This window comes from Coenobita brevimanus, chromosome 8, assembly GCF_032717465.1.
Source record: "Coenobita brevimanus isolate Jiangsu-jjx chromosome 8, ASM3271746v2, whole genome shotgun sequence".
Taxonomy (NCBI): domain Eukaryota; kingdom Metazoa; phylum Arthropoda; class Malacostraca; order Decapoda; family Coenobitidae; genus Coenobita; species Coenobita brevimanus.
Window position 1 is genome coordinate 43,831,548 of NC_136961.1, and position 70,000 is coordinate 43,901,547.

At 40.8% G+C, this 70,000-nt stretch overlaps 3 protein-coding genes and 1 long non-coding RNA gene across 4 annotated transcripts in view; 1 reads left to right on the forward strand and 3 right to left on the reverse strand.

Annotated features, from left to right (window-relative positions):
- The first annotated feature begins 543 nt into the window (after positions 1-543).
- Positions 544-15,369, forward strand: LOC145408265 (solute carrier family 49 member 4 homolog). The gene is made up of 11 exons (XM_080279037.1): positions 544-600; positions 2,830-3,004; positions 5,888-5,979; positions 6,139-6,392; positions 7,162-7,274; positions 9,491-9,619; positions 10,449-10,578; positions 11,127-11,235; positions 11,831-12,017; positions 13,583-13,765; positions 14,844-15,369. The coding sequence occupies exons 2-11, from the start codon at positions 2,830-2,832 to the stop codon at positions 15,074-15,076; spliced, it is 1,605 nt and encodes a 534-aa protein (XP_080135163.1). The 5' UTR covers positions 544-600; the 3' UTR covers positions 15,077-15,369.
- Positions 15,370-21,314: 5,945 nt separating this feature from the next.
- LOC145407815 (solute carrier family 49 member 4 homolog) lies at positions 21,315-30,140 on the reverse strand. Its single transcript, XM_080278675.1, has 9 exons — positions 29,976-30,140; positions 29,371-29,624; positions 28,717-28,829; positions 27,519-27,647; positions 25,924-26,053; positions 24,848-24,956; positions 23,336-23,522; positions 22,116-22,298; positions 21,315-21,451 (listed from the first exon to the last, which is right to left on the reverse strand). Exons 1-9 carry the CDS (start codon positions 30,138-30,140, stop codon positions 21,315-21,317), a joined length of 1,407 nt encoding a protein of 468 aa, XP_080134801.1.
- Positions 30,141-41,494: 11,354 nt separating this feature from the next.
- On the reverse strand, positions 41,495-54,746 carry LOC145408275 (uncharacterized). The gene is made up of 5 exons (XR_013898889.1): positions 54,633-54,746; positions 54,114-54,295; positions 52,533-52,693; positions 50,076-50,296; positions 41,495-41,572 (listed from the first exon to the last, which is right to left on the reverse strand). It is a non-coding gene; the product is annotated as an uncharacterized LOC145408275 (long non-coding RNA).
- Positions 54,747-58,339: 3,593 nt separating this feature from the next.
- LOC145408279 (solute carrier family 49 member 4 homolog) overlaps positions 58,340-70,000 on the reverse strand; it is a 37,419-nt gene continuing 25,758 nt past the window's right edge. The window contains exons 2-12 of the mRNA XM_080279049.1: positions 69,261-69,329; positions 68,606-68,776; positions 68,285-68,448; positions 67,770-68,023; positions 66,907-67,019; positions 65,263-65,391; positions 64,454-64,583; positions 63,739-63,847; positions 61,007-61,193; positions 58,854-59,036; positions 58,340-58,645 (exon numbers count right to left, since the gene is read on the reverse strand). Of these exons, the coding sequence (XP_080135175.1) occupies positions 58,509-58,645; positions 58,854-59,036; positions 61,007-61,193; positions 63,739-63,847; positions 64,454-64,583; positions 65,263-65,391; positions 66,907-67,019; positions 67,770-68,023; positions 68,285-68,448; positions 68,606-68,776; positions 69,261-69,273 (1,590 nt within the window). The 5' untranslated portion in view covers positions 69,274-69,329 and the 3' untranslated portion in view covers positions 58,340-58,508. The remainder of the gene's footprint in view (positions 58,646-58,853; positions 59,037-61,006; positions 61,194-63,738; positions 63,848-64,453; positions 64,584-65,262; positions 65,392-66,906; positions 67,020-67,769; positions 68,024-68,284; positions 68,449-68,605; positions 68,777-69,260; positions 69,330-70,000) is intronic.

Consider the following 70,000-nt stretch of genomic DNA (forward strand, 5'->3'; position numbering starts at 1 on the left):
CATATGACAAAGTCGTCGTAAAGGCAAGCTGACAGAGGACCACTTGAATGGTGTTTCATTTGAGTTGGGAAGAGCCTTACTTTTGCGTAGGGCAAATTTACTACTAAACCAGATAAAAATGAGCACACAGACATTTTTTATTGTCAGAGTGGATTGAAATCGGGTAGTGTGGAGTCGCACTCAGATATAAAATGAATAATTGAGATGCAGTGATGATAGTGATTATGATTTGTAATAGTGGGATAAGAGTAGTCTGTAAGTATTTCATAATGTGCCTGTTACGTTCAGGCCTGGCATTCGTGTTTAAACTTCGCGCGTTTTACTATTGCTTGACTCGACATCTGTGAACTTTGCGTGTTTCGCGCAGATGTAAGAACTAAAGAAAATTTTATATTATTCTCTGTCCTGAAAATATTTGGAGTAAATAGACATATCAGACACTGGATTTGACTGTTGCTGTATGTTAAGTTTAATCACTACAAATCCGAGACAGTCCTGTGTGTTTACATTCCGTGGACAGACAACAACAACAACAACATGAGAGCGTCGTGCTTGCCTGTAAAAAGCAGAGGAAGAAGTACAGCAGGGAGTTTGACAAGAGTGAGAGCCGTCTTCCCTGGCAACAAGAAATTGCAAACCGTGGAACAAAGAGCGTGATAATTGCTGGTGTTTAGAAGTTCTGGTAAATCAGCAAGGTGTGGCAGTGCTAGTTACAGTAGTGAAAAGATTGATACCGATAGCCTACGCTTTTCCCAAGAGAGTAGGAGTGATAATTTTCCTGTTTTAACAGTAATAAGAAATTGTCCATTTATACTTTCTGCTGCATGTCATGGTAAGCCAGCCTCCGACTCATTTTCAGCTATCGTCAGTGTTAAGTTCATGGTAGCTACCAGACGTTTAGTTATTTAATTCAATGTTTGCATGATTTTGGTGGGTAAATAACAAGAATTTCCCAATTTTGTAGTTATGAGAAGTAATTGTTAATGAGACAAGGAATCACCTTGTTTTGCAGTATTTTCCAGTTATTCGTCACCAAATTTTGGTTCCCTCCCAGCACTTTTTCAAGTTTTGAAACACTTTATTATTACTTTTATAAGAGAATGCATTTAAAAAGCTCTTATTTTATTTTTTTGGTACAGTTGCAATTCCAATGAACTTAGACCAAGAAAGATGGACAGCAACCATTTTGACCCAAATCAAACTTTTTGAACTAATTTATTCCTATCAAATCCAGCCTACCTGATAATATATCTTTACCTGACCTAATGTATGATCACCTAAACTAATTTATTTTAACCCAACCAAACCTTGTGATGGCCATCTTGGAATGCCCCATGATAACCTCATCTTGGCTAATGTCTCCCAACCTAACCTAGCCTAATTTACCCTAACCTAACTGAATTCAATTTATCCTAACCTAATTGGACCTTGTGTGTCTGAAACTAGCCCACCTAAATTTATCCTGTTGCTGAGATACAACTGGTTGCAGAGACAGTTCGATAACTTCACGATCTTTTGAACATCATCCTTCACAGGTGCCATTCTCACCTTTAAAACAACTACCCTGATGCTAGTGTAAAAATAAAATGATGTGCAGATTAAAAAAAAAAAAAAATCGTGTTTTTTCAAATACGTCCAAATACTGTACAATATCAGATCTCTCTAAACTTACGAACTTTGGAATATGTTATTGTGATGTCATCGCAATGAAAACTGTGGGATGCAGCTGTCTTGCCCAGCCTCTTTCCCTTATATTGAATCAGACGTTGATCGTATATAGAGATTGTCCCCATATTCAGAAGTGCACATCTTTATGCATTTATGAAGTGTGAGTTAGCCCAAAGGTATTTGAGATTTTTTTTTTTTTAGATATAAATATTTGAGAGGTGATCTTCTGTATCACTAACATAGTTATTTGATTTTTTTTTTTTTTTTTTTAATATATATTTGAGAGGTGATCTGAATCATTAACATAGTTACCGGTATTTTATTTATTTATTTATTTTGAGAGGTGATCTGTAACATTAACATACAGTATACTGTACCAGATGGTATTTTGTATTATTTTGTATTGTTGATGTTCATTGATCATTTTAAAATACTGTACCGGTAGCTTTATTTTGTGCATAAGTAGGCGGAGGTGTGCACCATCCACTTATTCGTGGTTCGAGCTTACACTGAGTGACAACCCAAATTGTTTCCCATGGCCCATGAAATAATTTACTGCACTGGGAGGTTACCATATAACTCACTGGATGCCTGTGGTTTGTGTGAATGATGAAACACCAACTGGATGGACCCTATAAGGGTTTAGAGCCAAAGGGTGGTTGGGATCTATTGCTCATGCAGTGTCACTTAGGGATGACCAATGCTGGTTACCCCATGCCAAAAAATTCTGGACTAAATAACCTAGCCCTGGGCCTCTGTGCTCCTGACAGGGCAAAGAATGATTGGATAATGATGATGATTCACTTTGTACAGTTACTTTCATAGGAATCATTAATTGTTCTAAAAATATTTCTCATTGAAATATATGTGATCTCATGTGGCAAGTAGAGGTGGCCAAGTGGGAGGATGATGGGATATACATGCAGAGACCTCAGGTACCCTCCAGGGACCTGAAGGAAACCCGCTTAGCTGTACATGTCACGAGTACCAATTGTTTGCCAATCTACTAAAACACCTAAAAAAAATCGTAGGAGCTTCAGAAGTGCAAAGTTAGAGAAAATACAAGAGAATTTGCTTGATATTGGCTATCACTTTAGTATATTTTCCAGATAATATTGTTTAATATAATTTCCAGATAATATTGTTTAATATATTTTCCAGATGACTGTAACAGCTTCCAGATTCAAAAAGAAATGGTGGAGTTGGTTGAGATTTCGTATATGCAGGGGCAGCCCAGTGAGAGTGACCAGGAGGTGGTCACTCTCCAACATAATAGCAAAATGTCTCAACTGTACCATGATCACCAGGTTTACTGAAGTGATCTTTAATGTTATGTGTAAGAAGACTCAGTTATGTCCTCCTTTTTTTTTTTATTTTTTTTATTTTTTTATCTGTGGTAGGTGGGGGCACTCACCATCCACTCACTCAATGTAGTGCTGCTCTCAGGTGTCTGCTCTTTCCTCTCCCCCATCCTTCTTTCCTTGCATCCTCTCCTGTCTTTCTTTTCTTCATTCTTTACTCGTCCTTCTGCCTACGGTTGACTTTACATTCCCTCTTTTGTCTTTCCTTCATTCCTTCTTCTTCCTTGTGCCTGTGGGTGACTCTACACTGAGTGACAAGCCAAATGGTTTCCTGTACACCAGGAAACCATTTACTATGCTGAGTGGTAACTATATAACCAAATTTTGGCACCTGGTGGTTAAGTGGGTAATTACGACACCAGCCAGATTGAGCCGGTGCAGGTTTATATCCAAGGGATGGTTGGGGTTTTGTTGCTCACGTAATGCCCCTCAGGGATGAGTGAAGCTGGTCACTCTCATCTTAAATGTCAGGACCAATTTTCCAGTCCCTGAGCTCCTATGCTATTCATGGGGCAACGTAGGATTGGATGATGATGATGATGATGATGATGATGATGATGATGATGATCTTTTCATGCAGTGATTCAATGCATGCAATAAGTAGTTCAAAACCTAATCCCAAACTGACTTACTGAGCTGAGTGCACTGCGGTAGATATGTTTTAACTGCATTTCTCTCAGTATTAGAGAGATGAAAAACCACATAAATTATTTTGTCAGCATAGTGCCACACAGTCAGCAAAAGCTCTTTATATCTCATTTGTTCCTTTCCCACTCTGTCTCTTTCTTGTACAGTACTTAAGAATGCAGTTATTAGAATTCACCTGCCTAAAGAAGTTTACCAGCCACAAGATAGTGCTAGATAGTAAAATATTTATTTTTATCATGTTATGTTTCTTTCATTCTTTTTTTAACATCGTGTATGCAAAAGGCTGCTGATTTAAATAAGCTAACGCCCATGCAGTTCTTTTCCATAATTACGAGGAAGTGCGTGTAAATTGTCATTTTTACCATAAAGCTACTTATGTGCTTGAATAAAGCCCACAAAGGCATACACAGTTACTGTAACTACGGTATTGATTTTGGTCATTTATGCACTCATAAGGAGAAAAAAAAATAAAACAATGAGGAAAGAAGCTTCTAATTTAGTAATATATACTGTACATGAATATATATCTATAAAATTTCCTTCTTTTTTTTTCCCCCTCTCTCTCTCTCTCTCTCTCTCTCTCTCTCTCTCTCTCTCTCTCTCTCTCTCATAAAATACAGGATCTAATGATTTACTATGTATGGTATATACTGTATACCATGTTTATTTCATCAGATAAATTACTGTACACATATTTGTGAAATATCGTTTAAAAATCTTGAAGATTAGAGTAATGAATGCAGGGGAATGTGAAACAAGCAAATATTGGTAGTTGAGGCCAAGAGGGAACATGAGGTGATGGGAAATAGGGGCCATGTTGATGAGGCTAATGAGACAGTGACAGGGGTTGGGGTGAGGGTATTGAGTTCATTTCATTCATTCATCATCCAGTCCTATGTTGCCCCATGAGAAGCGTAGGAGCCCCGGGGCTAGGCAAGTTGGTCCTGACATTTAAGATGAGAGTGACCAGCCTCACTCATCCCTGAGTGGAATAACGTGAGCAATAAAACCCCAACCACACCTTGGATATAAACCTTCACTGGCTCAGTCCAATTGGAGCACTGTAATTACCCACTAAAATCATGAGAGTTTGCTTGTTATACGAAAAGAAGAGTACATATTTTTGTTGCAATGAAATAAACTGTATAAGATTTCTGTACACTGCATAATATCAGTGCATTAAATAGCTTACCTGTGAAATGCAAATGAATTACAGTAATTGATAATTTGCTTAGCACATAGCCCAGGTGATTGAGACAGATATGGGTGGGGGATGGTTTGCTATTTGCACCTTTGCTTCCTGCACCAGAGGGGTTGAATTGGGCATGACAGTGGTGGTGAGAGTTAGAAGTGGCTGGGTGGGGTGTGAAGAAGAAATTCCTCATATATAAATATATCATTGACTCAGAGCATGGCTTCACTAAAGTCACTTGCACATACAGTATGTCGCTTTTCATCTCATTAAAAAAAAAAAAAAAAAATCATCATCCAGACCTCCTTTTCCACCCTAGGGCAGGGTGGAAAAAAAAAAATCAGAACCCCAAGAATATTCAACCATGTGCATCCCCCTGCTTCCCCTGGCCCCATAGCCACTGCTGGATGCCCCAGTGATTTCATATTTCACTGTTATTTTTATAGGTTGCATCCAAAGCACTGTTTAACAGTTACCCCCATGCCGTCAGCACGACTTCACTGTAGAAACACTGCAAGCAGAGAAAAGAAACATTATGTTATATAGGAAGGATATTGTGAAGTGGGAGGGGGCTGGGAGAGGGATAAGTTTCCCGTGCAAGTGATAAGTAAACTGGGAGGGTAAGGGTTGCTTGATTTTGGTCTGGTGTTTCCCACCTGATAATCCATCCATCATCCAATCCTACATTGCCTCATGAGGAGCGTAGGATACTGTATATAAAAGCAAGTGAATAGAGAGATAGACTCTAGGTTTGTTATGACACAGAAGGGCTTCCTAAAAAATTAAAATACAAAAAATAAGTGCAGATGTACTTGTGAGCTGGAGTCAGAATTTTAAAGTAATGAATATTATGTGAATGATTCTGTGACCAAATTCACAGAGTGTGGTGTGTGACATTTCCCTTGCTTCATGTATTTTCAGTTTATTTCAGGATCATGCCATTCCCCATCTTGTAGGTGGATGTTAGGATTGGGATGTGATGATGATGTTGATAACAGCACATTTTGTTGTTTAACAGATCCCAGCATTACTGCACATACAAAAGATGTGAAGATCTACCCAACTCGATTTTGGATCTTAGGCGTGTTCTCCTTCTTAGGCTGGTTTCAGGTAAGTTTTTACACTGGATGAAAACAGGAATAGATCGCTGTTGGCAGATAATGATGGATATTTTAATACTGTGTTCTGCAAGTATTGTACTTTACATTCACTAAATAGTCTTACTTGTGTGTGTGTGTGTGTGTGTGTTTTTTTTCTCCCACTCACCAGTGTCTGCAGTGGAACCTCTGGGGATCAATGAGTGAGAGTGTGGAGGCAGCATTTCCTGGCTGGGGGTCAGAGACAGTAGCCATGATGGCCAACTGGGGTACTCTTACCTTTTCGGCATTTGTAGTGCCAATGGTGTGGTTTATGAACCACAGGGGACTGCGTCATGGGGTGCTACTTTGTTCTGCTTTGGTTGCCGGAGGGACAGTTGTCAAGATCATTAGCTTTACCTCGGATTCTCAAACTTTCTTCACAGTGTAAGTGTGGGAGGTACTGTACTATTACCATTTTGGTTGTATTTGCAGGGACTTTACTTGTAGACTTCCCCTAAGAATTGAAAGTCCTGGCACGTAGCTAGTTGCTGCAATTGTTTAGCGCTTGGTGGTATAGTGATCTTAGGTACAGTACCAATGTGGGTGGCTTCTGTGCTTTTCACATTCCTTTGATTCTCCAAGAAGTCACTAGTTTTTTTAATGCTGCCTGTGTTGTAGGGTGGTCACCTGCTCTGAATTGTGAAGTGTTCCAGTCTCCAGATGATGGTGGCGTAGCCTTGGGCACCTACATTGTACTGGCTTGAATTCTCTATGTCTGAGAAAGTGAGAAAGAGTGTGTGTGTGTGTGTGTTGTATTTACCTCATTGTACAGTGGTATAAAGAATTTGGTGTGTATGTGTTGGGGGGTGTTTTTTTATTTTTTCCTGTATTAACGTACAGTATTTGTAGTATACAGATTTATATATATATATATATATATATATATATATATATATATATATATATATATATATATATATACCTAGTTATAGTATACATAATTTGGGGTTGGCTCAGGCTCATGTTATCCAATCTTCCTTGCAACATTTATCCAGTCTATTTTTGTATGTGTGTATTTTGAGAGAGAGAGAGAGAGAGAGAGAGCAGTCACCCTGGATTAAATTTTTGGATATAGTGTGAGGCAATAAAGTGGAGCAAGTTTCACTTTACCACAGTAAACCTTATTACAATAGTTGTGCTATTTATCTTTCAGGATGTGCCACATTGGTGCTATTCTGAATGGTATTGCTGGCACACTTATCATGTCAGCCCCACCCATGATTGCTGCTCTGTGGTTTCCACCTCAAGAGAGAACCACAGCCACAGGTAAAGTTCATTATCATTGTCATTGTAATTGTTATCATCGTATTCATCATTGTCAGTGTCATTATTTCTGTTGTTGTTCCAGAATACATTACACGCCAGTACACCCTGACTGTTTCTGTATGAGGACGTGTCTGCAGCATCGGGCACATATGTTGCAGTTTGAGCATAAATGAAAAGATGAAAACTCACTTTAAACTTGGCAGGATGACAACAGAAACACTTGCAGTATTTGCAAGATGTTTTGAAGTGCGTATGTTAAGCACTCAGACAGAAAATTAATGAGAAATGGAATTGGTGGCTCCTCCATGTTCAGCTACATACTGTAGTACTTTCTGTCCATCACCAGTTAGTAGCTGATGAAAAAAAATTCCCTGTGTTACTCATCTGCCTTGTTCACCTAACTTGGAACCTTGTGACATGTGACTGTTCATTCACCTGGAGACTACAGCATACCCTAGTCACAAAATCCCTGCTGGTTCTGTGTTATGGCAGATAGAGTAACCCTTACAAAATGCCTTCAGGTGTATGTCATCACCATGGAAGTGACATGACATGCCTACCCAAGTGGTGGGGAACTGACAGTTTCCTGAGCATGAAGGAATAGTGTCTGAGACCAAGTGAGATGCCATTTTGCCTAATACACTACACCTTAAAATGTGCGTGTGAAGCATTTTCATATACTGTACAGACAGACAGACATATGTATAGTGTACACTGTATATTCCTTTGCTGCAGAGTTAAATCACTGAGCATGCAGTATGTTATGTACAGTATTTGGTGATTTTGTGTTATTTTTTAGTAATATTATTGTGTGACATAAAACAATGCAAAACACACACACTCTGGAATACTGTGACTTGACGAGAATGCAGAATTTATTGATACACTACTGTTATAATATGGTAGTGCATGTCAAGATGTAGCAGGCTATGTGATAGCAGGTTTTGAGGCCTGCTGTAATGAAGTATACCTTGTTACACTTTTCATGTATTTAACAGTTTTTTTTTTATATTTTCTTAATTATACTTCCCTTTTTCATTTATAAGCTGATTAGATAATGATGAAAAGATGCCAACTGCCAACTCACTCCTGTAACAGAGAAATAGGGAAGCAGAACTAGGACTTCCCAGTCTTCTTTATGGGATGTTATGAAAGAGACCTAATAGAAGTGCTGTATATCTCCCTACCCCTTGTGTATACATGTGTGAGACCATGGTTAGGATAATGATGGTGGTGATAGCTTGCATGTATGGCAGACCAAAGCCTCGAGATTTTAGATTTAAATAGATACATTTCTGACCTCCATACAACTTGTCTCATAAGCCTCATCCCCCTCACTCACAACCCAAAGAGTGGAATGCCATGGACTTCAGACTACCTTAAGTGTTGTCCAGCAAACACAGAGTTAATGTTTCTGACATTTATGCAAACCAAAGTACATGTAGCAGGGTTGCGGATGCTGCCATTAATTACCTAACCCTTCAGTGCCACTGCTGCCTTTTCTCTTTTATGCTAGTTGTTGTGCAGTTTCAGTTACCTTGGATATTATTTTTCATTATAAGGATGTTGCAGTGAAATCTAATGTTCGCCAAACCGACATCATTGTACTAAAAGGATTTTTACAGTTTTGATTCTTCCTTATTTGAGAGTAAACTGTTGAATTCCACATTGAACCTGTACATAATGCTTGTTGTTCCTTATTTTTCCTCATAGTGTTAATTGTCATCAGTTTTAAACATTGGTAATATGTATTTTTCTCGTGGCAAATCTCATGAGCTGTTGTAGGACCAGTCAGTTGGATCTTTTCTACAGCAGACTACTGTGATTAAATTTGTACAGATTTAGTGCCCCCCACCCCCCCATTTTTTTTTTTTTTATAATCATTTTACCATGTTGTCAGTGTAATAAGAAATAATAGAGAGATTGTTTTCATTGCACAGATTATTGTTCTGTCAAAGAAAGGAAAAATGATCTCAGCCAATCAGTGACAATTTCAGTAAGGAGGTGGAGCGTAAGAAACTAGTTGCTTGGAGGTAACTTTAGTTGCATGGGAGACCTTAATCCATTTTCTGCTGGGAATAACAAGTATTGTAACAAAGAAGAGAAGGTATCATACAGTATTATAAGAGAAGAGTGTTGTTTGTATAATATGCATGGAGCGCTCTTCACTCTTATAATATTGTATGATTTGTACTGAATTTTGACTTTTTGTTCAGCGGTTTCACAGGTGCTAAATCAGCTTGGGTCAGCTGGGAGCTACCTGCAGCCTCTGGTAGTGCGTGCACCCTCTGAAGGAGTTACTCCAGAGGACATCAGGAAAGACATCAGGAGGTTACTCTACACATGTAAGTCATTTATAGCTTCTCAGGTGAAATTGTATTTGCTCCAGGATACATTAGGATAACTTCAGAAGGTTGCTCTTTATGGGTAAATAATTCATTGCCTTCTTAATGGAACTATATTTACTCTTTGGGTGGGAAAGACTTAATTTTGCTGGAGAGTCTCTTGAATGTGTGGAGGACTTTTGTTATTTAGGAGATGTGATATGTGCTGGAAATGGGGCTGGAGCTAGCTTGGTAACAAGGATAAAAAGTGGTTGGGAGTTGTTGCCTGTCCTAACATTGAAAGGGCTCTCCTGTGCTATGAGGTCCGTGTATGCAGCATTAGTTAGGAGTGAAATGCTGTACGGCTGTGAAACTTGGACAGTAAAGTAGGAGGATATTCATAGGCTTAGATATACAGAGATGAGAATGATTAGATGGATGTGTAGTGCATCATTGATTGACAGACCTGAGGGGAGTTAGGACTGCAATGATGAGTCAGGAGGAAGAATGGGACTTGAATGTGTTTGTAATGTGATGAGAAGTAGATTGAGATGGTTTGGATATGTTGAATGCATAGAGGATGAAAACTGGGTGCAGATGGTGAGAGGTATGAACAGTGGGGTAGAGTTGTGAGAAGCAGACCAAAGAAGGACTTGGGATGAGGTCATACAGTTTGACCTTAGGGTTAAAAGACTGAACAGAAAGGCTGTTAGAGATTGAGCAGCAAGGAGAGTTGCCATTAGATGACCAGGGCCAACACACAGGGTTGGAGCCTGTATAAACAAAATGAATGAAACTTAATGAACAGTGGTTTTCTTTGGCTCACTAACACTATAGGCACTTTTAACAGATGCTGGTATTGGTACAGCAGTGTTTGTGATAGTGGTGGTGTACTTCCCTTCCAAACCTCCAACACCACCATCACTCAGCTCACAGGTTGACAGGCTCAGCTTCAAGACCAGCCTGAAGAAGATCCTCAAGTAAGATATTGTTTGACAGCATGTAGAAGTGTGGTGAAAATTGGTATAGGTAATTACAAATACAGTACAATTAAATCAGTGTTCCAGGTTGTGTCATATAGTTTCGCTTTTAAGTTGTTGATGAACGAGCACCATTTCCTCACTTGTAAGATGCTCCCTGTGCTGTCTTTACTTTGACTAGATGATACTGGTACTTTTTATTTTTCTCATAGTCGGAAATCTAAGAAGTTTTTATACAGCCCTTGCAATGTGTCACTTTTCTGTTGTTAAATCCACAGTAAACTGCAGAAGACTGCTTAATTAAAGTTCCATTGCTACCGTTCAAGCTGATGTGGTGTTTTCCCCCAGTGTACTGTACCAGTTTTAAGCAAAAAGTTTTGATATTATGGACACTTTCCTGTCTTGTAATAAAGACTGCCTGTACTCTATTAATATTCTTGTACTTTCTGTTGCTGACACCTTCCATGTATTCAAACACATATACCTTCTTTAGCTTTATGTGTTTCAATCACATCCTTAACTCTTAGTGTATCTTTCCCTTGTATCAGAAACCGGGACATTTTGCTGATTACTGCAGCCTATAGCATGTGCATCGCTGTTCCTTCAGCTTGGCTTACTGTCCTCAACTACTCATTGTCAGATCTTGGAATGGGTCAGGTAAGGTAAAAGCAATTTTTAGTACATTGCATAGTTTAATTTTTTGATAGATATCCTGACAAAGATCAAAATTCCATGCCCTTGAGTCCAGGCATCCATGCAATTATGCCATCTTTCAGGTTTTACCCCTCTTTCGTTAGGCAGTTATAAAAGCACTTGAGAACTACTGGCAAAGTTGCTTTAAATTACCCTCCATTCATTGTTTATTAAAAAGAGATTGTCACTGCCCCGGGAAACCAGGAAGAGAGGTACTTGCTCTCTTGTGAAATCTTTAGGAGAGACTTCGATGTAGGCTTAGAGATATGTCCTTCATGAACCCATACAGTATGAAAGATCTCTCCTGAACTGAATAAAATCATATGAACATGTATGTAGCAAGAATTAACTGAGAAAACATTGTCGTATTGAAGAAGTTAAGTGTTCCTTTTTTTTTTCCTCCATTGCATAACATCATCTCAGACATGAGACAGTAGAAGTTGTATAGTATAATGCAGCTATTGATGGATCTTATTAGTTTGTAAAATATGTCAGGGTATATAATGTTGTAGTGCAAAGGTCAATGAACTTCAGTAAATTTGCACTATGTGCCTCTCAGACAGAAGCAATGTGGGTAGGACTGAGTGCAGTGCTGATCCAGGGAGCTACAGGTCTGCTTGTGGGACGATTCACTGACTTGGTGTATGGCCATGTGAAGCTCTCCCTGCTGGTCTTTATGGTGACATCACTTGCATCATTCTTTTGGTTCTACATCCTCACCACTGGCACTGTCACCGTCACCACTTGTAAGTTAAAACCCATCTTAGTGAGTTTAAGGGCTTTCCACAGCTGATGTTACCAGGCATAGTTTTAGGTTTTCAGGTTTTCTGCAGTTGTTTATCGTATCTGTCTATCTATATATCTATAGCCAGATGCCATAATCCCATAAGGGGTGGCCATTTGACTTTGAGTTAGTTGTTTTACGTGGAGGGGCACTAACTCTCCGCCAACCCACTTCTTGACACATATGGAACATGTACGCTGCACTCGCCTAACTCACTGTAATTTCCTTCTGAACTCATGCCATGAGTTGGAAAAATGTGAGTTAAAAAAAAACACACCTTATGGAGAAAAATATATATGATTTTGCCACGGTGTCAGGTAGCCTAGTTTAACACTAACGGAACCCTACTGAACACCACTTAACACTAACATCCTGTCCCAGAAGTATGTACAGTACTGCATATATTGTAATGATAATAAACAATATTAAAAGACATTACATATCCTTGTATGGTAATAAAAAATACAGAAAAGCATTTACCTAAATCCTACTGATGACAATGCTTATGTTGATGAGAGACGGGTAGCGGTTTCGGCACACTGGCCTAGTTGCAGTACTGGCCACTTGGTGTAGGTAGCGTGGGTGGAGAAAGCATTGTTCTGATTGGCTTCCAGTCGCAAGTTGCGGCTACAATACCGTAAGTTAAACATCTCCTCAGAAATAAATCATTTTCTAGTGGAAAAACACGAGTTAAAGCATTTTCCGTGAGTTTGGTGATTGTGGTGACTTAGATAAGGACACCGTAAGTTAGATAATTTGTGAGTTAGAAGTCCGTGAGTTATGCGAGTACACTGTATGTGTTGGTTGTATGCTAACCACCAAGCATTGCAAATGGTTTCCTGACTTACGGGAAACCATTTGGCTTGTCACAATATAATGGCACCTGAAAAGGAATGAAGAGGAAGAAAAAGAAACAGGAAAGATGGAAGAAACATGAAGAGTAGAAGGCAGACACAGAAAAAGAGTGATAAAGATGAAGGAAGAAGTAGGCAGCACTTTATCAAATGAGTGGATGATGGTCACCACCACCAACCATGATCCTGAAGCATACTTTTGACTTCACAGGTGTAGGTCATTGTTCTTACTGTTAATGGTACTGTATGGTATTTATTACATGATGTTTTTATAGTTTGTATTATGAGTCTGCTTTCTAAATTATTTTCATTCATTCATTGCCAGACGCCATGTATTCCAAACGGGGTGGCCAACGGCTTAGAGTTAATTGTTTTACAGGGAGGGGTACTAATCCTCCACCAACCCCACTTGACACGTAGGGATGCCAGCAGCATCTGGTGTTCCCAGGTGGTCACCCATCCAAGTACTAACCAGACCCAGCGTTACGATATTTCCATTGGACCCAAGCATTTTGGAGTTTAGAGTTTCTTTTGTATTGCTTAAGTAATTTCATGAGAGGTGTTGTTTGAAAGTAAATTTTGTTATTTGAATAATAAATACTGTATTATGAAAAACATCAGATCAGATTAGCTGCATATTGTTAGTAATAATATTGATGTAATTATATTCCAGGGCAGATCTTCATGTCAGTGTGGGGAGGTCTGGCATTTAACTTTGGCACAGCACCCATGTTCTTTGAGTTGGCTGTGGAGATTGCTTATCCCTGCCCAGAATTGGTGATTGCCGGGCTCCTCACTGGCACCATGAATATTTTGGGGCTTTGCTTCTACTTGCTTTTCTTCATTCCCAATGTTGGTGAGTTAGATAGCACAGTATATCTGCAACCATAGACCTTGAAAACATGCCTTTATATATATTTAATTTTTTTGTAGCTGTCACTTACCTCATCACTTGGTGAGTATTAAGAGTTGTGAATAATTATAATTTCTTATACCCTGGAATCCAGTCACTTTTTTTTTTTTTTTTACCACTATGCAGTTTACGCTCAGCCCAAGAAGGATTATCTTACAGTGAAGGGGTTAATCAAGGCTGTATTAAACCCTTGCAGTTCTGGGCTGAATGTAATCATCTGGGGAAAAAAAAAAAAAAAAACTCATACCAGAGGGTTAATATGTAATTTGCAGCACAGTTAAGTACCTTACTGTATCTGCTTTCCACATGGCAGAAAAGTTGATGAAACTAAGATTTCTAGTCCCTTCAGCTTGAGGGTATCTTTTTTTTCTTTTCCATAAGTGTAATCGGACTAGTTTATTCAAATTAGGAGTTCCCTTTCATAATGAATGTTCTGTCTAATCCCTTCACTTCAGAAAATCTCATCTAAGCTGGAAAAAAGATATCAGGTGATAGCAAGACTATAAAACAGATGTTGTTAGGTTGAAAGAATTAAAGTTTTCAGCAGAATGGTCCACCACTCACAGATTTGTCGCTTCTTGCAAATACTAGTAAGTGAAAGTAAGAATTATACATCCTCTTTTTCTCACCCAAGGATGGGGTGAAGTAGAACCCAGAAAGCAAGAAATTAGAAAAACACAGTCGAGGGAGAATTAATCAATGCAACGAAATGGTTCACACACTCGGTCACTCGCCATTCAAGCTTCCAAAATCCTGACTCCATGCCACAGGCATAACACACACAAATTTTTATCATTTTATCAATCAATAAGAAATAAGTCAGTGACTGTCTATTAAAAAAAAAAAGGGGGGGGGGTTCAGACAAAAGTATTGAGAGTAAGGTTCCATTAAATTTAGTATTTTATTTTTCTCTTCATCAAGTTGAAGAATGTAAAGCAGATACTCTATACTCGCTTATGTCACTCCTTACTATTATTTTATTGAACCTTATTTATTGATTTATTCTTGCTTTATTTTGCAGGTTATCAGTGGGTAATATACGTGTTGTTGGGATCCAGTTCGTGCTCTATGTTTCCACTAATGTTGGTGCGGGAAGACTACTCCAGATCCAGCCTTGATCGTAACCGCACTGACCATAGCAACACCATTGACGGCAACGATAACCATGCCTTTAGTCTCTGCTCTGAACAGGATGTAAAGAGGCCAGATATTGTTTGTTCTAAAGATTCAACAGACATTAAATATGAGGTATAGTATGTAGTTAGTTCAGTATGTCATTTATATATGCTGTAGTTTGTACAGTTGTGCCATTGAGAGATGTCACAGAATCCATTGATTAGACTTGTGACATCACTTCCTAGCATGACTGTACAGTAGCTAGAATGAAATGCCAAGCATCTGCGACAATTATCACAAGTGAAACACTTGTTTAATTCAAAGGTTATATTTTTAAAACCCATAGAAGTTACTGTGCAAGATGACTTCCTGTTCAAGAAAATTCATGCACTGTTGAATTACAAGTTGGTAGTTGTTAAAGAGTACTGCACTTTATCCTATATGTTATTGTGGCTTAGAAATTTGAATGAGCATTGTTTAGACTAGACATGAAATTAAATCTGTCATAGCAGTGTATGTGGATGGTACTGTTCTTCTCATAGTAAACAAGATCTCTGCAGTTTGGCACAGGTATACCATTGATATTTTGCCACCCTTGATTCCATAGCCTTGCTGGACCAACTAGGTCCAGATAATAACAGTAGGACAATGCACATTTGACCTACTAATTATTTTTGTCATTCATTCATCATCCAACCCTACGTTGCCCTATGAAGAGTGTAGGAACCCGGGGTTAGGCAAGGTGGTCCTGACATTTAAGATGAGAGTGACCAACTTCACTCATCCCTGAGTGGCATTACATGAGCAGTAAACCCCAACCACCCCTTGGATATGAACCTTCACTGGCTCAATCCAACTGGAGTGCAATAATTACCCACTAAACCACCAGGTGCCAAAATTTGGTTATATGGTTACCACCCAGCATAGTAAATGGTTTCCTGGTGTACAGGAAACCATTTCGTTTGTCACTCAGTGTAGAGTCACCCACAGGCAGAAGGAACAGGAAAGAAAGACAGGAGGGAGTCTACACTGAGTGACAAGCCAAATGGTTTCCTGTACACCAGGAAATAATTTACTACACTGGGTGGTAACAATATAACCAAACTTTGGCGCCTGGTGGTTTAGTGGGTAATTACGACACCAGTCGGATTGAGTCGGTGCAGGTTTATATCCAAGGGATGGTTGGGGTTTTGTTGCTCACGTAATGCCACTCAGGGATGAGTGAGGCTGGTCACTCTCATCTTAAATGTCAGGACCAACTTGCCTAGCCCCAGGTTCCTATGTTCCTCATGGGGCAACATAGGATTGGATGATGAATGAAAGAATGTAATGTGCTGGTAATAGCAGCAGCATTTGAATTAGTTGAAGATTAATTTTTAGATACTTTGGTGCAGTAACAGAAAAGAAAGTTAAATGAAATTAGATGGTAATATGATGAAAGAAAAAATGTATCTGGTGCTTTAAACACGTTGATATAGAACAGGAAACTGGGTACATGGCCTCAAGAGAATTGCTGTATTTAAGGGTGTAAGACATTGGCAAGAGTATGAAGAGTCAAAAGTGAAAGTAGTGACAGTGTGATGTTGAAGTCTGTCCAGTATGTGAGGTGTGGAAATATGCTATTGTGAGAATGAGGCAGAGTTTCAAGTGAGACAGGATTTTATCATATGATTTCATCCTGTTAGTATAATAACATATATATGTATGTATGTATGTATGTATGGTGTTTTAAGATAATAATTGTGAGAACAGCAGATACAATAGTGAAATGAACTTGGATTTTTGCTGTTGAAGCTGTAGTACTCACAGAGAGTAAGAAGCAGCTTCAGAAGGTTGTGAGTGAATATGTTAATGTATGTAGGAAATGTGAACTGATGGTCAGTGTGGTGAATAGAAGGTTATGGCATTTAGAAAAGAGAGAGATTTCTGAGTGTATATCAGTGCAAGGTGTTGAAAGTGAATGTTTTGAACTAAAGAATAAGAATGAGAATTTATATGTTGGAGGATACAAAGCATAATATGGAGGAATAGTTGGTGAGGTAAGAGAAAAACTACTTCAAAGAAGAAGAGGTCTTGGAAAATTTTGTGTTATATGTATTGATGTATCCCATTTGGTTAAGGACAGTGGTTCTTAACTCCATTTTTCATGGAACTTCATTTGTACAGTAGGCTGTGGGAGTACATTAGCTTTGCAAACCAAGGAATTGCTGTACCAGTAAGTTCAGCCCTCCAGTTTGACATCAGTTGGCCATCAACTGCTGTGAAAGAGGGAGGGATCTTTATCAAGTTAGAACAGATGTACTAGAGGAACTTTTTTTGAAAGAATTATAATTAGCTTACATATAAGTTGTTGCTTTCTGCCTTGTGATTGCATATGTGCATGGATTTTTTGAAAATCTGCAAAAGTCATAGTGCTTTCAGGATTGCAACTCTGAATTTTGCGTTGTTTCAAAAGTTGCAAAGGTGGACATCAAATCATTTTACCTCCGTGGTATAGTTTGTTGTGGAATTTGCATCGATACAGGAATACACAGGATACAACTGGCCTTGACTGAAAGTGTTCATGAAGCATTGCTGTTGCCTAATGGCATTGTGATTTTGAACCTGTGTTAGTGTACTGTATTCCAAGTACTCTATTTATGAAATAAAGTTTGTATATTTTTAAACATGTTTCATGCCGTCATGTTGCATTCAGTATATGACTGTGTATTTACCACACTTTATCTTTATTATACGTTATATGTACGGTCTGTCTATCTATCTGTTGCCAGAACCTTAATCCCATAAGGGGTGGCCACAATTTGTCTTCACGTCGCTCTGTCCTCTGCCATTTGGCTGCCTTCCCACCAGTGCACACCCCTCTTCCTCATATATCCTCATTTCATCCTTCCATCTCATCCTAGTTCTTCTCCTCCACCTCACTCACATACACCCTTCTAGTCAGAGTCATTTTTCATTCTCTCCTTTTGACCAAATCATCTCAAAGTATTTCTCTTAACACAGTCACATCCATATCAACATTGCAGTCCCTTTATTTCCTTGTTTGTGTGTGTCTCTCTCCAAGACTCCCCTTACACTATCTTATACACCATTATAGTACCCTGAGGTCACACAGTAGCACAACCCTACCACCCCATCTATCCCCACACTACTTGTATACACTGTGCCCACATTCAGAACTACCCCACACACACGTACCTAGACCCACACACTTCCACACTACTCTCTCCACCTTCGTCTTACAAGTATGCCTTCATAGTCCTTCATTCCACCTTCCGGTCTCTTGTTCAGTATATCACGTTATTTTATTTTTATTTTATACTGAAATTTGACTAATGCAAGATAATTTTATTGAGCTTAATTAAAATTCCCTGGATCAAAGGAGTTAGAAACTTCACGAACCACTTCGAGTCCGAGGATTATTTTTTTTTCTTTCTTTTTTTTTTTTCTTTTTTTTTTCAGTGTTATGGAAATTTTTTTCTGTGTGAAAGGATCATTGCTAGATGTTTAAGAAGTTTTGAGTACACTACACCTTTTACTAGTTGTATTGTAACCCCTGTAGCCCAGGAACTTCTTACCTAAGCTGAATAAAATTGTCAGGCATTTACCAGAGATATTTAAAAAAAATAAATTAAAAAAAAAAATAAATAAATAAAAAATAAAATCCATAGGCTAAAGGGATTATTCTTACTTGGTACTGTTGCTTTTGACATATTGTACTCTGGCTGATACCGGACAGTTTTACTCAGTTATGGGAAATCCAGTTACAGGAAATCCCAACCATTCAAAATGTTAAAAGTATTCCCTATGGGATCAAGCACCCAGATCTTCCCCTGTAGGAATTTTGTCTGCTCTGCAACCAGACATCTGCATATACTTCACATCTTCTGGAAGGGTGAGTAGGTAACTGCTGATTGGCTGATGCATCACTTTTACTCAGTACCCTTGGACAGGGGTTCAGAGGTACTGTAAGAGTAAGCCAGAGGTATGACATTATAGCAAATTCTTCTCCATATGGGCTGTGATGGACAGAAATCCATTTAAGTTTGGCGACTGAAAACCACTGGGGAGGGAAGTAAAGGTTGGCTTTGCTGTGTATGAACTCTTTGAGTCAGTTTGTCGTAAATGAGGTTAAGTTTTGACTGAAAGTCCCCTTCACATCCCCGATGGTCACACACTAGTATTGAGAGTGATGAGCAAGACGGGAACAGCAGTGAGTTAACCTGGTAACTCAGGTGCTTTAGGGGTAAAGAGGACAGAATTATGTGGAAGGTGGTTCAAAAGTGCCCATGGATGAAGTGTTGCGCCAGAAAAGCCATCAGTGGTACTAAACCCACGAAGAAGCTAAGCCATGTGAGACTGATTCTAAACCACCCCAAGAAGATGTGTGACCTCCAATGGAGCAATGCCCAGAAGCTGTGACTTATAGTAGTGGTTATTACATGACAGAGGCTATGCCTGAATTGTGACAAACAGTGAATCACAAAGAGGGAATGAAACCCAAGATGTGAAGGAAGTGTAGAGAGAACAGAACTATGTGATTTGCATGCAATATGTTACGGTAAGCATAAAAAAGAATGATGATGTAGGAAATTTTTCCCAAGCAGTTGAAGGACATCGCACAGGACAGTAAGATAATGTGAATATAAATGGGAGGTAAATGATGTATCCTAAAGTACAGGAAGAAATAACAGCCCAGTGGATAACTAAATTGCATGATGTTACCCTTCAACATCTGCTGTCAGCTTGAAAGTTGTCAAGGAAGGTAATAACCACTTAAGTTGCTCTAAAAACAATAACAGTGCTGAATGTGATATGGAGAAAACTGAAAGCCTAGGAGAACACAAAGGACTGACAGTGATCAAATGTGTAAGGAGAAGAGGGGTAAAAGTTGGCCAAGAAATGTCAGCAGTCCCACAGTTACTTGGCCATCCTGCACCTGACACCCCACAGAAAACTTAGGTTTTCTGTGGGGTCAGCAACACACCAGTCCATTGCCTTACAAATTATGCCAAAGCATAAGTTCCAATGAACTGTAGGCATAGAACACTACACAGAGGGAATTAATTACATAGTAAAAAAGAGGAGTTTTTTACAGTCCAACTACATCCCCAAAAGCATTGGCAAATTTAAACTCTTCAGGTGCTGGCCTTGTTTCAGACAGGGGTTTTCTTCAGCCAAACAAGACTGTCTGCCTGTAATCAGAACAAAATACCTTAGTGAAATCTTGTCTGTATCAAAATCAGGGTAGTTCTTTTTTTTTACGAAACAGGGTCTTAGCTGAAGAAAATTGCTTGGCTAGAGGCAAAATAAAATATCTAGGAGATATAGTAGCCTGTACAGGTTAAATACAACCATACAATTCAGCATGTGGATGATATCCTGTAACTTCCATCACTGTTCAAAAGGAAGACGAGACCATTGTATGGCTTTGCTAAATGTTAAGGTAAGCAAAGGAACGAAAAATAAAGTTTATTAGAAATGGCCTCATGTTTTTTGGGCATTATTTTTTTTCTACTCCTGTATTACACATGGATAGGCTATATAAGTTATGACATCAGAAATGTAGGACGATGATAAATAAAAAGCAGTGTGCATGACAGCCATGGAATTATATCTATTTATTGTTAACATTAATTTGATCATAATACAATGCAGTATTTGATTATGTGTTTTACCACCTTTTTTTTTTTTTTTTTTTTTTTTTTTTTTTTTTTTAATCATACAATTATAAACTGCTGTATGGATGGATAAACTGCTGTTATTGAAAATTGTGTTGAGCATAATATCACTTAATTTCACCTTCAGTCCAAAAATTCATCACCTTACCTCACAAACCAGTAGTTGTAAAGCTGATGTGGCTGCTGCTGTCTGACCCAGTACAGTATTTTAGGCATGATGGCCTTGACTAAACCTCAAAGCATTTATGTTCCTTTCAGCAGTGACATTCCATAACAGACCACCTTCCCTCAAACTTCACCATGTCTCTCTCCCTCAAGCTTGATTTACCTCTTCCTCAAACAATTTTGAACTCACTCCCTGTATATCATATCACCTGCAAAATATGTGGCTTAGTTTCATATCACATCAGCCTTCTCACCACTTTCCTCATGCAGTCACTTATTCAGACTCAGTACAGTCCTGCGGCCTACCCCTTCCCCTGCCCCTTCCTTTATCTCACTCACATTCTCCTTGTCAGTCTTTCAGTCGCCATTCACTCCAAATGGCCAAGCCATCTCTGGTTCTTCTCAACACTCACCACGGATAATATAGGATCAACCATCAGGGCTGTATCAGTACCATACATACAGTATTTGTACACAGTAAAGTTGTGTGAGGTATGTTAAATTCATACATAGTAAAATAATGTGAGGTATTATATTGGTTGATAGGCTGAATGCTGGAGATTGTTCCTGTCGATGTTGGATCTGGAGTAGTCTTCCTTGACAAACATCAGAGGTATAAGAGCAAGGGCTCCTGCACCCAACAACAGGTACGTAACCCACTGGAAGCCTGATGAGAACATAACACTGTTATATACCTAAGTACTGTATTGTTTACACAATGTTCATCACTATTACTACATGCAAACTGCTTCACATAATTTTCTTTCTGAACAGTGTCATTGAATCAGTCATCTCATATTAGAAAGTAATCCATAGATGCAAGCATTGTATTGTATTTGAATATACAGTAATCTGTCGATTATCCGGACGGCCATTTCCCGGACAGTGTGATCTAGCTGTTTGAAACTATTATTCGTACATTATTTCATAATACCTGGACAAAATGCTTGTGTCCAGGTGGAAATATTGGTCATGCAAACATGTCCTCCCAGCCTGGTGGCTCCATTCTGACTGGGTGATTAGTTTACTCAGTGGTGACTGCTTGTCTGTGGTTGATGGGTCTGCTTGACCATGATAATTGCTTGGCTGTGGTTGATAGGTCTGCTTGACCAGAGAGAGTAGTGTTAAAGAGCAGGAACAAGTGTTGTACAAAGTACTGTGGTGGTGTTTTATGCTGGCTTTCAAAGTTAGTTTATGTACGAAGGGGGGCCAGGGGAGATGTCCATTATCCGGTCAGAGCCATTACCCAGACATGCCTTTGGCTGTGTTACGTTGGATAATCGAGGGATTACAGTAGTTATAACCAGATATAGGTATCACACAAAACTCACCAATGTTGGGGATAAAGAAGATGAAGAGGAATGTTAGGCCAACCAGATTATTTGTTCCAGTGAGGAGTCCTCCCACATTGACCTCAGAACATGGGTAGCAGATTTCCACTGCCACCTCAAAGAAGAGAGGACTACTGGCAAAACTAAACGACAGACCACCTATTACACTGGCATAGATCTGCCCTGAAAGAAGGGAAAATTGATTAACACAAACTCCACAGAAATATTCCAGTACAGTATACACATATAATAACAGCCAATCCCTTATTAACCCTTTTGGGTCTAAGTGGGCCAGAAGTTTGGCTATCATGGCCCAGCTCATTTAAGCTGTGCATAGGAAATCAATGTTCTCCAACCTGAGAAATCTACCACCAGACCAACTACTTGCCATTTTATTTGGATAGAATCCATAACGATCCCCTCCACTACCATGATGTCAATAGCCATATGGTTTTATTAATCTTATGAGACACTTAAAACTGGCAATCATTTCTTCCTTCATTACCAGAGGCCATTCCTGTGTTGAGTGGGATTATCTGGCGGAAACAAGAATTTATTATAATATCTGTCATCACACTGAAGGGGCAACCCTTTCACTGTCCACCTGAGTGGCTTGTTCATGCCACCCAGGTTGCTACTACCTTTAGTAGCAGAACCAAATTTAGTAGCCAGAAGTAACAGATGTAGCCCCACCTTCATTTGAACATGAACCCAGTGGACTGCAGGCTTAAGCTGCCCTTCTTCTGCAGTCCTGCATCCCTGTTTCAAAGAACAGAAAGGGAGTTAAGGGATGTTTGTATAACTTGACAGCTGTCTGATTACTGGGTATATCAGTCCCACTGCATGATAAACACATGTATACTTTTTTTGTACTGTACTTGAACCATGATGGCAGACAGGCTTGGTGTAAAGGAGGAGGGAGGAAAAGGTGTGCAGTGGGCCTATGAGCAGTTATGTGCCGTGTGCTTTGGGACGGAGGGATGCGTTCTATTGCCAGAAATGCCACTTTTGGACATGTCTGGATCCACATCACGTGTTATGCACATTCTACATGCACTTTGAAAAGTTTAGAACCCGAATAACACGTCTGTGCATTATACATGAAGTTTTGTGGGAACATGCATTATGGGTGAGGTGAGTGTCATACCTAAGGGATTAATGACTTATAAAGATCCAAACCAGCTTGAGAATATTGACAGGTTATTCTATAAAGCACTCACATTTAGTGAAGGTGATGGCACCCCAAGAAAGAAGGAAGAACCAGTAGTAGCAGGCAATGTCACAGATGAGGAGGAAGATCAGTGAAGGTTTGATGTGACCATATACATAGTCAGTCAGCCTCCCTGCCACAAGAGTGACCACGCCAGACACTATAACAGAAGACAGCCCCACCCACATTGCCTCTTCCTGGTGAGATTAAAAACATAAGGCCAATAGCTTTAAGTGAAGTAATAGTTCTTGTAATCTTGTTAAATCACCAAATCAGCCTATCTGGTGTCATTCTAGGAAAGGGATACTGCTGGGGTAAAAAGATCCCTGAAATTTTAGATGACTTAAAGACCAAAGAATTGTTTGTATCCATTTCTTTATAACTGGGTTTTATGCCATTTCTAAACATTTACATTTGTTCAAAAATGTGTAGAAAGAACTTGCATACTATACTGTATGCATGTTTTAGAGAAAGCTTGAGTTAGGATGGATGTTTGTAGTCAATGGTGGACATCTTTTGTATGAGGAAGTTTGTTGCATGCAGTTTTGTGTGTGTGTGTGCATTCGTGCATGTGTGTGTGGTAGTGCTTGCTGTTAAAGTCAAGTTGGTATTAAAGTCCATTTGTTATACTCAGACCCGTTTCATATCAAACCCTTCTTAACACCAGCACTTTTCCTTCCCTGTACTACTGTTCTTTCCACTTTCTGTGCACATTTACCTATCTTCTCTGGCCCTGCACCCAAATACTTAAACTCCCACAGCAAATCTTTTTTCTGTCCATTCACCAGCACATCACACTGCAGGTCACCGTCTCTATTAGAAATCATTGCTTTACTTTTATCTGCATTTAACTTTCATATCCTGGTACTTGCAGACATCAGTAGCACTCTGCAAACTCTTATTTACCGGTACTCTTGTCAGATAGTACAACATCATTGCATACATCAGTGTTAACATACTTCACCCTTTTTCACTCATTTCTAACCACATCCCCCTCTCTGTAATTCATGTTTCTGCTTCCTTCATAACCCCATCCACATACACAGTGGGCAGTCACAAGGACATCACACATCTTTGTCTTTCTCCAGCACTGATATTAAACCACTCATACACTCACCCTTACACAGGCTTCACTACCATTAGAAAAACACTTAAAAAACATTCATCTAGATGATGACTTGCTTTTGTACAGTAACATAAAGGTGAAACAGGAATGAAAAGAGAATGATTTTGTTTGGAAGAATGGGTTCCCTGAAAAACAGAAGACCAGATTATTAGTATTATTGCTGTTTTAATATTATTATTATTATTATTATTGTTGTTGTTGTTGTTCTTGTTTATTATTATTATTATTGTTATTATTATTATTATTATTATTATTATTACCTGATCGAGGCCAGATTATTAGTATTATTGCTGTTTTAATATTATTATTATTATTATTATTATTATTATTGTTGTTGTTGTTCTTGTTTATTATTATTATTATTGTTATTATTATTATTATTATTATTATTATTACCTGATCGAGGCCCAGATCTCTTAGTGAATAGTTGAGGACACTGATCCAAGCAGCAGGGAATCCACAGGTGATCCCATAGGATAGTGTCACCAACAGCACATCCTTGTTCCTGATACGGCATATAAATTTATTAAAAATTACTATACCTTGACCTAAAATTTCCTCTGTCCATCTTGAATGCTTAGTGGTAATAGTTGATAAACCTTGGAATATGATGCTAGTCATGAAGAAGTGCTGTGGAAAGGATGTAGTCATAGCATTGTCTTTTTCTTCCCCTGAACTCTGAAATACGCACCAAAGATGAAAATTTGAGCCAAGTTGAAGTGAAAGAACTACAGCTCTGTTCCCCATTTTGTACACCACCTCATTCAGCCCCTCATTAACCCCCTAACCCTAATGACATTAAATTACCTTATTATTCTTATCACTAGAGTATTTTATTGAGTTTTAGGGAGACCTCGTAATGAACCAGGTAATGACAGGTACTGTATATTTAATCTTTGGAGTTAGAAAACCCTTCCTCAGTGCAATTAAAGCCATCTGGGTGAAGCAAGAATAAATAAAAAAATTACAAAATACAATATTGTAGGGTAGGGGATAAAGCAAGGGATATAATATTAAATAGTTGTGTCTTTATAATGCAGTGGTCAAGAGAATTATATAAACTTTCAACAACCTTTGCCTTCACACAGTCTTCCTGCATGAGAAGGTTGTTAGTCCCTTCAGGCCAGTGGTATATTTTTTATGTTAATCGGGCCACTGCCAGATGATTTAATTTTTTTTTTAAGAGGTCTCTTGAAGTGGGAGGGATTAATGAAAGTTTTATCTACCCTTTCAGCTTATAAAAGAAAAGAAAAATCTAAACAGAATATAGATGCCAACCTAGTGATTGTTATTACCACTCCCATAGTCTGGGTAACATAAGTACATGTACAGAATTCTTTCCAGCAAATGTTAAGCTGTTTTATTCAGCTGAGAGTGAGTCATAGGAGCCTGAGTGTTAACTATCTGGAAAATATTTATGTTCTCATAAAGTGATATTATTGGACAATATAAAATCAAGTTAGCAGGGTTACCTGAGCATTCTCTTGACACTATTCAGAAAGTCTAGTCTCTCCACGTGGGAAGTGCGGGAAGGAGGAGTTGGTGGTTTGGGAGGGAAGTATATCAGGATGGCCAGAAATATGGCAGAACCAACACCAGCCCCTGCAGAGACCATAAATACCAATGAGTCATCTGTTTACCGAGAATATGCAGCCTATTCTTGTTCATTAATATCTGACTAATTTGAATTTGAAATTAATGTTGTAATATATGTACAGCAGTGATAAAAAATATTGCTTCATGCTTTACTTGAACAGTCTTCAAACGTCTAACAATTTTCAAAGTAATTGCTCACTGCCCTGCAATCTTTTATCATGAAGTGGATCAGTATTTATGTCTGCAGTGGTATCTCAGTAGGTAAAGTAGGGGAGTTATGCAATACAATACATTTAAAAGTTAATGCAGCCTCCAGAACTTAGCTTAGCACTGTAGAAAAAGATATCACATTTAAGAGAAGGGTAAACTTGTCAATTTGTCCACATTGAAAGTTAAGATTAATTACTTGTGCACACTTCAGCAAGTTCATATAAATGCTTATCCTTTCAGTCTGATGACATAGTTCTGATTTTATTCTTCCCACTTCCAACAGTTTTATTTATTTTGGGAGAACATCCTAGTAATGAAGAGTTTAATGATGGTTGTGTCCAACCCTTCCAGTTCAAAATATCTCTCTTTGGCAGAAAACAAATATCTAGCAATAGCAAGAATAGGACAATAAGTAAAATAAATATCCAGAGCCGATGAGGTTTACTTCTTCACTAAATGAGGTCTTATCTAAGCAGTAAAAATAAGCATTTGGGGGTGGCAAAAATAGTTCAGAAAGCTCATCATATTCAGTGGGTAAATGGAGACTGTTTTTAATCCCTTCACTGTGAGAGATCCTTCCCAAACAGTAAAAGCAGTTAGTGGTAGCAAGAATAGAAGCAGGACTGTTGTTGTAAAGATTATTGGAGAAGGATGCCTTCATGTTGAGGCACGGATACAACTGGGCATTGGAGCTACTTACGGTAGTTATACAGACATCTGTCAACTCCCCATTCTCCAGGAAGAAGATGTGGACTGCAAGAAGACAAATTCAGCCTACAGTCCATTGGTTTTGTGCTCAGACAGGCCTGGGGTTGTGGCTACTGCCACTATTATTTGAGACTTACAGCTTTCAGGTGGTGACAAGAATTAAACTGTACAGTAATGTCATTTTAATGGGTTACAGCATTAGAAGATATTTTTAACCCCTTCACTATGAAAGGTCCCTTCCAAGCTGTAATGAAGAAACTGTGAGGGGGCGGCAAAAATTAATCTGAAATAGCATCAAAGTAGTACCATAGTAGTAGCTGCAGCCCCAAGCTCTTCTGAACATGAACCTGGTGTATTGCAGGATAAAGTTGCCCTCCTCTGCCAGTCCACCATTCTCCTTCTGGTTGCTCGGTAGGGAGCTGAGGGACGTTCATATAACCGGACAGTGGAACCAACTGGCTATATTGTTGCTACTGCAAGAAGGCATTCATCTTCAGCATCTGTCATTAAAACAAAGGAATTAACTTGAATTACAGAAGTGGCGGCTACTAACATGCATAAAGGAGTCGCTGGATGTCACCCCTGATTTCTGCGGGTGTTGCTCCTTGACTGGGGGAACGCACCACCAGAGGCTCCATGTAACTCACTGCTGACCCTAACTGGTTCATCACCTGTGCCACCGCTGCAAAACATATGGTACATAAGGTAAGAGTGCTGTAGATTCACATATTTTTGAGTTGTTTCTGGCAGCATTTTATTAATTTGATAGCTTCTCAGGATTTAGTGCCTATAGAGCTGTTTATTTATTCCATGTTTGGTTTAATTTTATGTTTTCCATCATTAAAGCTGCATATCTACCATAAGGCAGTACTCCAGACTACAGTGGTATTGAAGTTGTTTTAGCAGTGACTTCACTAAATGAAGAAAAGTACTATACTTTTTACCTTACAAATATTTCTCAAAACACTGATTACACAGGATATCTGAAAACGTCACCACCCTTTTTTAAATGTTAAGTATCCCAAACCAATTTCAGCATTTTTTTTTTTTTTTCTGACTGATATTTTGCATATTGATGGAGGGATGGGGTGGAGAGGTATATGAGAGAGGGGCGGGTGTGAGTTGGGAGCAGGGCAATGAAATGGTGGGGGACAGGACGACGTGGAGGCGATTTGTTTGTGGCCACCCCAAATGGGATTGAGGCGTCTGGCAATAGATAGATAGATAGATTTACTTGTAGACTAAAAATTGAATTCGTATTAATAGTTGCTGAAAATTCCATTTTGCTCAAACAGTGTCATACAACAGTGACAGTTTCTTGTCTAGACTATATAATGTTCAAAGTATCAGAATGGCTGTAAATCTTATACTGAAAAGAATTCCTTTCAAATGTGATTTTTTTTTATGATAAGAAAATCATTCATATCTTGTGTAGCAGTCTGTTGTCATTGAAACTGAATACCTGTTTGTTGTACAGTACTATAGATCAAGCAAGTAAACTTAGGTCCATATCCTTTCCCCGTTACGGAGGCTTCCTGGCCCCTCTTCCGTACTAGTTTATTTTTGGATGTGACTGGTTAGCATCCCTTTTTGTATGTTATTTGTGTAGAATATGGCATTATTACACTTATTTAAAAGAAATGGAAGAGGATAGTTGGGTATAGTAAGCAAAACAAGTCACATAATGTCTGGAATATGGGGTAAGCAGAAACCATGGCTCACAAATGAACATAACCCCCCTTGGGACTGACCGGTGGCTGTGGTTCTCTCCTTGGGCGGGAACCACTCAGCAGCAATCAGGGGTGGTGCAGCCATCACCAGGGTGCCGGGGATCCCAACACAGATTGCACACACATGGGCCATCCTGAACAGGTTGCCTTCCTTTACTATCATGATCATCACCATCATTAATCATTATATATTACCATCATCATTGTTATCACCATCATCATCATGATAACACTAATTCCCACTTAAAAATGGACAGTTTAGGGTCTAGATTTTGGAAGAAAAAAAGCACAACCCTGTAGAGTGAATGAATTAAGTGTTAGAGATGTGGCAGGTGAGAATTCTTGTGGCATTTGTATTCTCAAATGACTGCTTTATCCAGTCAGCTGCTGAATTGACAACTGATGTTGATTTCTTTATTGATATGGCTGGTTGGCTTCACTGCTTAGTTGTGCAAACATCCCTCAGCTTCCTCCCTGTCCCCTGAAAGATGGATGGCGGACTGCAGGTGAAGGGCAGCTTTAACCTGCAGTCCTTTGGTTTCACATTCAGATGAGCCTGAAGCCACAAAGCAGAACAAGCAAACATAATGTACTATTGTATGCAGTAAATTATAAGACAAGAGCTGACACAGCACTAACCTGAATGCCGTATTTGTTATGTGCAACAAAACTTACACAGTAAAGAATGTGTCTGATGTGGTAAGGAAAGGGATGATCCTGACGATTGTGCCAATGGCAACGAGCGCCGCACATGTCAGCACTCCCACACGCAGACCTTTGGCAGTCATGAGCCAGCACATGGGTGTGATAAAGGTGACAAAAGTAATGGTACCCCAGTTGGCCATCATTGCCACTGTGGATGACCCCCACCCATGGAAGGCAACATCCACACTGTCACTGAGTGGACCCCATGTGTTCCACTGGACGCACTGGGGAAAATGGAAACTCACACTTACCAGTATATGCTGTTTTGTATTATGCCTTTTGAGACTGTAATAACTTAAGTATTATGCCTTTTGAGACTGTAATAACTTAACTTTTGGTTCCTTCCTTTCATTAAAAAAATAAATAAATAAATAAATTTGCACACACTGTACAGACCAATGTGAACTCTGCTTTGATTGGCTCTAGTAACTTCTGACCTATAATAGGAATCACCAGATTACCATTCATGTACAGTACTTGTATGTTCCACAGATTTATAGTAGACTAGTAAGTTCTTTTGATTCTAAGCATCAAGTACATTATGTTAAGCATAATTTTCAACAGAATTCACCAACCTGGAAGCATCCCAGAATGGAAAATATGGCAAGTACCCAAAATCTTCTGAAGAATAGTTTTGTCTCTTTCAGTTCCAGTGGGCAGTCATCGTTACACCGATCACTTTGGGCGATGAGATGCGCCTTCATTGCCATCACACCATCCACCTCATCTGTTACAGTCATACTCATTCATAGCCTTCCATTACAAATTTATTGCACCTACATATAAGTACAGCAGACTTTGTGATATGTTGTATATACAGTAAGAATATATAGACAGGGAGACTGCCAGAGACTGAGCAGTATGGAAAGCTGCCATTAAGTGAGCAAGGCTGATGCATGCAAGCATGTTGAAGCCTTTATAAATTAAACAAAATGATGCGGTATATGTAGCATGACATTTTGGTCCCTACTGGGCATCTTATCATGGAAATTTCACTTTATTAAAAAAAAACAGCCTATGGGACAAAAGGAATTAGGTTCCCAGTTTCTCTTAATATTTGTCTCATCCTCCTAAGCCTGAAACACACCAGGGCTGTGTCTTGCATGTTGCCCAGTCCCACACACCTCATCCCACACATGACAGTTTCATCTGCTTAGCAACAAGTATCCCTTTTTACTTTGGGGATGCATTTTTGAATACCCAGCCTCTTGGTGAAGTCTGATAAAAAACAGATAAGTTAATGGTTTTGGTGAGAATATGCTTCAGGTAATCACTACGACTGATGCTTTCCTTTATGCTATAAATCTGGATTTCAGTGGAAATTTAATTGAACTGAAATTGTTGGCCTGCAAAGGCATTTTTCCAAATCAGAATACAGGAAATTCTAATTAGCAGTGGGGTCAGATTTATCATGCTAGCCATTTGATTACTATTTCAGTCACAGAAAAAACTACATCATAATAGAGTATACTAAAAATGGTTAGGCTATGAGTGATGATTAAGACCTGGCAGTTTTAATTTCAGACAGTACTCATGCATGGTGGAAAATGATGTTACTTATTGAGCATATTTCAAAACCAGTCATATCCTCATCAGTTGTGCTAAGATGTTATGGTATACAGTCTTACTGTCCTTCAGTAGTAGCTTGGTTGTGATAAAATATCTTGACTTATGGTGTGACAGCGTACAGTAGACTCCCCATTTATCAGGGGCCTACAGTCTTGGATTGTTTGTGTATTAACAAAAAAATCAGTTCAGAGATTACCAACTACATGAAAAGTGCAAGTGAACTGCAAATAGTAGAGCCAGCCTACCGGTCCGTATGCATTATTTTATATCTAAAATTTAAGAGCAAGCACAAGCTGCTGAATATGTTCAGTATCACTTGTTGTGTAGAACTAAATTGACACCCAATGCAGACCAGGCTTCATAGGATCATCTAGTATTCTCAGCATCAGATCACCTCTTTACCTTCAGTCGCTAACCCTACCAGCTTCCCCCTCCTCACCTACCCGACCCACCTTGCCTTTTTGACCTGCCTCACCTATCCTTTCATCTTTGCCAAGGACCACTGCATCAGCAGCTGCAGATCCCTCCAATGATGCCAGTGATTGTGAGGGGTTCGGAGTCAAGGCCTGGCACCAGCAGTGAGGAGTTGGAGGCAGGTCCCTACCTTAGCTCCTCAGTTTTGGATCCCTCTCCTGTTACGCTACACACCAGCTGTTAAGGTAAGTTTTTCCCAACTATTTGTGCCTTTAAACCTCTTCATTGTCACTGTCTTCTGTCTGATTTACCTCAAATTAAATCTGCATTCCAGTTGAGGTCACAGAAGGGTCTCGATTCAGCAAGTGGGGGTCAGAATTGGGACTAGTTAAGGGATCAGCTTTTATAATAGAAAACTGCATTCTATCATACACGAGTCCTGCTTGCACCGTACCACCAAGTTAACAAATAACTCCATAAATGAAGGTCTACTGTGATAATATCGAATGTATGGAGATGGTACCAGTATTTTAAAAGTGCTACATAGAGTGTACGCTGGAGGTTTAGGTGTGTAGGAGGGTGATGACTGACCTGTGGTGGTGGGGTTGTGGTGAGACTGTGGCAGGGCGGAGAAGGAAGAGATGCCATTGCTGCACTTCTCTTGAGGCTTGCTAGAACTCACACTGCCCCCCAAAAGAGGTGATTTCTCTGGAAGTGTGGGAAAGTAACATCATCATCATCGTCATCATCATCATCATCATCATCATCATCATCATCATCATCATCATCATCATCATCATCCCAGCCTCCTTTTTTCATCAGAGGTGGGTTGAGGTGAAGAAAAATTAACATCCATTACCTTTAGCATTTTCATCAGGCATTTATACAGACATAGTTCAATTGCTTTTTCAATGCGCCAATTTCTTCTGGGCAAGAGGCGTTTCCTAATTAGTTAAAATCATTTGGCGATACGAAAGGTAATAAAGAAAAACCATACTGAAAGACATAAGGGATAGACTTTAGGCAGTGTGTGGTATGTGACTGAATGGTGTGGCAGTGTGTGGTGTGGTAGAGTATGGTATGGCAGGGTATTGTGTGGCAGTGTGTGGTGTGTGAGTGAATGGTGTGGCAGTGTGTGGTGTGTGCGTGAATGGTGTGGCAATGTGTGATGTGGCAGTGTATGGTGTGGCAGTGTGTGGTGTGGCAATGTATGATGTGGCAGTGTATGATGTGGCAGTGTATGATGTGGCAGTGTGTGGTGAGGGAGTGTATGGTATGGCAGTATGTGGTGTGGCAGTGTGTGATGTGGAGGTGTGTGGTGTGGTAGTGTATGGTGTGGTAGTGTATGGTGTGGCAATGTGTGGTGTGGCAGTGAATGGTGTGGTTTACTCATTGGCTGTCCGTCCACACACACACACACACACACACACACACACACACACACACACACACACACACACACACTACACCGCTCGCTGGTGCAGTGGTAACCCTCTCGCTTGCCAACTGGTGGACGGGAGTTCGCGCCTCACTCAGGTTGCGAAAGTTTCACTGACGAAGCGGGTGGTTACTGTCCCCCTTGAGCAAGGGGACGGGTGTGTGCGTGTGTGGAGGTCACAACCTTGCCCTTAGATCGGACTATATGAGCTCTCAGCTCCCTTCCGGGAGGGTAAAAGCTGACCATCACGACCATCAAGTGATCCTGACCGACCCGGTGAATTACACACGCGCACGCGCGCACGCACACACACACACACACACACACACACACACACACACACACACACACACACACACACACACACACACACACGGCTCTGCATCCTTGCCAGAGCACTTCTAAGTTTAGTATTTAAGATGGAGATATATTAGTTTTAGGCCACGTTGAAGTGGAAAGAGTATATATAAGTAACACACCTGCTGTATCCATTAGGTCGAGATGCTATTGAGTTGTTTTAGTCCTGAGAGACTGTCAGGCGGCCACACATCTGAAAGAGAGAGAGAGAGAGAGAAACGCCATTAGCAAAGATCCCTAACCCTTTTCAGCTTGTTCGATGGCCAGGTGTAGTTAGGCTGGAGGATTGCATTGACTAGGAACCAAGGAGACTCGTTCTTATATCAAACTAGGAGTCATTGAATTTCATGTAACCGAGGCTTTTGTAACTTGTGTGAGTGACCCAGTTCTGTCAGATGAAAGCAAACTTTTATACCGAACCAACTAACAAGCATCAATTTAGTCTGTCGGTCTGTCTCAGTCTGTCTGTCTGTCTGTCCATTTACTGTATCTCTCTGTACCTTTATCCATCTATCTCTGTCTTACTGTCAATCACATACTCCTTCGTTGACCCTCAGGAGCATAGGGACCCGGGGCTAGGGTATTCAGTTCTCACATTTATGCTGAATGACACGTTGCTCATCCCTGAGTGGCATTGTTTTCAATAAACCTTTATAATCGACTAAATTTGAACAAAGATATTCAGATCAACAAACTTTCCATAAGAACAGGAAACAATACGATGCACAAATAAAAATGTAATAATTCTCTTACACAAAAGAGGGGGCGTATTCAGAATGACTAAGAGATTACGTAGCACTTCTTCCCTGCCGATTTATTCATCACATTGTTGGAAGGACACAAGTCAAGAGTGAGAGCAGTGGAAATGAGTTATTTAAGAGGAGCCTGTGGAGTCACGTGGAGAGACAGGCTGACGAATGAGGATATAAAGGAACGTTGTGGTGTGGATGTGGATGTGATAGGAAGCGTTATGAGGAATACACTGAGGTGGTTTGGCCATGTGGAGAGGATGGAGGGTGAAAGACTGACGAAGAGAGTGTATATGAGTGAGGTGGAGGGGGAAAGAGGGAGGGGGAGGCCGAGGATGAGATGGAGGGATGGGGTGGAGAGGTATATGAGAGAGGGGGGTGTGAGTTGGGAGCAGGGCAGTGTAATGGCGGGGGACAGGGCGACTTGGAGGCGATTTGTTTGTGGCCACCCCAAACGGGATTGAGGCGTCTGGCAATAGATAGATAGATAGATTACACCTCAGTATCCTCGTTTATGTTACTGGTGTTGACATTCGATATTAAAACCATATATAAATAGCATGCAAGATGATGCTAAGGTATGCGATGCAAAATAAGTCGCCAGAGAAGTGCAACGAAATCACTACCCAGAATAGGCCTACGTCCATAGGAAAGACCACTCACGAATTAGGATGACCGATGCGAGTTTGTTCCTTCCTGGTTTCCGGACAACTGACTCACGACCCAAATGACACCCTATACATGCCTTTGTTATGTCCCTATGGTATTTGGCTGCTGATTATAGTATCTGTATAGAGCCTCTGTGTGTGTGTGTGGCTCACGTGAATCATCCGAGCCCTTGAAATTAGCTATTGTCAACTATCTTGCTTGGCCACAGCGATTGAGATAACTGCTGTACGAGGCAAACAGCGGACGGATTATCTTGTCATTGGACTGATATTCATTTTTTCTTTAACCAACGAGAGTACGGAGCTGTCTGTACTCCTTGAAGGGGTTGTTAATATATTCCTGTGTGCTCATTGAAGGGGTAATGTACTGTGTACTGCTTGAAGGGGTAGTGTGTGCTCCTTGAAGGGGGTAATGAAGAATATATGGATTCTCAAGCTCGAACGTAGAGAGAGGGGGAAGGAGGGGAGGAGAAAGAGATGTGCATAAGAACGATTCCTAATAATGTTTAATGTCTTTAATGTTCGAGAGGGACACCTTCACGTGGTGGTACTGAAATAACCGGGTGGAGGAGCTGCCTGGTTATATAAACATCCCTCAAATCCTCCCCTATCCCCCAAAAGGAGGATGTGGACGGCAGGGAACGGGCGGCTTCACTTGGTTCACGTTCACATGAACTTTAAGATACAAGGCAACAGTTAGGCAGTGATTCAAATAAAATGTACTAATATATATTTATTTAAAACTATAAATTAAGTACAATACAATGAAATATTTACAAGGAGACGTAGAGAACGCTTTGGTGATATAAATTGACTCTCTCTCTCTCTCTCTCTCTCTCTCTCTCTCTCTCTCTCTCTCTCTCTCTCCCTCCCTCTCTCTCTCTCTCTCTCTCTCTCTCTCCATATTATTCCATGTAGGTCATTGTGAGAAAAGGGCAGTGGCTGCAGCTGTACATCATTCCCATAACATCTCTTCGTGACCAGCATCATTTTGTAGTAATCTGGTTCCAACAGCATTTAAGATAGACCGATGGTTTTGTGTGGGTGGGTGGGTGTGGGTGTGGGTGAGTGGGAGAGTGGGTGTGGGTTTGGGTGAGTGGGAGGGTGGGTGTTGGTGTGGATGTATGTGTGTAGCTTAGTCTCCCCTCGATCAACCCTTTCAGTGGAACAAACTTTTTTTAATATTATTTTTGAACTGGATTATTTCAGTTACCGTATGACTGGCTATATCATTAAAAGTAAGGACCGTATTCTAGCTAGCATAGGGGGCTTTCTAGCACCTCATCATTAGCGATTTACTTTGCATCCTCTAGTGTTTAGATACCGAGGCAGACGATACAATTGAGTGGTGGTATCGTAGCTCCTCTGCATTAGCGATTCATTTTCCATATTAGACTTGAACATACGACTCTACTCTCTAGATATCGAAGCAGAGTTGATCACAATAAACGATACAGCTGCGTGTCTGGGTAAAGGCGGTGACGATGTGGCGGTTCAGAGGTGATGAGGTCAAGATCATCTCACGAGGGCATTTGTTTTATTTCAGACTTTGGCCGGATCGCTGGGACTACCACAGGGGCTACCATACCCAGGCTACTCCTCCTCACGGTATGTATGGGTGTTTTTCTCTCATACCCGATGTGTCTGGTGTATTTTAGGTATTTAAGCGATACTTTTGTATGCATTTGATAGCATGTACAGGGACATATTCGAGGGTTGATTTGAGCAGGAAGCAAGTAGACTTATGCCATCCACGTAACTAAGACTACAGGAATTTCTGCAAGCATGACTTAATAGGTTGGAGTGGCCCATTTCCCTCAGGTGGAAAAGGAAGTAGTTTATGTAAGCTTTATTTCTGATATCGCTACTTCAGCCCGACGTGATAGTCACTGTAGTCCCCGTAGTGATAGTCTCTGTTGATAGCCCCCGTGACGGTGATAGCTCACCATGGTTTATTGTCCATAGCCCCGTGGTGTGATAGCCCATACACCCCCCCCCCGTGGTGTGATAGCCCTTAGACCCCCCCACCCATTGTGATAGCCCTTAGACCCCCCCACCCATTGTGATAGCCCTTAGACCCCCCCACCCATTGTGATAGCCCTTAGACCCCCCCACCCATTGTGATAGCCCATAGACCCCCCCACCCATTGTGATAGCCCAAAGACCCCCCCCACCCATGGTGTGATAGCCCATAGACTCTCCCACCCATGGTGTGATAGCCCATAGACTCTCCCACCCATGGTGTGATAGCCCATAGACCCCCCCACCCATGGTGTGATAGCCCATAGACCCCCCCACCCATGGTGTGATAGCCCATAGACCCCCCACCCATGGTGTGATAGCCCATAGACCCCCCACCCATGGTGTGATAGCCCATAGACCCCCCCACCCATGGTGTGATAGCCCATAGCCCCCCCCACCCGTGGTGTGATAGCCCATAGCCCCCCCCACCCGTGGTGTGATAGCCCATAGCCCCCCCCACCCATGGTGTGATAGCCCATAGCCCCCCCCACCCATGGTGTGATAGCCCATAGCCCCCCCACCCATGGTGTGATAGCCCATAGACCCCCCCCCCCATGGTGTGATAGCCCATAGACACCCCCACCCATGGTGTGATAGCCCATAGATCCCCCCACCCATGGTGTGATAGCCCATAGACCCCCCACCCATGGTGTGATAGCCCATAGACCCCCCCACCCATGGTGTGATAGCCCATAGACCCCCCCACCCATGGTGTGATAGCCCATAGACCCCCCACCCATGGTGTGATAGCCCATAGACCCCCCCAACCCATGGTGTGATAGCCCATAGACCCCCCACCCATGGTGTGATAGCCCATAGACCCCCCACCCATGGTGTGATAGCCCATAGACCCCCCACCCATGGTGTGATAGCCCATAGACCCCCCCACCCATGGTGTGATAGCCCATAGACCCCCCAACCAATGGTGTGATAGCCCATAGACCCCCCCAACCCATGGTGCGATAGCCCATAGACCCCCCCCCCCCGGGTGATATAGCCCATAGACCCCCCCACCCATGGTGCGATAGCCCATAGACCCCCCCACCCGTGGAGGGATAGCCCATAGACCCCCCCACCCGTGGAGGGATAGCCCATAGCCCCCCCCACCCGTGGAGGGATAGCCCATAGCCCCCCCCACCCGTGGAGGGATAGCCCATAGCGCCCGCAACCCGTGGAGGGATAGCCCATAGCCCCCCCCACCCGTGGAGGGATAGCCCATAGCCCCCCCCACCCGTGGAGGGATAGCCCATAGCCCCCCCCACCCGTGGAGGGATAGCCCATAGCCCCCCCCACCCGTGGAGGGATAGCCCATAGCCCCCCCCACCCGTGGAGGGATAGCCCATAGCCCCCCCCACCCGTGGAGGGATAGCCCATAGCCCCCCCCACCCGTGGAGGGATAGCCCATAGCCCCCCCCACCCGTGGAGGGATAGCCCATAGCCCCCCCCACCCGTGGAGGGATAGCCCATGGCCCCCCCCACCCGTGGAGGGATAGCCCATAGCCCCCCCCACCCGTGGAGGGATAGCCCATGGCCCCCCCCCACCCGTGGAGGGATAGCCCATGGCCCCCCCCACCCGTGGAGGGATAGCCCATGGCCCCCCCCACCCGTGGAGGGATAGCCCATAGCCCCCCCCACCCGTGGAGGGATAGCCAATAGCCCCCCCCCACCCGTGGAGGGATAGCCCATAGCCCCCCCCACCCCTGGAGGGATAGCCCATAGCCCCCCCCACCCGTGGAGGGATAGCCCATAGCCCCCCCCACCCATGGAGGGATAGCCCATAGCCCCCCTAGTGTGATAGACCAGTCCCCCACCCCACCCCTATGGGGTGATAAATCGTAGTCCCCCCACACCTGTGGGATGATAGCCCAGTCCCCCCACACACCCATGGGGTGAGAAAACAGTAAAAGACAATGCCATGGTTCTCTATTTTCACAGCATTTCCTCATGACTAGCACAATATTTGTGTTTATACAGTGTTACAAATCTGAATTAAAGATGGAGAGATGACATTATAGGGAAAGTTAGAGTAAATAGTATAGTCACGAAGCTGTGGAAACTGTAGTCTTGGCATTGTTTTTATGCTAAGGGCTTGTGAAATATTAACAGTAAATTTAATTGCATTAATATTTAAATTAGTATGCTATAGAGACTTCACAGCAGACTCTTCTCACCTACCTTATTTGTATTTTCCTGTATTATGAATTACTGTGGTGTGCAGATGTCATATGTAAACCACCATAATCTGAACTACTGATATATTAAGACTTTAGTAAGTTTACTGGCTTAGGACTATATGAAGTTTGTTACTGTTGTTGAAACAGTAGTAAAAGATAATATGGACTTGAACAAAGCTTGTGCTCCATAGGTTTCGTGTACTGGCTACTGACCCTGCTGTCCTGCAGTACTACTCTGGTCTTTCCCCTGCCAAGTGGTGCTGAAGGACTGTGCCCCTGCAGAGCAAGAATTTAAACTACACTGAAGTTCCATAGGTTTTTGTTCCTGCTGCTAACTCTGCTATTGTGGCAAAGAATCTGCTTGTGCCCCTGCCAAGTGGTGGTGCCTCTAAGTGGTGCTGAGAACTTATGGTGAGTGCTCTTACCCTTGCGAGGTTTAAATTGTTTATAATGTTTGGTATTTGATTTACATTTATACTTTATTTATTTATATAAAAAGCTGATAGATCTGAATTAATACCAATGCTCCGTAGGTGGTGTGTGTGCGCGCCTGCTGCTGACCCTGCCATCCTGGCTAACTCTGTCCTTTCCCCTGACGAGCGATAATGGACTGTAGTCATGTCCCTGCCGGAGAACTCTGGTCATCGTCCCTATGCAGTCGTGCTCTTACGAAGTGATTAACAGGCTCTGTCCCAGCCAAGTGATGCCAGAGGACTCTGGTGGTAGTGGTGGTGCCCCTGCCAAGTGTCACTGAAGGACATGGTGGTGGTACCTTTGCAGTGCCACTGAAGGACTCTGGTGGTGGTGCCCCTGCAACAAGCTGCTGAAGGACTCTGGTGATGGTGGTGGCCCTCTAAAAACCCACTGAAGGACTCTGGTGGTGGTGCCCCTGCAACAAGCTGCTGAAGGACTCGGGTGGTGGTGCCCCTGCAACAAGCTGCTGAAGGACTCTGGTGGTGGTGCCCCTGCAACAAGCTGCTGAAGGACTCTGGTGGTGGTGCCCCTGCAACAAGCTGCTGAAGGACTCTGGTGGTGGTGCCCCTGCAACAAGCTGCTGAAGGACTCTGGTGGTGGTGCCCCTGCAACAAGCTGCTGAAGGACTCTGGTGGTGGTGCCCCTGCAACAAGCTGCTGAAGGACTCTGGTGGTGGTGCCCCTGCAACAAGCTGCTGAAGGACTCTGGTGGTGGTGCCCCTGCAACAGGCTGCTGAAGGACTCTGGTGGTGGTGCCCCTGCAACAGGCTGCTGAAGGACTCTGGTGGTGGTAGTGGTGCCCCTGCAACAAGCTGCTTAAGGACTCTGGTGGTGGTAGTGGTGCCCCTGCAACAAGCCACTGAAGGACTCTGGTAGTGGTAGTGGTGCCCCTGCAGTGTGCTGCTGAAGGATTTTGGTGGTGGTGGTGGTGCGCCTGCAAAGTGCCGCTGGAGGACTTGTGGTTGGTGGTGGTGCCCCTGCAAAGTGCTCCTAAAGGACTCTGGTGGTGGTGCCCCTGCAAAGTGCCACTGGAGGACTCTGGTGGTGATAGGTGCCCCTCCAAAAAGCCACTGAAGGACTGGTGGTGGTGGTGCCCCTGAAAAGTGCTGCTGGAGAACTCTGATGGTGGTGGTGCCCCTGCAAGAAGTGGCAGTGAAGGACTCTGGTGGTGGTGCCCCTGCAAGAAGTGGCTGAAGGACTAGAGTGGTGGTGCCCTTGCAAGAAGCTGCTGAAGGACTCTGGTGGTTTTGCCCCTGCAAAAGCTGCTGAAGAACTTGGGTGGTGGTCGTGCCCTTGCTGAGTGATGCCTGAGGATTCTGGTTGTTTTCCCCTGCCAAATGTTTGAGAACTGTTTTGCGAGTTTAGTATTCTATCTCTTAAAAGGTTTGTCTGCTATAACATTTAATATTGATTTATAAATTAAAAACTAAAGTGGATTTAAACTAGTACGTTTTTGCATCATAGGTCTTGTGTGCCTGCTGCAGACTATGCTATCCAAGCAAACCAGTTGAGCCTTTTTTCCCCCGAGGAATATTGAAGAATCTGGTTGTGCACCCCTGGTGAATGAAGAACTCTGGCTGAGGTCCCCTGCCGAGTGATGGTGAGGAACTTTGGCCATGCTACCCTGCAAAGTGATGGTGAAGAACTCTGGCCGAGGTCCCCTGCCAAGTGATGGTGAAGAACTCTGGCCGAGGTCCCCTGCCAAGTGATGGTGAAGAACTCTGGCCGAGGTCCCCTGCCAAGTGATGGTGAAGAACTCTGGCCATGGTACCCTGCCGAGTGATGAAGAACTGTGGCTGTGATCCCCTGCTGAGTGATGGCGAAGAACTCTCATCTGCTTGTACCATCTCTCTACTTTTGTATTAATTTTGAATGTATTCTTTAAGTGCAATATACAGTAAAATAGAAATTTACTGTCTTGTTTTCTTAACTTTCATTTTGTGTAATTTTCAGTTGAATCCTAAATATGTCTGACTGAAATACAGTATATGTATGAGTAACTTAATGTATTTAAAGACCGAAATATTTAAAGATTACTCTAGAAAAACTTTAAAGATTACTCTAGAAAAACTAAGAAAAGCTATACATCTTTTATTTAATGGAAAATATAAACCAAAATACATTAAAGTTTTGAAAAAAAAATGGTAAAAATGTTCAAAATATTAAAATTCATTTTAAAAAAAGGTACATTTTTTGGGCGATTTTTTTTTTTTTTCATTTTTTTTTTCCCCCTAAGTCGATTGCGAAGATTAATGGAACCAGGTTTTGCGTCGAGCCTTTCATAACCGGAAGGGTGTCCGGAGATGACCTGAAACAAAAGAAAGGTGTTAACAAAATAATAGGTACCCTCCAAAAATTCCCCACCCCTTTCCCCTTCCTCCCTCGCCATAATAGCAGGGTGAGAGAGGAAGGGCAAAAGAGTGGGGGAGTTTTGGAGAGGACACGCAGAGAAAAAAACACATCAAGTGGGAGTGTTTGTACAGTTGTGGACGTAAGTACTGATCCACTTCAAGAACGATAATTAACCAGGTGAGCAATGACTTCAGAAGCCCATTGAGGCGCTCATGTACAACAAACCTTTCGGAATATTAAGTGTGCATTTTCATAATTCAAGGACTAAAAACATGGAGCAGTATTTTTGTCCGCAACTGTATACCAACCAGGCTCGCAGCATCAACACACATGGACAGCCATCTTGGAATGGAAAGTTGCCAGCTAGTATTTTTATGGGCTAATTTTTTGAGTTAAATTTTGAGATGCCAACTAGTATTACTATGAGTGAATTTTTGGACTTCGAAAAATTCCTGTGATGCTTAGATACTGGCACCAAATATAGAGAACTGTGGCCATCTTGGATTTGAAAGCTGTCGATCAATTTTACCAAGAAGAAATTTTTGGACTTTGTAAAATTTTGTGATGCTTGTCCAGGTGCTTGAGGATGCGAAAGTGGATGTATGTGGAATAACTGAAACAAAATGGAGAGGAGAAAGTGTGAGAGAATGGGAGTATGGATGGGGTATATGTGCAGGAGTAGATGAGAATGAGAGGGCAAAGGATGGAGTGTGTATAGTTGTGAGTAAAAGATGGAAGAAGAGCATAAGACAGTATGGATCAGTTGGGTCAAGGATTGTGTGGGTAAAGTTGAAAGTTGGAATACAAATGTGGGCGATTGTGTGTGTGTATGCGCCAACGCAAGATCGTGCTAGAAGAGTGAGAGAAGAGTTCTGGACAAATGTGGAAGTGTGCATGGAAAAGTTTGGAAGGAATGAGAGAGTGTTTTTGATTGGTGATATGAATGGTAAAGTTGGTAATGTGAAGGTGGATGGAATAGTTGGTGAGTGGGGTGTGCCTGCTGAGGTAGATGAGAATGGGGAGTGCGTTAGTGGACATTTGTGCTGGGAGGGGGTTGGTAATAGCCAATACCCTCTTCAGGCATAAAATGATCCACAGGTATACATGGCGAGTGATGAGAAGGGTGGGTGGTGAACTGAATGAAAGGAAGGCAATGATTGATTATGTGTGTGTGGATGAAAGGATGCGAAGATGTGTAAAGGATGCAAGAGTGTATAGAGGTTGGGGGAGTGGGACTTTCTGACCACTACTTGGTCGTGGCCAGAATTAGGATGCAAGTAAGATGGAGGAATAGAAGAAGGGAAAGACGAGAGGAAGGAGTAGTTGCAAGGAGAGTGGAAAGGTTAGAAGAGGATGAGAAAAAGGCAGAGTATAAGAGAGAAGTGGAGGAACGATTGGGCAAATATGAATTGGAGCAGATGGGAGACGTGGAAGGTGTGTGTAAGATATTTACAGAAGAAATATGTGCAGCATGTGATGTGGTGTGTGGAAGGAAGAGAAGACGGAGGGGGGTGCAAGGAACAGCGTGGTGGACTGAAGAGGTGAAACAGGCAGTGGCACAAAAGAAGAAAGCATACAATGAATGGATGAGAAATAGGGGCGTGGAAGAAGTTGAGAGGCGGAAGAGAGAGTTATATGTGGAAAGGAAGAGAGAGGTGAAAAGATTAGTAAGAGAGAGTAAGAAGAGAGTGGATGAGGAATGAAAATGTTCTGGAGAGAAGTGAAAAGAGTAAGACAGGGTGGAAGTGAAGTTAGCAGGGGAGTGAAAGATAAAAATGGTAGATTACTAGTGGAGAAGGGAGAAAAAGTGAGCAGATGGAGAGAACACTTTAAGGAATTGTTGAACGTAGAGGATGGAAGTAATGCGAGTATAAGTGGCTGGGGAATGGCTGGGAGAACTAGGGAGGTGAGAAGACAGGAAGAAATCAGTAGGATAGAAGTTGTGGAAGCAATGAAGAAAGTTAAATCGGGGAAAGCCCCAGGAATTGATGGAGTGTGTGGTGAAATGCTGAAGCATGGGGGAGAGATAGTAGTAGAATGGATGTGGAAGATGTGCAGATTGGCCTGGGAGGAAGGTAGAGTCCCGGAGGATTGGAAGTCAGGTATAATTATTCCCTTGTACAAAGGAAAAGGGGAAAAAGAAGTGTGTGGTAATCATAGGGCATTTGTCTTCTTAGTATAATAGGGAAAAGTGTATGGTAGGATACTTATAGACAGAGTTAGAGAAAGAACAGAGAAATTAGTTGGAGAAGAACAGGGAGGCTTTAGGAAGGGAAGAGGTTGTGTAGATCAGATATTCATTCTTAGATCTTTAGTGGAAAAGTTTCTAGAGAAGGGAAAGAAGTTGTATGCGGCTTTCATGGATTTGGAGAAAGCATATGACAGGGTGGATAGACAAGGATTGTGGAAAGTGTTAAGAATATATGGAGTAGATGGGAAGTTGTTGAATGCTGTGAAGAGTATGTACGATGGTGCGAAGGCTGCAGTGCGTGTGGATGGTGAACAAAGTGAATTTTTCTCTTTGAAAGTTGGTTTGAAACAGGGATGTGTCATGTCTCCATGGTTGTTCAATCTGTACATGGATGGGGTAATAAAAGAGGTACAAGGTAGGGTAGTGGATGTTGGAGTGGCCCTGGTGAGAGAGGATAGTGTTTGGAAACTCCCTGTACTGTTGTTTGCAGATGATACTGTGTTGTTGAGTGAAGACGAAGGGGAGCTGCAAGGCTTGGTGGATGAGTTTGGGAGAGTGTGTAAGAAACGGAACCTAAAGGTGAATGTAGGGAAGAGTAATGTGATGGTCTTTGAGAGAGGTGAAGTCAGTGAATGTACAGCGAGGTTGGATGGTGAGGAATTGGAAAATGTGAGTACGTTTAAGTATTTGGGTAGTGTGATGAGTAAGGATGGAGGTTTGGAGGGTGAAGTGCTTGAAAGGGTACAGCAGGGAAGAAAGGTTGCTGGTTCCTTGAAAGCAGTGATAAGAAACAGGGAAGTGAGCATGGAAGTAAAAGTTACTACATGACAGTATTGTGATACCAACTCTAACATACGGAAGTGAAGCTTGGACATTGTTGGAAGGACACAAGTCAAGTGTGAGAGCAGTGGAAATGAGTTATTTAAGAGGAGCCTGTGGAGTCACGTGGAGAGACAGGCTGACGAATGAGGATATAAAGGAGCGTTGTGGTGTGGATGTGGATGTGATAGGAAGCGTTGTGAGGAACACACTGAGGTGGTTTGGCCATGTGGAGAGGATGGAGGGTGAAAGACTGACGAAGAGAGTGTATATGAGTAAGGTGGAGGGTGGAAGAGGGAGGGGGAGACCGAGGATGAGATGGAGGGATGGGGTGGAGAGGTATATGAGAGAGGAGGGTGTGAGTTGGGAGCAGGGCAGTGAAATGGCGGGGGACAGGGCGACTTGGAGGCGATTTGTTTGTGGCCACCCCAAACGGGATTGAGGCGTCTGGCAATAGATAGATAGATAGATTGGATACCAATTATACGAGAGTGAGGCATCAATCAATTACTTTATAAATTTGTGGACATTCATAACAGCAATGATAGCTCTGACTTAAAAATTACTTTCTTTTTCTTACTTAAAAAAATAAACATACCAAAATGCTGAATTTACATGATCATGTTGCCCGTAAAATAACTAGTTTCAGATTAACTGAATCAATGCTTGCTTGTAATTAATACAGGGTGGTCCATATATCACACTCATCTAATCATATGGGGACGGCAGTCTGATTACAAGAGGAGCAAAGATGATTTAACTGCTTCACAAAGTTAATACTCAACAATGCCATCAATGGACATTAAAAAGCAAATACTTTATCACTGAACATTAATGGGGCTATACAATTAATGGGCATGGAAAAGCAGATACAGTATTATAACACTAGGCATAAAAGGGATTATGCAATCAATGGACATGAAAATACAGATATTATAACACTAATCATGAAAAGGGTTATGGGAGGACAAAATGATGCAGGGGAGACAATGGTACAGATCGCTTAGCCATCCCCTCAACTAAGATGCGTAATACATGGACTGCCCGGTATGACGTGAGGCCGTACATGTGTGCTGATTCACAAACAAACTTACGATCAATTTACAGTCATAACTATTATTGAGTTTTTGCTGAAAGGACAAGGGATAGAGGGCACAGACATTCTCTTGTCTCTTGTTCTTCTGGCAAAAACAACTTATTTCTTTCACCTTAACTTGGCCAAGACTTGTGTCATTTTGCATATTATTTCATGTAGCTTAGTGCAGAAAAAGACAATACAGTACTATGGCGGTACATTCTTTCCGCATTGTGACCAACTTTTTGCATGAGCAGAGTGAGAACACTATACAGTACTCAGGCTAAAATGTGTAAATTTCTTGTCCCATATGGATTATAAAATTTTCCTGCTTGAGAACCACAAAAGTTTCCTTTTCTTCTCAGCTATGGAACCAATCATGATAGGCTGTACCATTTTGAAACTGTCATAATGATGTTATAACAAATGTCTTTCATGGGTACGAAGCTTTTACCCCCCAAAAGACAAACAGTCAAAAAATGCTAAGAACATTTTCACTAGGCAAGAACTGGGCAATGAAAATTAATTTTTTTCTTAGTTATTATGCCAATCATGGGACATCATAATTTGAAAATGTCAAAAGAATTGCCTTCCCGTGGTACCATATCAATAATTTTCAAAAAGTCAAATATAGCCTAAAAAGGCACAAAATACAACCCTGCTCAAACAGGCACATCCCACATCTGTGGTGTGGATGCCAATTTCTTCATATCAGATTTTAGTGTTAAACTACAGTTACAGCTCAGTGAAAAAATAAAAAAATAAATAAGGCTCTATATCCTTTCCACATCATTAGACCCATATTCTAGTGTTAATCTGATATTAAAACTCAGCATTCATGATAGACAGAAGGCAATTTTAGGCCAAGTTAATGTGAAATGTGAATAGTTACGAGAGAAAAGTTATCACAAGTTATTTTGTGAGCACTCCCAGTGTGCAAAGATATATGGCCACGTGGAACTGACTGCATACGAAAGATCATAATCTGGTGGCAGTAGGAGACTTCTTAGAATATTTTCTATAGCAATATGACTGAGTGAATGAGCAAAGCAAGCCAGCGAGAACAATATTAGACATGTACAGTATTTGGGTGACAGAGCACAGCACCTAAACTGTTATCTGGGAAACTATAAAAGCACAAGTGGATCTATGCAAATCAATGGGAAGTTTAAGAGGTAATAGGTGTTACACATCACTTTTCTCAAAATTAGCCACCATATGGCTGAAAAAAGAAACCAAACCACCAAAACTGTGTTATCTCTGAAACTATTACTGTAAGCTACACTGGATAGATGCACGCTGCTGAAAAGCTTATGAAAAAATAATACATTGGTAAACTCTGCTTTTTCAATGTGTAGCACATTACTGCTGTAGAAGGTCAAAAATATGCCAAACTGCATATGTTTTCTCTAAAATTATTAAGCTACTGCACATCTACAGTACACAAAATGTCTGCAAACTTGTTGAAAAGTTATGGTTATCACTAAGTGGTTTTCTTCAAAATTTCACTGTGTGCATTAATATTAGGCAAGTGGAATGGCGGTTTCTTAAAAATTTAAAAGCTGCATTAATATTAGACAAGTGCAATGATGTTCTCTAAAATTTCAAAGCATGCTAAGCAAATGAGATGGCACAATTCTTCTAGTTACAATAACATCAGCAAGCTTGCTCACTCATAAAAGTTTCACATTTTCAAGAGTGAATAACTTGATTTTACTCACTAACAGGATACTGATGAAATGTACATATGCAGTTTATTCCATGTGGCCTCATAACACATACAAATATAAATAAGAAATGCACAAATACATATAATAAATAGACACAAAATATAAAACAATGAATTCTATCTAGCCTCTAAAAATTCTCGTCAAATGAAATCTATCTAACCTCTAAAAATTCTGGTCAAACTTCTGTTTTGCTAAATCTACTGAAAAACCCATAAAACAGGGTGATCAAGAATGTTATCACTTACATGAGCTCTGGGTAAGATAAGGTAGGTTAAGTAAAGCAAAGTAAGGTAAGGTAAGGTAAGGTACGGTAAGGCAATGTTGGTTGGGTAAGATATGGTAGGGAAGGTTTGACAGGGTAGAGTATGTTAGACAGGGTAGGGTATCATATGGTATTGTGAGGTAAGGTAAGACATGGTAGGGTAGGGTAGGGTTGAGTTGGGTTGGGTAGGGTAGGGTAGGGTAGGGTAGAGAAGGGAAGGGAAGGGAAGGGTAGGGTAAGGAAGGGAAGGGAAGGGTAGGGTAAGGCAAGGTTGGATGGAGTATAATATTGTGTCGGTAGTGAAGTTTAGATAGCGTAAGGTATGTTAGGCAAGGTAGGGTATAATACAGTTAGGTAAGGTATGGTGCGGTAAGATGTGGTCAGGTAACGTGGGGAAGGGAAGTGTAGGGTAGGAAAAGATTGGGTCAGGTAGAGTAAGGTTAGGTCAGGCAGGGTAGGGTAGGGTACTGTAAGGTAAGTATGGTAAGGGTCAGGTAAAGTAGGATAAGGTAAGGTAAGGTAAGGTGAGTTTTTTGCATCAGTCACTGGGAAGGAGGAGGGGGTCCATATAATCAATAACTTATTTTGATCACACTGTTAAGTTTTTTAAGCTTCTTTTTCCTCTAGCTCAATGAAAATAAGCTAATAACTGGGAGTCTGAGAATTTCCTTTACTGTCAAAAATCCCAACTGACTGCTCTAAAACTGAGTGTATGATGGTGTAAGTCCCTAACTCTCATGGTCATTTATGGAACACCTGTACTTACTTCTGCCAACAAAATTGAAGAGTATTCATCCCAGTCTGTCTGTCTGTCTGTTTGCGGTCATGATACTGTTATCTTAAAACGCTGTTATCGGATTTCAACAAAACCTGGAGGATATGTGGGCACTGGGTCAAGAAGTTGCTTAGATTCTGAGGTGAATCCACATGCAGGAGTAAATCATAAATTTTGCTGGTGTCAGTGGAGGTATGCCTTCTTTTTTACTTTTTTACCGGGCAGACTATGACCGTTGAATTAATGACCTCACCCAACGAGGTTTGCATGGAGGTCAGCCTATACGGTAAACCATCTGACACCGGCTAATATATGCACTTTCTGAATGGCTTCTAGTTGTTAGATGTGATCATCCTGCATTCCACCTTACAGAATGCAGTCAGCAATGATACAGAATGATCAAACATGTTGTATCAGCACATTTAGGGGACACCCGTAATTGTCAGACGTGATCAGCCTGGACCCAACATTACAGTGCAGTCAGCAACAATACAGAATAGTCAGACATTTAGTCATGGTCTCCTGCTTCTGAAGTAACTGTCAAACACTAAGAGCTTGTCCACACTTTCACACACGTTTTAATATGACCCCAACACCTATGCTACTCAGGGTCACATTCTAAGTGCCTTTGGAGATTTCATAAGATCTCTTCCATAGTTATTTATCCTGAATATTACAAGATCTTTTATCCAAATGACTGTACATAAGAGTCAAAATCCAAGCAGAGACTCTCAAATTGTTACAAGTCGCATTACATATCTCAAATTGCTGTTTTTTGTCACCAAGAGCTTCAAGCAATTGTTGTGATGTAATTAGCTTGTTTTGGCTCGGTTTACCTTCCAGTAGACTGAGAATATCAGCTGTACCAAGAAAGGAATTCTTTTGGTGGAAACATGGTGTCATTTTTATAGGAGATTAGATTACATCTCAATATCCTCTTTTATGCAATGAAAAAACCAGGTGGCTCCTCAGTCTGATTAAACAAACACTCCTCAATTTCCTCCATATCCCCAAATGGAGGACGGTAGACTGCAGGGGAAGGGTTCATATTCAAATGAGCCTTGGGTTGCAAATACTACCATACTATGTTAACTGATTTGACTCATGTCAAGAGCTTGAACTGTGAATGTGGTCCACTCAACTGGACAGATTTAGTTATTTTCGCCTTCATTTTTTCTTTCTGAATCTCTACACCCTACTTCATCCCCCATCCAAGGGTAGGAAAAGAGGGATGAGTGACAATAATAATGATACAGATGCAGACTATGCTGTTACATTATTAAGACAGTATAAACAGCATAATGAAAAATATTATCATGTAGTATGCAAACAGTAAATCACTAAAGAAGAGATGTTACAAAAACTCCTATGCCACCAAGAAAAATGACCTTACTTCTAACACATACATAAACACTAGACATGTGGGATCATATGGGGCATTGCTAAACCAGTGAAGAACCTTATGCCTGAAAACTCTTTGGGTGCTCAACTGACACACCATATGGGCCCTTGCTTGAGTGGCATACCTTGTGTAAAAAAATTCTTGGGGTGTGGCTGACTGACCAGGCCTGCATCTACATAGCACATGAAAAAGAAATCTGGTTTACCTTTAACACCACAGCGGGATGAATGGATGCGGATGGGTTTAGTGCTGATAGATTTCTTGCACTTCCATCCATTATCATCAGCAGCCCAAGTTAGTCCACTGCAGAATAAAGGTTTCTATCATCCACTCTGATGTACTGGCTGTCAGCATGTTACATCAAATCCCGGCAATCTTGAAGTCGGAACAAGATGGCATGATGAGATTTGGGATCCACTCCTCCATCTGCCAACAAAAATCATCATCAGTATCACCATCATCATCTGCTCTATGCTCACTATTATACATGGAGTAGTTATGATCCAGAAAAAGGAAAATACAGAGGTCATTTTCATCAATACAGGTCCTCTCCCACTTACAAATGGGTTACGTTCCGAGAAACTGCTCGCAAGTTGATTTTTTCGTGTCAAAAATGTATTTAAAGCTGGATAGTTGTACTTTATCGTAGTATGTTCAAAAAAGGAGAGCAAAGAAAATAAAACGTCAAAATGACTAACTGAAGTTAGGTGAAAACCAAAAATTTTATATATACCTAGCTGGTTAAAAAAAAAAAAGCTAACAAAGACTGGTTTAAACCATAGAAAACTCCAATAAAATACCTTTACAATGATATACAGATTACGGTAATTTTTTTGCATTTTATTGCACGGTAAAGCGAAAGGAAAGAGACGCACAATTTCATTTTAGTCTCAGCTGCATATTTGCATTGCAATATTTTTCTTTGATCGATCAGTGTAAATATACTTTTTATGATAGGATGCTGGTTGTGGTGTTATTTTGAAGATGAATAGTTGTACTTTATCATAGTACTGTTTGTTCAGAAAAGGAAAACAAAGAAAATAAAAAGTCGAAGTGACGAGTTGAAGTTAGGCAAAAAACAAAAATTTTTATACCTTGCTATAGAAAAATATTTGCCAAGAATAAACTGATAAAGAAACAAAGCCATGAGTCAGACCAGCTGTGCAGTACCTGCCACACACAGAGCAACCATACCGTGACGTCATGCTCGAGTCTCTTTGTAATAACACATAAACGTAATTTATGGTGAATATTTTACAGAGGTTTCTTAAAATGACAAAAGTGTCATCGGAATCTCTGAGGTCGGATTTGAAATGACGATCAGAAATGTCATCGGAATCTCAAAGGGTTAACCCTTTGAGATTTTCGGCCCTCTGCCGATTGTCTGTGCCAGATTCAGCCAGGCTGAAATAGAGCATTCCATCATGCAGCGATATTTGTACTTGATCGGCCATTATACACTAACTTTTTATAGTAGGTACATTAACTTTTTATGGTAGACTAATGAATGTGGTACCGTTTCAAAGCTGAATAGTTGCTCTTTATCGTACTATGATTGAAAAAGGTAAATACGATAGGTAAAAGGCCAATAGGACGAGCATAAGTTAGCCGAAAGGAAAAATTGCACCCCCTTCCGTGGAAAAAAAAAAAAAAAAAAAAAAAAAAGGATTAGTTACAGGTAATTTGATAGCACCACATTAATCTACTGTAAATTCCATTTGTATTGATATATAGGTTATGGCAATTTATGTTGGTTTTCACAGAGAAAAGTGAAAGCTCTCGCTATCATGCTGCCATTATCAGTGCTGGTAATACAGAGATTATTCATGGTAAAATTTGCTCATGCAATGCCACTCAGTGATGAGTGAGGCTGGTCACTCTCATCTTAAATGTCAGAACCAACCGCCTAGCCCCGGTTTCCTACGCTACACATGGGGCAATGTAGGATTGGATGGATGGATGGATGAAAACCTATTTATTATGCATATCTATCTGATGTACTCGTCACTGTAAAAACAAACGGTTGGAAAAGGATAAACATGATAGTGTATGTGGAACAAGGCCAGACAGGAGATGAAAGAAAAAAAATAAAAAAATAACAAATGTTTTGTATGACCCGAATTCGAGTCATCAGAATCTCAACGGTTGGCTTTACGATGACGCAAAACTGGGTCGTTGGAATCTCAAAGAGTTAAAATGACAACAAAACCAACATTCTATCATGAAAAGTGTATTTTCACAGAGGGGTCAAAGAAAAATATCATGCCACGAAGATGTGGGTCAGCTTGTGAGTGGCTGACAATAGCAAAGACATCATGTGCCCGGCCCAGAAACCTGACAGGGTTAATACACCTAACCAACTAAACATCACTGCCTAGCCAGGCCTACCAAGCCTTTTAAACATGCTTAGAACACGTACATTAGCCCATTGGGCAAAATCATTAACACAAAACCTATTTTACAATAAAGTGTTGAATATCTCATGTAACTCCATGTACCATAATCTACTGAATATTTTAACTGAAAGTACAAATTCGTAAGTGTGAAAATCTGTAAGACGGCAGATCATAAGTGGGGGAGGACCTGTATTTTCATTCATCATGCACTGCAACTCCCACTCACTCACTCAGGGTAAATGCTGCAGGGTGTAAACTTCACTCACCTTCTCAATCCATCCATGAAGGTCCCCCCATGCAAGTGTCAGGGTAACGACTCTTCCCCCATTCAGTATCTCCAGACAAAATGGACTGACATAGCTCAGCCAAGATTTGCAGCCTTCTTCTTGATGCCTTCCTTCCTGGGTTGATATTTCCACACATCAGCCTGTGAAAATGATCAATCTAAGGAAAATGTGCCCATACATCAAGAGTTACTGTTCAAAAAAAAAAAAAAAAAAAAGTAAAGTTTTAACATTATGGTACTATTTACTGGAAGAGATTTGGTTAGGTGGTGAACTCTCCTAGTTTGCTGGCAAGAATATCATATTTCACTTAGCACACATTTTGGTGCATACTGTTGCTTGGTTTTAATGAAATAAAATCAATGTACACCATTTTCTGAAACTAATTTAGTTCCACTACTTTTGTTATTGGTTATTCACTTGCTTTTCCACTTCCAAATCCTGTGATGTTTTGTTAGGTACAGCACACCCTCATTTTACGATTGTGATGCAATTTTGAAAACCAATTGTTCAATGAATTTTGTATTCTAATCATGTAATCAAGATTGCTGGTAATGAGAAATCAGGCATCACAGTGACTGTATATGAAAATAAGTTAAATTCTTAATACTAATCTCATAAGCAAATGACTGTACACTATAGCAATTGTATGACGAGGATGTGGTGTATTTCTTATACTACCTAGCAAACACAGGGTACAGTATACAGTTTTATGTTTTGTATGGGCTCCTCTCATCAACAGCAACAAACTTTCCTTTACCATTTCCTTAGTTCAATGAAGTTAGATTAATGCTTAAAACTGTCAACTTCACTGTCTCATTTTTCTTCCATGCAGTCTGATTGGGTTGGATGAGGTTAAATTAATGCTTTGGGGGGTCTGAGGAGCAAAGGCACCCAGTCAAGTCAGATGTGGTTAGGTTTGGATAAAACATAGATTTTCTGATTTGTTATGCAATTCACTTGATATTAACCATCACCTTCCAGTAAAAATGATTCTTTTCCCTGCATGGGTTCCCATGTTCAATAGAGTGACGGAGGAGGCAGGAAAAACACGGAAATGAGGCAATTCTGAATGAAAAGAATCAAAATCAAATGAACCACAAAAAAATAACACGAAATGAATAAAAATCAAATGAACCACAAAAAAATAACACGAAATGAATAAAAATCAAATGAACCACAAAAAAAGAATTGGATGACCCTTCTTTTATCAACAATATTATCTGCCTGGAAATAAAAATTTATTTTTGGTGAGATTAAAATTCTATAATAATGGTGATGTGATGTTATGGACGGTGATAACACTACTGTATGTAGCATACAGAATAAAAATAACCAAAAGAGCAGAAAAAGAAACTCTGGTAAAATTATCGTTTAAGTCCCTAAGCTCACTTTAATTTTTTTTATTCTATCCTAACCAAACCAATCCAACCTAACCTATACAAGGCTGTGCTGTATTAACTGGTACTCAAAATTCTTGTCACTGGGAGAACTCCACTGAAGAACAGAAAAATAATGAATTCTGTTAGGGGCTGAAACAATAATATAACCGAAACTCCTTACCCATCTCAACAAGACGAAATTCACAGGCACTGCCATGTCTTAACGAGGTGGTGATATCCTTCACTACACTGCACTACTCATCTTGGTGAACAGTTTTGAGTATCAGCCAGAGGTCTTCATGGGAGGGGTCATCACTGGTTCACTGAGGTGCAGCTTTTCAATCAGCACTTGTTCAAAACATCCTGCCCAAAAAGAAAAAGCGGAATTGACTTAGGTCCTTTTTTAGAGGCTCAGAGAATATGAGTACTGTACTGCCTAGTATTCCTAGTTTCCACCTGCCTTTGGCCCTCAACGGGTATCTTCAATTCTTACACCACACTCATCTGATGCCTAATTTTACTCATCTTACCAAAGCAAGATTTCTCTGATGCAGTGCATCCAAATAAATGCGTTCATTTCGTACCATCAAGATTAAATGGTACGGTAGGCCTATAGAGGACTCCCCCGATAGACTCGGGATTGGGGGATAGAGCACTCTTCCAACCATTCTCTGTCACATAATCACAATACATGACATACCTTAATGTGATGGCGTCTGCGTCGTCCACAATAGGAAAAAAGCAACCATCCTGTGTGTATCCATGTGAAGTTAACCGGCACTATACCTCATGCCGCCCTACACTACAGTCCTTGCTGTTTAAGTATCTATTCTGTACTTCCACTGAAAAGACGATCACACTTGACTCTAAGAAAGGATCAGAATCTCTTCTCTAATCCCTCCTTTAGACGGGAAGTTTTAGTTACTGCGTTTCGTTGTCTGAATATAAACAAAATTTTCAAAACCAATGTAGGAATTTGTTTTACAATAAAAGGCTAGGCCGATTAGGAAATGTTTCCACTTCGTCTCTGCTGAGTTGGATCCTTGTTTACCCGCTTTGATCGCCCCCCCAAAATGTAAATTATCATACATCGTCTGATTCGCTATTCTAGTATCTATTGGTAGTCTCATAATGGGTGGCCACAAACAAATCGCCTCCATGTCGCCCTGTCCCCCGCCATTTCACTGCCCTGCTTTCAGCTCACATTTTACATTTATTATAAAACAGTAAACCACCATCACTTTTATAACTCATATAGGCTATCGCAAAAACTAGTATACTTGCGAAATAAATTATGTAAATAAACGAGGGGGGGGGTGAAATTGTCTTCTTTTTGTTGGTACGAAAGGATGAAGGAATGAGGTTTGGCGGTCTAGAGTGGAAAAAAAAAAAAACAGGATGAAGACGTCTGGCTATAGATTGATGGACTGATTGATAGATGTTTGTCCTACCCTTGTTCTTCACCATACCAGTCTTCTAACACTATCTTATGTTTCACCACCTGCTCCTGTCCTGTTTCACCCTCTGTGGCTTGTATCTGTCCTGCCCTTCTAACTTCCGAACATCATCATAATCATCATCCGGACCTCCTTTCCCACCCTAGGGCAGGGTGAGGAGTAGCAATGTCCAGATAGCCCAAATTTGCCTAATCCAATGGGCCATGCTTCCATTCGCTAACCTTTCAAGCCACCGGAATCCTGACTCTATCAGATATGCCAAAAACATTCACCACATTTTGCAGTTTCACATAAACGTATCCGAACAACTTACCATTATTTTTAAGATCGCAGGAGCAGCCATCATTCACTCACAACCTATTTTCAGAAAGCCCTACACTGAGTAACAAGTCATATTATCTTATAGAGCAGGAATCCAAAAACTGCATCGGGTGGAGATAAACAAACAGATAGCTGGTTGGTGATAACTGTTCATAGTTGCACAGTGTTATTCTTGCCTTAGATACCAAATCTACAAGCCTAGCCCAGGACCCTACCTAGTGGGTTTTCGGTAGCTTAATATAGGATTGGGTGATACAGTAGACAGATAGGTACACACACACACACACACACAAAACTTATCCATGTTCATAAACAAGAAATGAAAGTATACAACAATAATGGATGGGTGTGTGTGTGTGTGTGTGTGTAATACTGACACATGTTTCAGTATCATGAGATAAAAATTATGCTTTTTTTTTTTTTTTTTTTTTTTTTTTTTTTTAAAGGTAAAAAAAATAAACATCAACTTCAGGTCAGTTACGACACAAGGCATTTTATGTTCATGAATGTTTGGTATATTTGCAGTGGTTAGGGCAGACTTGTGGGCATTAGGGTTGACTCAGGAGAATATTCAGACCATAACACATTTTTCCCCTAACCTCTATATCTCCCACAGCTTAGAGTCCCATAACACCGTCCCTAGGGCCAACGAATTAACTGTGTTGTAAGTGACTGACTATACATCTAACGCTTACCACACTGGCCTTCCTACCATTTATTTTATTTATTATTATTATTCACCACTTATTTATATACTCACCACATTTTTTTTTTTTTAGGTCTTTAGTGGAAAAGTTTCTAGAAAAGGGAAAATGTTGTATGCAGCCTTCATGGATTTGAAGAAAGCATATGGCAGGGTGAACAGACAAGGAATGTGGAAAATATTAAGAATGTATGGAGTAAATGGGAAGTTGTTAAACGCCGTGAGAAGTATGCATGAGGGTGCTAAGGCTGCAGTGCGTGTGGATGGAAAACTGAGTGAATTTTTCTATCTGAATGTTGGGTTGGAACAGGGATGTGTCATGTCTCCATGGCTGTTCAATCTGTATATGGATGGAGTTATGAAAGAGATACAAGGTAGGGCAGTGGATGTTGGAGTGGCCCTAATAAGAGAGGGCAATGTTTGGAAACTCCCTGTACTGTTGTTCACAGATGATACTGTGTTGTTAAGTGAAGACGAAGGGGAACTGCAATGCTTGGTGAATGAGTCTGGGAGAGTATGTAAGAAACAGAATCTAAAGGTGAAAGCAGGGAAGAGTAAAGTGATGGTCTTCGAGAGATATGAAGTATTGTACCTGAATGTACAGTGAGGTTGGATGATGAAGAAATGGAAAATGTGAGTGCACTTAAATACCTGGGTAGTGTGATGAGTAAGGATGGAAGTTTGGAGGATGAAGTACTTGAAAAGGTACAACAAGGAAGGAAAGTTCCTGGTCCTTTGAAAGCAGCAATAAGAAACAGGGAAGTGAGCACAGAATTTAAAAAGTTGCTGAATGACAGTACTGTGATACCAACTCTATAGTATGGAAGTGAAGCTTGGACCTTGTTGGAGGGACAGAAGTCAAGAATGAGAGCAGTGGAAATGAGCTATTTGAGAGGGGCATGTGGAGTTACATGGAGAGACAGACAGACAAATGAGGAAGTGAAGGAGCATTGTGGTGTGGATGTGGATGTGACAGAAAGCATTAGGAGAAACACACTGAGGTGGTTGGCCATGTGAAGAGGATGGAGAGCAAGACTAACAAGAAGAGTATATGCGAGTGAGATGGAAGGGGCGAGAGGGAGGGGGAGGCCAAGGATGAGATGGAGGGATGGAGTGGAGAGGTATATGAGATAGAGCTGTGTGAGCTGGGAGCAAGGTAGTGAAATGGCACTGGACAGGGCAACATGGAGGCAATTTGTTTGTGGCCACTCCTTATGGGATTTAGGCATCTAGCAATAGATGGATATATAATAATTATTTTTTTTTATATTAAATTATTCATTCACAATACAGTCCTGCAGTTAGGCTTTATTTCTCCCTGTCTCACCTACTTTTGCCAAGTTTTGTCGAATATCATTACAGTACATGAGTTACTGCCTCAGTCTGATGATCTGATTTTATTGTTTCTATTTTCAGATTCTTATTTGGCTTTGAAGATCAATTATGAACAGGAAGAGTTAAAAATATTAGCCACTGCCCTGTTCATTCTTTGGTGCACTCTAGAATGTAATAAAATCACTTGACAGCAGCAAGAATAAAATGAAAAGTGCATCACCAGACTGAAAACATTAATGTCCAGTCTTCATCTGCTGGCAGCACTGTAACATTTAGAGGGGGGAAAAAATCCACCCATCATTGTCCTTCAGAATGTAATGCCCTCCTTAGTGATCTGGGTTTCATCTATCCATGTAATTATCCCATCTGTGTAAACATCATTATTATCATCATCATCATCACCATGACCCATTTTCCCACTTAATATTGAATGTACCAATACTGCTCACAGATCATATTAATTATGACTGGGACTCTAGGTGGATGGAATGAGGGAAGATCCAGTTAGCAGGAACAAGAGGAATCAATAACTTAAAGATAAATGACATATGAAATATAAATAGCTATTTATTAATGACCAGGTGCAACCAGTTTACAATATAGACAAAGACTGGTCATTTACTCATAAATATTCTAGTGTAAACTATAGTAACCTGGCCTCAGATCTGTACACTCATAAAGGGTGATGTGGAACCAGCCATTACCATCACTCTTATATCAGTAACATACATAGGCATGCACAGTATAGTAATATGAGGTATTATATTCGTTGATAGGCGGAGTGTTGGAGATTGTTCCTGTCGATGCTGGATCTGGAGTAGTCTTCTTTGACAAACAGCAGAGGTATAAGGGCAAGGGCTCCTGCACTCACCAATAGGTATGTAACCCATTCAAAGCCTGGCAAGAACACATTATATTATATACCTAAACACCATATTGTTTACAAAATGTTCAACACTACTACATGCAAACTGCTTCACTTAGTTCTCTTCTGAAGTGTCACTGAATTAATAACCTCTTATATAAGAAAGAAATCCATAGATGCAACTCTTGTACTGTATTTGAACATAGTTATAACCAAACAGAGTCATAACACAAAACTCACCAATGTTGGGGATAAAGAAGATGAAGAGGAATGTTAGGCCAACGAGATTATTTGTTCCGGTGAGGAGTCCACCCACACTGACCTCAGAACATGGGTAACAGATTTCCACTGCCAACTCAAAGAAGAGAGGACTACAAGCAAAACTAAACGACACACCACCTATTACACTGGCATAGATCTGCCCTGAAAGAAAAGGAAAATTGATTAACACAAACTCTACAGACATATTACAGTACTCTGTACATATATAGTAACAGCCAATCACTTATTAACCCTGTTGGGTCCAAGAGGGCCCAAAGCTTGGCTTCCATGATATGGATCACTTAAGCTGTGCATAGGAAATCAGTGTTCTCCAACCTGAGAAATCTACCACCAGACCAACTACTTGCCACTTTATTTGGATAGAATCCATAATGATCTTCACTACCATGATGTCAATAGCCACATGATTTTATTCATTTTATGAGACACTTCAAACTGGCTATCATCACTTCCTTCACTACCAGAGGCCATTCCTGTGCTGAGTGGCATTATCTGGCAGAAACTACAATTTAATGTAATATCAATCATCAGACTGAAGGATCAACCCTTTCACTGTTCATGAGTGGCTCGTCCATGCCACCCAGTTTGCTACCACCTTTAGTAGCAAACCAAATTTAATAGCCAGAGGTAACAGATGTAACCCCACCTTCATCTGAACATGAACCCAGTGGACTGCAGGCTTAAACTGCCCTTCTTCTGCAGTCCTGCATCCCTGTTTCAAAGGATAGAAAGGGGGTTAACAGATGTATGTATAACTGGACCGCTATCTGAGTATATCAATACCGCTGCAAGATAAACACATGTATACACATACAGTAGGCTCGCACAGTGCGCGAGAGATTGGGCGGTGCACGAGCTCGCGCACTGGGAATTCGCGTACTAGGAATACATAATCTTATGGGAATAATTACATATGGGCGGTACCCCCTCATACCTGGACATTTTTTGGCCCTTAGAGACATAATAAAGGTCATATGTTTCAGACATTGTACTAAAGCTATAGCTACAATAACAAAAATATGGGTAGTCACCTTAACAACAGTAGACAACAGGCCTGATGACCTTAAATAACAGGGGTTCCGAGGCGCGGCAACACTTACAGCGCCGCACTCCCCACCGCACCAACACTTCCCTCTGCAGACTCCTCTTGATCACCTTCCCCAGGAGCATCAAAGTCACTCACTTCGGCCATAAACCCTTCAAAGTTCAATGCTGACACTTCTGACATTGCATCCTCTTTATCCTCAACAGGAACAGGAGCAGACGATGTCGATGGTTCCGCTATTTCACCAACTTGAGCCCGCTGTGTGTAGCTTGTTATGAGCGTCTGTCTTCTCCTGTTTATTTCTTCCCTGTGCTTGTCTGTGTAGAAACGGAAGAGTTTGTCGATACCAACCAGAAGTTCCTCCGTTCTAAGGTTGCTCACTTCCTGTTCCTTCACCTCTTCCTTGAGCTTATCCACGGCAGCAAGGATCTTGCTAATGTTTGACATACACAGCTCAGTCCTGCCTTCCATCATGCTAGGCTTCTCAACTTGACTCTGTCTGGCGCATCAGCATGACGACACATGACGCGCTCTGTGAGGGGTGGTCGCGCACTAGTAGAAAATGGCATTTTTGAGCCACTCCTTGCCTCTGCCTTGCGTTCTGTGCAGTAAACTCGCGCATTAAAGGGTTTTTGGTTATGATATTTGGTCACTCGTGCACAGGGCGAATCGCGCACTGCGGTGACGCGCACTGTGCGAGCCCACTGTACTTGTTGTACTGGACTTAAAATGAACCACGATGGTGGACAGGTTTGGTGTAAAGGAGGAAGAGGTGTGCAGTGGGCCTATGAGCAGTTACATGCTGTGTGCTCTAAGAAGAAGGGATGCTTCCTATGGCAAAATATGCCATTTGGGGGCATGTCTGGATCCACGTCACATGTTATGCGCATTATACACACGCTTTGAAAAGTTTAGAACCTGGACAACAGGTATGTCCACTGTACATGAAAGGTTTTGTGGAAACATGCATAATGAGTGAGCTGACTGTCATACCAAAGGGATTAATGACTACTAAAGATCCAAACCAGCTTGAGAATACTGACAGGTTATTCTAAAAAGCACTCACATTTAGTAATGGTGATGGCACCCCAAGAAAGAAGGAAGAACCAGTAGTAGCAGGCAATGTCACAGATGATGAAGAACATCAGTGAAGGTTTGATGTGACCATATACGTAGTCAGTCAGCCTCCCTGCCACAAGAGTGACCACGCCAGACACTATAACAGAAGACAGCCCCACCCACATTGCCTCATCCTGGTGGGGGGGGTAATCATAAGATGAATAGCTTTAAGTGAAGTAATAATTCTTGTAATTTTATGAAATCACCAAATTAGTATTTCTGGTGTCATTTTAGGAAGGAGATTCAACCAAATTATAAAGATCCATTAACTTTTAGGGGGACTAAAGAAAAGAGCAAAGATTATATACATATCTGTAGATCTGGGTTTAGTACTGTATCATTTTTCAGCATTTTCAAGTACCTGGAAAGAGATGATTCTAGTTGGTGGCACCAATACAACCACACAGTTCTGCTGCCCAGTTGTAAAAATGCCCCTAACCTCCCTCCCAATCTCCCTTATAAGATTGTTTTAAGTCCTGTTTTTGTAAAATGACATGGACAGGACTGATGTGATAATTTTTAGTTTCTATAACCCAGACTGGAAATATCTTAGGCACCTCTTTCCCCTTGCTTTCATATTAATATATGAAGTTCATTCTTTTGACTTTACAGACCCCAGTTGGTGGGAAGGATATGTTATCAGGGAAGAGTGGGACTGACAAACAGTTTTAAAATTATTACCTTGGCACTGAATTGTTTAGTACTTCCTTTTGTGAAATTTCATTCAAAAATAGTATGTTAGTTGTAACTCATGGGTCAGGCATGGATGTCTTGGTGGTGTGAATGCTTAGAAAAGAGATTTTTAGTACCATATAACAAAAGGTCACCTAGTTCAAGTTAACAGTGGCTTTGGCTCCAGTGCCCACTTGCATGTACAACCAAGGGTAACAGCCAATCCCATTCTAACTCCTTCAAGGTGTAGGCACCATAGTCCAACAGCTACATTTAACAGTTGATGACCTGCCTACTACCCCTTGTGGCATTACATGATCAAAGAGTCTCCATTCACATTTTGGGAATCAAACCAGTGTGTGCAGGCAAGACTGTCACTCCAACTTTGATGTTGTAACCACTGGACTACACAGTGCAAAACTTCACAATAACACTGGAGTTGCAGCGTCTATCTCTTCACTTTAACCCCTTCATTACACCGACATAGTTTTAATTTTATTCTTGCTACCTCCAGATATATTTATTATCAGTAAGGGCCTTATTTTGAAGAAGTTAATGATGGCTGTATCTGACCCCTCCAGTTAGTATAGTCTCTTGGAGGTTGAACAAAATGCAGCATCTATCTCTTCACTTTAACCCCTTCATTACAATGACATACAGTAGTTTTAATTTTATTCTTGCTACCTCCAGATATATCTATCAGTAAGAGCCTCATTTGGAAGAAGTTAATGATGTCTGTATCTGACTCCTCCAGTTAGTATAGTCTCTTGCAGGTTGAATAAAATAATGTAGAAATGAGTTATTTGTGAGAAGAATGTGGAGTTGCATGGAGACAGACTAACAAATTAGGAAGTGAAGGAGCTTTGTGGTGTGGATGAGGATGTAACAGAAAGCACTGGGAGAAATACACTGAGGTGGTTTGGCCATGTGGAGAGGATGGAGAGCGAAACTAATGAGGGAAGTGTATGTGAGTGAGGTGGAGGGAGGAAGAGGGAGGAGGAGACCAAGGATGACATGGAAGAAAGAAGTAGAGAGGTACTGTATACGAGAGGGAAGTGTAGCTAGGGGGAGCGCAGTGAAATACCAGGGGACAGGGCGGCATGAAAGCACTTTGTTTGTGGCCACTCTGTATGGGATTAAGGCACCTGGTTATAGATAGATAGATAGATATGGCAAGGATGGAAAAAAAAAAAAAAAGAGATTAATGGCCTTAATGGTTCTTTCACCACGTTTGTATGGGGCTTTAATGTCTGCTGTCACAATATTCTCCTTGGATGGTATACTTGTGTGGCTAGGAGACTCCCTAGTACCTCTTCCTTAGTGATTTGTTTTTGGATACAGCTGGGTAATATCAATTCGTATTTTATTTATGCTGAGTATGGTAGCAATGGAATTATTTAAATGACACAGAAGAGGATAGTAAGAATTAATAAACAAGTCGCCTAGGAAAAGGTGTTGGGGAGTTTCCTCAACCGATGAGAATGTGGGTCTTTATGTGCCACGTGAAATTATAAAAGAAATAAGGCCCCAAAATACAAGAAAATAAATAAGAAACACTGGAAATTATAGCTCAGAAATCACCAAATATAAGTGATCTTTAGGCTGAGAAACTGCAAATTATTTAAAATCATCAAAGCAAATCTTCTGCACATCCATCACTCATATAATAGAGGTTACTGATAGCCAGGATTCCAAAGACTAGAATGATGTGTCTCTGGTCCATTCACTTGGGCATGCTGTTGGTAGTTTTCCCACTTTAATGATCTCTCTTTGATTCTGGATCCCACCTCACTCCATCCTAAGGTGGGGAGAAAAGGTCATGATGATGATGATGATGATGATAATGATGATGATGATGATGATGATGATGATGAGAAGGAGGAGGAGGAGGAGGAGGAGGAGGAGGAGGTCGACAATGATAATGGTGATGATGATGATGATGATGATGATGATGATAATTTATACCATGAGGTGAAGCAAGAAGGAAAACAGAATGCTTTAGTTTACCTGATAGAGGCCCAGATCTTTAAGGGAATAGTTGAGGACACTGGTCCAGGCTGCAGGCAGTCCACTGACGATCCCATAGGACAGTGTCACCAACAACACATCCTTGCTCCTGACACAAAACACATATAGTTATACTGAACTCTTTTTTAAAATTACATATTCTAAATAAAATTGCCATTATGGTGGGTTATAACAGTAGATTAACCCTTCTTCAGTACAATGATGTCATGAAGGTGCAGACAGCTCCTAATTTCTAGCATTTTTTTATGGAACGTGTGATTAGAGCAGAGCATATTTGACTTCTCTGCCTTGCTGCTAAATGTGCTCTGTTATGTGGCATGCAGAATAACCACATCTAATGAGCACAGCAATTCTTGAACATCGGGGTTGCCATACATCTTCATGCTCCCAACTTTAATTCAGTATACAGTACAGCCATTAGATAGTGTACTGTACATTTTTAATCGTTTCATTATTGGATCTTCTCTGGTACTTTATTCCAGCAACATCAGATTATTTTTACTCAGATTAGAGTGTCTATAGAAGCCCAAGAGTATTATTATTGGTGTCATCAACCCTCCCACAGTCAAGACAAACCCACTAAATGTATTCTAGTTAACAAGAGATGGTTTAAGTCAGCTGAGAGTGAGTCATGGCAGCTTGGAGTGTTACTAATAATTGTTTGGAAATTTTTAAACTCAGGTTAGCATCTTACCTGAGCATTCTCCTGACACTGTTCATAAAGTCTAGTCTCTCCTCATGGGCAGTGCGAGATGGAGGAGTTGGAGGCTTAGGAGGGAAGTATATCACAATGGCCAGAAATATGGCAGAACCAGCACCAGCCCCTGCAAAGATCACGACCACAATTACCAATGAATTGCATGTGTACTGAGAATCAGCAGCCTAATCTCGTTATTAATATTTGGCTTACTGGATGAAACATCTTCAAAAAAGTCTTAACCCTAATGAAGGGGTTACTAGAAACTGTTTCTTACCCCTTAACTATGAGAGGACTTTCCTAAGCTGTAAAAAACTGTTAGATGATAGCAAGAATAAAAGAGAACTCTTTCTGCCTTAGTGTGGGGGTTATTGGCCAAGTAATTAGGATTGCAAGCTACAAAAAAGCTGACCCAGTAGAGCTAAGGTTTAAATCCTGGTGCACGCAGGTGGCACCAGTCCATTCAAGTGTGCATCCACCTTTTGTGGTGTGGTAGGTAAAATAAGCACATAGGGTACCACCTAAGGGAAAGAAGTGTTGTAACCTGGATGATACAGTGGCCTTGTATCCCAAGGCGGTGGGTGAAAAACTCTTGATAACCTCATATATGGTACCTACGTTATGGAGAGAAGCACTCTGATCGGCAATTCATGGTATTTGACCTCACCTTTATGTTTTATCTTTTCAGAGCCCATAATTATGAAAGGTTCATTCTTAGATGTAAAGAACTGAGGGATTGGACAGAATAAAACAAACACATCAATGTAAAGAGATAAAACTAATTACAGAAGTGCCTGGCTACTAACATATGTATAAGAGTCGCTGGATGTCACTTCTGATCTCTTCAGGTGTTGCTCCTTGGCTGGGGGAACGCACTACCAATGGCTCCATGTAACTCACTGCTGACCCTAACTGGTTCATCACCTGTGCCACCGCTGAAAAATGTACAGCACTCAAGTAAGACAGCTGTTATACATATTTGGTTTGTTACTGGCTGCATTTTATTAACTTAATGTATTAGGCTCTTATGATTTAGTGCCTGTAAAGCTGAACTGTATTTTCATACCAGGCCATGATTCAGTTTACCTGTAATATCTTCTTAATGAATGAAATATGATGTCCTTGCAGACAAATATATATTGAAGCCACATGAATAGCTGCCGCAAAAATGATATTGCTGAAGTAAATGTCAAACAACAGCCAAATTCTCTTCTAAATACTGCAAATGTTCTGAGTATCCAAGCTGCTGTAAATCTTTTACAGAATTCACTATCTTTAATCCTCCTCATTTCCCTTTGCTCCTCATGGGGCAACACAGGATTAGATGATGATGATGATGATGATGATGATGATGATGGCTATCATTAATATGAAGTTATAGCAATTTGTGATACTAGCTATCATATTTGAACTTGAATGACTGTTTGTTATACTGTGGACTAAGAAAGGAAACTTAGAGTTTTATAATGTTTGTGGTACACAGTAGCTGTCTGGGGTATATGTTATCCAAAAATTGTCCATGAACTGTATTTTCATGGGTTTATCCCATATATTAGTGGTATAGTTTTTTTTTTTTTCTGTTTTCAGACAATTTTTTTTTTAACTCAAAAAGGCTCTGTAGTGGTGACAGGGTTTACCAAGGCTATATCTGTCCCCTTCATCAATCTCTCCTGAGCTGAATGCAATCATCTAATGATGGCAAGACTAAACCCTAAAAAAGTTCAGAGGCTCCCCGACTCTTCCTTACCAGTTTATTTTTGCATGTGGCATGTTAGTACTGCATTCCTTTTTTTTTTTCTTTCTTTCTTTTTTAATGTCTGTTTTAAAAGGATATAATGATATTAATGAGCTCTATTCCAAATGAACTGCCAAGAAAAAGCTGGTAGGGAGCCTTATAAGTCCACAAGAAAACCCATGATCCAGAGTTTCTGTCCACTCTCTGTCGTTGGATGGAGACACCTTAGCCAGGATTCACAATAATGAAGACTTTTCAGAGTTAAGGTGGTAAAGTACTACAGTTTGAAACATGGAGAACAGTTCCTGATTCCAGTGTTACTTGTGCAATCTAGAAAGGCTTTGAACTTTCAATGCCAGGTCTTAATTCACCATCAAACCCTGGCTATGGTTTCCTTCCAGCCAGGGATGGGAGTACCAGGTGAGCAGAAAGTATGATCGTATACTTAAGCCTTACATCACTGAATGGAATGTAAGCTCCTGGACTGTGACCTAGATTTCTAAAGCATGTGATGGAGATGGAACAGACAGTATTTCTCTTTCCTGTAACTAACTGTATTCTGTAATGCTGGATGCAGGCTGACCACACCTAAGTAATCACAGGCATTCCATAACTGACTGTAAAAAATTAGGGACTTATATATTCCACTTCACCGTTCAAGATTTACGCATACGACTCTAAGGCAAACAGATGACCACAGTGCCACAAGACTGACCAGTGGCTGTGGTTCTCTCCTTGGGCGGGAACCACTCGGCAGCAATCAGGGGCGGTGCAGCCATCACCAGGGTGCCGGGGATCCCAACACAGATTGCACACACATGGGCCATCCTGAACAGGTTACCATCTGTTACCAATGTTTTTATCTTTGTCATCATTACCATTATCATTATCACTGTTTATTATCATCATCATCATCATCAATATATACAGTAATCATCATCATCATCATCATTATATCATCATCACCATTATTATCATCATCATCATCATCTTCATCACATACTACTACTACTACTACTACTACTACTTCTACTACTACTACTACTACTACTGCTGCTACTACTACTACTACTATTACTACTACTACTAATAATAATAATAATGTACGGTAATAATAATAATTCATTTAAAAATTGGGTATTTAGGATCCGAAAATAGGAAGGAGAAAGAACCCTGTTGTGTAAATAAGTGGAGTGTAAGAGACAGTGGAAGGTGAAAATTCATGTGATATTTGTATTGTATCAAATGACTGATTCATCATCAGCTTCTGATGATGAATATTTTTAAGCAGTGTTGCATTATGAAACAACTTTGAACAGTCGTCACTGTTTCACCTACGGTACTTTCTGGAAACAAACTCATTAATGTCTGCATCATTCCTTGTACCTGATAATGACACTTCTCTGTGAAACTCACTGAGAGTTACTACCATAACCAAAATGGAAGTCATTAAAGAGGTACTGTTATTAAAAGCTACTGTTATTCCTTTTTTCTGGTGCTATGCCATAAATTATGAGTCAAGAGGTGGTGTAGCATTAACCTGAATGCACATTGTTTGTTAGATGGAACAAAACTTACACAGTAAAGAAAGTATCTGATGTGGTGAAAAAGGGAATTATTCTGACTACTGTGCCAATGGCAATGAGTGCCGCACATGTCAGCACTCCCACACGCAGACCTTTGGCAGTCATGAGCCAGCACATGGGTGTGATACAGGTGACAAAGGAAATGGTGCCCCAGTTGGCCATCATTGCCACTGTGGATGACCCCCACCCATGGAAGGCAGCATTCACACTGTCGTCTATTGGCCCCCATGTTATCCACTGGAGGTCCTGAGGGAAATAAAGTTTCTGTTACATACTATCCCCTATGCTGCTTGCAGAAATAAAAATGTACAAATACTGTGTACAATATTCTGTACTCTGCTTTGATAGACTATTTAACATTTATTCTGTAATAACAGTTACTGGATTTCCATTTATGTAAAGGTATGTATCACACTAATGGCACTGAATTTTTTTCATTCTAAATACTAAATACATAATAATAAACACAATTTTCTCATCTCGTATTGTCATACAAAATTCACTAACCTGGAATAATGCCATTATGGAAAATATGAAAAGTACCCAGAATCTTCTAAAATAGAGTCTTGTCTCCTTCACTTCCAGTAGGCTGTTATCATCACACGGATCACCTGGGGTGTTGTGCTGGGGATGATGCACCTTCACTGCCACCACACCATCCACCTCATCTTCTGTAACAGTTATTCATAGCCATCATTCAGGCTACCAGTTACAAGTGTACCATAAATGACTGCAAATTATTAGGCACTTGCTTACACATTCACAATAATAATACAGATATAAATTTCTTGACTTATAGCCAGTAATGAGGGTATGGAGATGATATACCTGTGCTAGATGAAGTGCGTGGTGGCGATTTAAGTGTGTTGGAGGGTGATGACTGACTTGAGGTGGTGGGGTTGTGGTGAGACTGTGGCAGGGTGGAGGAGGAGGGGTTGTTGCTACACGTGGCTTGATGTTTGCTGGAGCTCTCACCATTGCCAGACAGAAGAGAATTTTCTGAAAGTGTGGAAGGGTAGCATCAATTAATTTTGCATCTTGATTTTTGTTTTTAATACCATTCTACCTTTTTTTCTTTTTTCAATATATATCATGTATTTGAGATTTCACTCCCATATCCACTGAAGCCTATCACACAAACTGAACATCCACACATTTGATATCCACACCTTATATCCACACATCTAATACCAACACACTAATACCCACACACCTAATACCCACACACACCCACACACCTAATGCCCACACACTAAGAACCACACACCTAATGCCCACACACTAATACCCACACACTAATACCTACACACCTAATACCCACACACCAATACCTACACACCTAATACCCACACACCTAATACCCACACACCTATGACCCACACACACACACACACACACACACACACACGCCGACCAAAACAGTACCACGCTCTCACCATCGCATGTTCGGGTGTAAAAATAAATAAATAAATAAACAACGCACCTGTACCATCCATTACTTAAATATATAAACAGTTGATTTAGTTTTGAAAGATGATTGGCGACTACACATCTGAAAAAAAAAAGGAAATTAGTATATACTGTGTCCATTAATAGGCAAAAATCTAATACACTAACAGGAATGACAAAAATCTATCTATCTATCTGTCCATCAATCTATGTGTTTATGGATCTGTCTGTCTGTATATCTATTTGTGTTTATGTCTATTTATATCCATCTATCTATTTTTCTGTATCTGTGTTTATGTACATCTTTATCTGACTATCTATCTGCCTGTCTATCAATCATCTACACTTTTAATGACTCAGGAGCGTAGGGGCCCGGGTCTAGGCTGCTCAGTCCGGACATTAGGAGAGGCCAGTAATAAATGGGAGTCGCATTCTAAGTGACTAAGGAGATTTCGTAACGCATCTTCTTTAGCGAGTTATTCAGCACATTACACATCAGTATCCTCTTACATGTTATCAATAAACACATTCGATATTAAGAGTAAAGATCATACACAGTAAATAACACATGAAATAGTATTAACGGGTTATATGCAAAATAAATCGCTAGAGAAACGATCCTACGAAACCTGTCACCGAGTCACGAAAAACACTCACGAATTAGGATGGCCCGATGTGCGTTAGTTTCGTCCTGATTTCCGGACAACTACCCTCGACCCACAGACTCCCTATAAAAATTAATGCCCTTGTTATATAAGTAGGAAATGTAGCTAC

Coding starts and splice junctions, on each gene's coding strand:
- LOC145408265 (XM_080279037.1), top strand. CDS start 2,830: ATGACTGTAACAGCTTCCAGATTCAAAAAGAAATGGTGGAGTTGGTTG. Junction 3,005..5,887: donor AGTGATCTTTAATGTTATGT/GTAAGAAGACTC, acceptor GTTGTTTAACAG/ATCCCAGCATTACTGCACAT. Junction 7,275..9,490: donor AGAGAGAACCACAGCCACAG/GTAAAGTTCATT, acceptor CTTTTTGTTCAG/CGGTTTCACAGGTGCTAAAT.
- LOC145407815 (XM_080278675.1), bottom strand. CDS start 30,140: ATGACTGTAACAGATGAGGTGGATGGTGTGATGGCAATGAAGGCGCAT. Junction 27,648..28,716: donor GGAGAGAACCACAGCCACCG/GTCAGTCCCAAG, acceptor TATGTTTTGCAG/CGGTGGCACAGGTGATGAAC. Junction 23,523..24,847: donor GAGATCTGGGCCTCGATCAG/GTAATAATAATA, acceptor TAATCTCACCAG/GAAGAGGCAATGTGGGTGGG.